The sequence below is a fragment of the Scyliorhinus torazame genome, chromosome 17 (assembly GCF_047496885.1).
Source record: "Scyliorhinus torazame isolate Kashiwa2021f chromosome 17, sScyTor2.1, whole genome shotgun sequence".
NCBI lineage: Eukaryota > Metazoa > Chordata > Chondrichthyes > Carcharhiniformes > Scyliorhinidae > Scyliorhinus > Scyliorhinus torazame.
The window spans coordinates 83,489,335-83,560,755 of record NC_092723.1 but is presented as its reverse complement, the minus strand read 5'-3'; the positions used below and the strand labels follow the sequence as shown (position 1 = coordinate 83,560,755).

The 71,421-nt window shown below is 50.6% G+C and overlaps 6 non-coding genes and 2 pseudogenes across 6 annotated transcripts; all 8 read left to right on the top strand.

Annotated features, from left to right (window-relative positions):
- Positions 1-25,308: 25,308 nt before the first annotated feature.
- On the top strand, positions 25,309-25,499 carry LOC140394603 (U2 spliceosomal RNA). Its single transcript, XR_011935920.1, has one exon. It is a non-coding gene; the product is annotated as a U2 spliceosomal RNA (small nuclear RNA).
- Positions 25,500-31,387: 5,888 nt separating this feature from the next.
- LOC140394701 (U2 spliceosomal RNA) lies at positions 31,388-31,583 on the top strand. The gene has a single exon (XR_011935984.1). It is a non-coding gene; the product is annotated as a U2 spliceosomal RNA (small nuclear RNA).
- Positions 31,584-37,846: 6,263 nt separating this feature from the next.
- On the top strand, positions 37,847-38,034 carry LOC140394589 (U2 spliceosomal RNA). The gene has a single exon (XR_011935910.1). It is a non-coding gene; the product is annotated as a U2 spliceosomal RNA (small nuclear RNA).
- Positions 38,035-43,923: 5,889 nt separating this feature from the next.
- LOC140394686 (U2 spliceosomal RNA) lies at positions 43,924-44,108 on the top strand. Its single transcript, XR_011935969.1, has one exon. It is a non-coding gene; the product is annotated as a U2 spliceosomal RNA (small nuclear RNA).
- A 5,889-nt stretch (positions 44,109-49,997) lies between these two features.
- Positions 49,998-50,197, top strand: LOC140394588 (U2 spliceosomal RNA). The gene has a single exon (XR_011935909.1). It is a non-coding gene; the product is annotated as a U2 spliceosomal RNA (small nuclear RNA).
- A 5,888-nt stretch (positions 50,198-56,085) lies between these two features.
- On the top strand, positions 56,086-56,264 carry LOC140394675 (U2 spliceosomal RNA; annotated as a pseudogene).
- Positions 56,265-62,152: 5,888 nt separating this feature from the next.
- On the top strand, positions 62,153-62,331 carry LOC140394674 (U2 spliceosomal RNA; annotated as a pseudogene).
- A 5,888-nt stretch (positions 62,332-68,219) lies between these two features.
- LOC140394582 (U2 spliceosomal RNA) lies at positions 68,220-68,411 on the top strand. Its single transcript, XR_011935904.1, has one exon. It is a non-coding gene; the product is annotated as a U2 spliceosomal RNA (small nuclear RNA).
- Positions 68,412-71,421: the final 3,010 nt, after the last annotated feature.

Sequence of the window (71,421 nt, the reverse complement as noted above, 5' to 3'; positions counted from 1 at the left end):
ACGAGGCTGTGGGTCACGTATCAAGATCGCCACCATTATTTGGATGAGGCGTGGAATTTCATCAAGCAAGAAAGGTTGGACTCGAACTAAAGGACAGCCACACTGGGATGTTGCTCTGGTGGGGATGGTAATTGCCGAGTAGCCGGAGGCAGCGACATTATGTTGTTTTCTCTTATTTTTGTTTGTTCCCTGTTTCTTTGGCCATGTGTTCGGCTTTTGTAGAAATCGGCCGCGGGGGGAGGAGGGGGGCCCTACACGTAGGGCTGCTCTCCTGGCAACTGGAGCCATTTCTTTGGTGGGGCCGGGTTTGCGCCCGGGGTTTGCTGTTTGTTGCGCTGTGGGGAGGGAGCGGAAAATGTTCTTTGGGAGCCGTTGAAGCAGATAAGTTGGGCTTTCCATAGGGAGGGAAGGGCAAAATGAGGCATCTCAGTAATTGGAGACAGAGGCGGGAGCGGCCGGGGTCAGCATGGGTCAGCTGACTCACGGAAGCGTAATGAGGGGAGAGCCAGTGTCAAGTGGTTGCTTGACTTGGGGGTTTGGGATCACGGGGTTGCTGGGGGGGTGGGGGGGGGGGGGGTGGGATGCTGCTTGGCTGACAGAAAAGGTGCCAACTTGGGGGAACAGAGGGAGAGTCGTGAAGAGGCTCCCACCGGTCCGCGATATTTCGGATTTTTACGGGGGTTTCCCCGTGGTTCTCTCTTCCCGGGTTTCTTCGGCCATTAGGGCCTGAGGGACGGGCGTTGGGTTAGTCCGGTTTGGAGCCGGCGAGGAGCCCAGCGGGAGTGTCCAGCGGCCGGAGCGGGAGGCATTGACCCAGAGGTCGGATGCGTGGGCGGAGCTTGACACGAGCGAGGCAATCGAGGTGGCAGGCCTGAGTTCAGAATGCGATGTAGAGGGGGACTAGAGCACACTGGGTGGCTCCCACTGAAAATGGAACTTTGAGGAGTTTGAAGTCCGGTCCCCGGGGGAAGAGATTTCTTGAATTTGGAATTTGGGGAGAAAAATTTGTGAAAATAATTGTTTAGTTATTTTCGGATTGAAGAAAGAGAGAAGAAATAGTAAGTTGTTAGAGGATGCGAACAGCAGCTAGGAAGAAGGAAGGAAACCCGGGTTCGCCGTTAAATGAGAAGACCAGCAAAAGCGCTGACAAGATGGCGGATGTCGGACCGCATGGTGGGGCCGCACTACTTACCGTGGAAAAGATGACCGAGGTGATGGCGGTGGAGCTGGAAAAGCAGTTTGCGAGGCACATGGAGGCTTTGAGGAAGGAGACGGCGGGCACATTGAAATCATTGGTGGAGGAGACAATCGCCCCGGTGAGGGTAGCTGTGGCAAAGACATCGGCCGAGGTGAGAGAGCAGGGCGAGAAGATGAAGGAAGTGGAGGAAGCCGTGTCGCAGCACAGCGACCAGCTCACCTCAATGGGGGACGAGCTGCGGAGAGTGGTGGAGGTCAACAGAGGACTCCGAGCAAAGCTCGAGGACTTGGAGAACCGCTCGAGACGGCACAATCTGAGAATTGTGGGCTTGCCCGAAGGGACAGAGGGCCCAAGGCCAACAGAGTACTTTGCAAAGAAGTTGGCGGAGCTGATGGGGGAGGGTGAGAACTCCTCCCAGTACGAGCTGGACCGAGCTCATCGGTCATTAAGGCCGAAGCCCAAGGTGAATGAGCCGCCAAGAGCAGTAATTATCTGCTTCCATAAGTACTGCATGAAGGAGAAGATGTTAAGCTGGGCAATGCAGAAGCGGGAGGTGCAGTGGGACGGTGCTGGAGTTCGGATCTATCAGGACTTGACGGTTGAGTTGGCAAAGAGACGAGCGGCGTTCGGGCGGGTGAAGGCGGCACTGTACAAAAAGGGGGTGCGATTTGGTATGGTGTACCCGGCGAAGCTGACGGTAATGTATAACGCCAAAGACTTTTATTTTGAGACAGCAGAAGCGGCTGAGGCGTTCGTGAGGGCAGAAAGCTTGGGACAGACGTGACGAGCGGAACTGGAACTGGAAGGACTGTGTTTGGGCAGCTGGAAAATGTATAAATGCTACAACTTTCATTTTACTGATGTGTATTGTAATCTACTTCTCTTTGCATTGTAGCAGAGTTCAAGTTAATGGTTGGGTTGATTGCCGTTCTGTGTTGCGACGGTTAAATCTTATGTTAGTGAATTGTATGGGTTGGATTGTTGGTTTTGTTTTTTCTTTCTGTGGGACTGGGTGGAAGCGGATGATATACCTTGGCGGGGGGAGACACCCGCGCTAGCTAACTAAAGTCAGCTAGTGAACGGAGGTGAGGTGAGAAGAGGGCTGCGGACATTGGAGCCTGGATGGCACGCTTCAATGGGACTATGAGGCGAGCGAGAGCGGGGGAAGGGATTGATGCTGGGAGATGTGTTTTCAAGGGGAAATGTACTTGGGAGGGGGGGAAGGGGTTCGATGTTAATAATGGATAGGGGCAGGTCAGGCTTATGGGGCAGGGCCCGGTGGTATGATGATGGTGGAGACGAAGGGTTGGGGGGTTGAGAGACCCCCAGTCAGGATAGTCACGTGGAACGTGAGAGGGCTAGGAGGTCCGGTCAGGAGGTCAAGGGTGCTTGCGCATCTTAAAAGTTTGAAAGCCGATGTGGCAATGCTGCAGGAGACTCACTTGAGGGTGAAGGACCAGGTGAGACTTAAAAAGGGCTGGGTTAGTCAAGTGTTTCACTCTGGATTAGATGGAAGGACTTGAGGGGTAGCGGTGCTGGTCAGCAAAAGGGTACGCTTCCAGACGGAGAAGGTGGTGGCAGATCAGGGGGGTCGATATGTGATTGTGACAGGGGTGCCGGAGGGGAGATTAGTGGCGCTGTTAAGTGTCTACGGTCCCCATTGGGACGATGTGGGATTCGCGAAGAAGGTGTTTGGGGCCATCCCCGACTTGGACAGGCACGAATTGATTGTGGGGGGGACTGGAACTTGGTGCAGGAGCCAAGGTTGGACAGATCACGGCCGCGCTCGCTGGTCCCATCAGGGGGGGCGAAGGCGCTGGCTGAGCTAATGGTGGAAATGGGAGGGGTGGACCCTTGGAGGTTCCTGCACACAAGGGAACAAGAGTACATATTTTTCTCAGCAGTCCATAAGATTTACTCGCAGATCGACTTCTTTGTGGTGGGAAAGGCTATGAAGATAGGTTGAGTAGATTTGGATTCGTTGGAAAGACGGAGGTTGAGGGGGGACCTCATTGAGGTCTACAAAATCATGAGAGGTATAGACAGGGTGGATAGCAAGAAGCTTTTTCCCAGAGTGGGGGACTCAATTACTAGGGGCCACGAGTTCAAGGTGGGAGGGGGAAGGTTTAAGGGAGATATGAGTGAAAAGTTCTTTTCGCAGAGGGGGGGGTGGGTGCCTGGAATGCATTGCCGGCGGAGAGGGTGGTGGGTGCCTGGAACGCAATGCCGGCGGAGGTGGTAGAGACGGGCACGATAGCGTCATTTAAGATGTACCTAGACAGATACATGAATGGGCAGGGAGAAGAGGGATACAGATCCTTAGAAAATAGGCAACAGTTTTAGAGAGAGGATCTGGATCGGTGCAGGCTTGGAGGGCCGAAGAGTCTGTTCCTGTGCTGTAATTTTTCTTTGTTCTTTGTCTCACTTTTTCCTGAACTAACCTTTTATCATTAATGTATTGATAGAATCCTTCCTGATTGTGGCGGACAACTTCTCCAGCTGGGTGGAGGCAAAACAACTTTATACAATTACCAGGGACAGTCATCAAAGCTCTGAAAGAGATTTTTGCGAGCCGCTGCACTCTGGACAAGATCATATCCAATAGCAGCCTGCAATTCTCCACTCAATACTTTGCAAGTTTTGCAGCCACAGCCGGTATCTGTTTCCACGTCAGTTCCCCAAAATACCCTCAGTCAAGCTGAAAAGTGGAATGAAGGGTCTGCCCTACTCACATACATGTCCACCAACTTAGGGTGCAGCCTGTCCCAAACCGAGTGGGAAACATCACACACTATTTACGCTCCTGCCAGAAAAACTCATGCAAGGCTTGGTAACAAAGGATTACCTGGATATCCAAACAAAAAAGCAACCCTGCAGACTGAAGCAAGCTTTTATTACAACAGACGTTACCACACCAGAAGCCTGCCACAACTGCAGCAGGGTGACAAAGTCTGTATCCTGGACCTCATCAGGCGAGGAACAGTCATCAAATGGAACAAGGACCAACCCTGGTCCCAGGGCAAAACCAACTGAGTCGATCCATTTTTCAACAGAATGGTGAATGAAAAATCAAACATGTGAACATACAAATTAGGAGCAGTGTAGGCCACTCTGCCCCTTCAGCCTGTCCTACCATTCAGTAAGGTCATGGCTGATCTGATGTGACCTCAACGCCACACTCCTGCCGACCTCCTGATAACTTTTCACCCCCTTGTTAATCAAGGCCCCTTACAGATCCTTGTGGTACACCACCTGTTTGGTCACCGTGTCAAAGAACACAATACGGTTTGTGAGGCACGGCCTACCCTTCATAAAACCGTGTTGACTATCTCTAATCAAATTATTCCTTTACAGATGATTACACATCCTATCTCTTATAAACCTTTCCAAGATTTTCCCCACAACAGAAGTAAGGCTCACTGGTCTATACTTACCGGGGTTGTCTCTACGCCACTTCTTGAACAAGGGGACATTTGCTATCCTCCAGTCTTCTGGCACTATTCCTGTAGACAAAGATGACTTAAAGATTAAAGCCAAAGGCTCAGCAATCTTCTCCCTAGCTTCCCAGAGAATCCTAGGATAAATCCCATCTGGCCCAGGGGACTTATCTATTTGCACACTTTCCAGAATTGCTAACACCTCCTCCTCATAAACCTCAAGCCCTTCTAGTCTAGTAGCCTGAATCTCAGTATTATCCTCGACAACATTGTCTTTTTCCTGTGTGAATACTGACGAAAAATATTCATTTAGCACCTCTCCTATCTCCTCGGACTCCAAGCACAACTTCCCACTACTGTCCTTGACTGGCCCTACTCTTACCCTAGTCATTCTTTTATTCCTGACATACCTATAGAAAGCTTTAGGGTTATCCTTGATCCTACCTGCCAAAGACTTCTCATGTCCCCTCCTGGCTCTTCTTAGCTCTCTCTTTAGGTCTTCCTAGCTAACTTGTAACTCTTGAGCACCCTAACTGAACTTTCATGTCTCATCTTTACATAAGCCTCCTTCTTCCTCTTGACAAGTGTTTCGACTGCTTTAGTAAACCATGGTTCCCTTGCTCGACCACTTCCGCCCTGCCTGACAGGTACATACTTATCAAGGACAGGCAGTAGCTGTTCCTTGAACAAACTCCACATTTCCATTGTGCCCATCCCCTGCAGTTTTACTCTCCACCTGATGCATCCTAAGTCTTGCCTCATCGCATCATAATTGCCTTATGACTTCCACTCGGGGATCCTTGAGTTCCCCAAGCCTCCCCACCCTTACATTCCCTGCCATCTCTCAGTGCCATCCTGCGAGCCGGTTGTGCTGGGTGCCCTGCACTGCACCCGCACCTCCGGCCACAGCACAGGACCCTGGGCACTGAAACCCACACCCCCGCTGGGAAAGGCACTTGGACTGGTCTCACGTAACCCCCCCCCCACCCACCCAATCCACACATCCACCATGAGGTCAGGGAGTATTCCCAGAGCTGTGCGTTTGATTGTGGGCTACTGCACATGTAGTTGTGCAACCTCCAGTGTTCAGGCAAAGTGCCCAGGCCGCAATGTCTGATTGGATGCCAGGCAGTCACAGCGGCCTGTGACCTAGCACATCTACCCAGGGGAATCCATTTGGGAGTTGTGAAGAGCTCAGAATTACTAACATTGCCAATTCCTCATTAATGAAAGCCTTCAACTGTGCGGCCAGAGGCCGGCATGGTCAGTGGGGGTTAAGGTGACCTTCAGCGTAGTACCACGGACGGGATTCTGTCCTCGGCTGTTTGGTGGAACGGAGAGGCAAAAGCAAAGGTTGCCCCTGGTAGGGGTATACGCTATCCAGGGGGTGGTATGTTGGACCTGCGGGCGCTGAGCCCCTCGTCCACCCAATCAAGGGGTGACCCCCGCCTCCCCCAGCACACTGACAACAGCCCCAATTCCTCGGAGGTGACCGCCAATTTTCCAAGATGACTACTCACCTCATACAATCCCCACAGCAGCCGTTGTGCCAGCTTCACATTTTTAAATAGGTGTTAAAGGGCGCCCACGTGACCACTCGCTGGGGAGCTGGGTAGATTACGGGAGGCAGTTATATCGGTGGTCCACCCCGTTAATGGGATAGAGATTGGCCTTAATTGGTGATTATTGGTTTCTCGTCACGCGGGATCCGGGTCTCGCCAACGGGAGCGGGCCGGTTAGATCGGAAACCTGTCGACGCCCGGCGCAGTTCCTGATTTTGGGCTTGCCGGGATCTAACCGGCTGACTCGGATTAGAGTCTGGCGCGGCCGTTAGATTGCGCCCTTGATCTCATGGCCTTCTTGCCATAGAAAACATGTAATTTTGGGCAGCACTGCAGTCTCACGCCACCCAGGACCTGGGTTCGATCCCGGACCCGGGTCACTGTCTGCGTGGAGTTTGCACATTCTCCCTGTGTCTGCACTGGTCTTACCCCCGCAACGCAAAAAGATGAGCAGGGTAGGTCAATTCGCCAACGTTAATTGGAAAAAAAGAAATGGGTACTCTAAAGTTAATAAATAAATAAAGAAAACTTGCAGTTTAGAGCTTTATTAAGTCAAATCATTATGTTTTTTTTAAAATTTAGAGTACCCAATTCATTTTTTCCAATTAAGGGGCAATTTGGCATGGCCAATCCACCTAGCTTGCACATTTTTGGGTTGTGGGCGCGAAACCCACGCAAACACAGGGCGAATGTGCAAACTCCACCCAGAGCCGGGATCAATCCTGGGACCTCGGCGCCGTGAGGCCGCAGTGCTAACCCACTGCACCACCGTGCTTCCCTGGTCAAATTATTTTTGATCATCTTAATGGACCATCTTTTTTCACAGTAACTTCATCGCAGTGTTAATGTCAGCCTGTTGTGACATGAATAAAGATGATTTCAGTCACTGAGCAACCTAGCTCCAAAGCCTTTACACAGACAATCTGGAAACAGGCTTTTTGCTGGGGTGTGGGGCGCTGTGGAGCTATTTGGGATGAAATGCTTTATCAGAACACAGATCAAATCGTGCTTTGCTCTCAGATCAAATCGTGCTTTGTCTGCACTTTCTGTTTTAATGGCAGACCTGATCCACAGGGTGTCTTTGTTTTCAATGTAATCTGTTTTCAATGTGTCATCTTCTCACTTCCTTGTGTAAAGCTCTCAATGTCTCCGGATCCCATTTTCTTTGCTTTGCTAATGTCTTCCATTTCTTCAATGCTTCTTTCCATTGTTTCCATCTCACTCAGCTAAACAGCCGTTTACATCACAGAAACTGGCGGAGATAGTTTCACTCTAGCTACAATCGTCAAATTGTACTGAAAGAATGCTCAGAATTGTATTGATGTGGAGATGCCGGCGTTGGACTGGGGTGAGCACAGTACGAAGTCTTACAACACCAGGTTAAAGTCCAACAGGTTTGTTTCGATGTCACTAGCTTCCGGAGCGCTGCTCCTTCCTCAGGTGAATGAAGAGGTATGTTCCAGAAACACATTTATAGACAAATTCAAATATGCCAAACAATGCTTGGAATGCGACCATTAGCAGGTGATTAAATCTTTACAGATCCAGAGATGGGGTAACCCCAGGTTAAAGAGGTGTGAATTGTATCAAGCCAGGACAGTTGGTAGGATTTCGCATGCCAGATGGTGGGGGATGAATGTAATGCGACATGAATCCCAGGTCCCGGTTGAGGCCGCACTCATGTGTGCGGAACTTGGCTATAAGTTTCTGCTCGGCGATTCTGTGTTGTCGCGCGTCCTGAAGGCCGCCTTGGAGAACGCTTACCCGGAGATCAGACGCTGAATGCCCTTGATTGCTGAAGTGTTCCCCGACTGGAAGGGAACATTCCTGCCTGGTGATTGTTGTGCGATGTCTGTTCATTCGTTGTCGCAGCGTCTGCATGGTCTCGCCAATGTACCACGCTTCGGGACATCCTTTCCTGCAGCGTGTGAGGTAGACAACGTTGGCCGAGTCGCACGAGTATGTACCGCGTACCTGGTGGGTGGTGTTCTCACGTGTAATAGTGGTATCCATGTCGATGATCTGGCACGTCTTGCAGAGATTGCCATGGCAGGGTTGTGTGGTGTCGTGGTCACTGTTCTGAAGACTGGGTAGTTTGCTGCAAACAATGGTTTGTTTGAGGTTGCGTGGTTGTTTGAAGGCAGGTAGTGGGGGTGTGGGGATGACTTGGCAAGATGTTCATCGTCATCAATGACGTGTTGAAGGCTGTGAAGAAGATGATGTAGTTTCTCCGCTCCGGGGAAGTACTGGACGACGAAGGGTATTCTGTCGGTTGTGTCCCATGTTTGTCTTCTGAGGAGGTCGGTGCGGTTTTTCCCTGTGGCGCGTTGGAACTGTCGATCGATGAGTCGAGTGCCATATCCCGTTCGTACGAGGGCATCTTTCAACGTCTGTAGATGTCTGTTACGCTCCTCCTCGTCTGAGCAGATCCTGTGTATACGGAGCGCTTGTCCATAGGGGGTGGGTTCTTTAATGTGTTTAGGGTGGAAGCTGGAGAAGTGGAGCATCATGAGGTTATCCGTGGGTTTGCGGTAAAGCGAAGTGCTGAGTTGACCGTCCTTGATGGAGACGAGTGTGTCCAAGAATGCAACTGATTTTGGAGAGTAGTCCATGGTGAGTCTGATGGTTGGATGGAACTTATTAATGTCATCGTGTAGTCGTTTCAGTGATTCTTCACCGTGGGTCCAAAGAAAAAAAATGTCATCAATGTATCTGGTGTATAACGTCGGTTGAAGGTCCTGTGCGGTGAGTAGGTCCTCTTCAAACTTATGCATGAAGATGTTGGCGTATTGGGGTGCGAATCTGGTCCCCATGGCTGTTCCGTGTGTCTGGATGAAGAACTTGTTGTCGAAGGTGAAGACGTTGTGATCCAGAATGAAGCGGATGAGTTGCAGAATTGCGTCTGGAGATTGGCAGTTGTCGGTGTTGAGTACTGAGGCTGTTGCAGCAATGCCGTCGTCATGGGGGATGCTGGTGTAGAGTGCCGAGACGTCCATCATGACGAGGAATGTTCCTGGTTCAACTGGTCCATGGGTGCTGAGTTTCTGTAGGAAGTCCGTCGTGCCGCGACAGAAGCTGGGCGTACCTTGTACGATGGGTTTCAAGATGCCCTCGATGTAGCCAGAGAGGTTCGCACACAAGGTCCCATTGCCTGAAACGATAGGGCGGCCTGGTGTGTTGGGCTTATGTATTTTCGGGAGGCAGTAGAGATCTCCAATGCGGGGAGTACGTGGGATGAGAGCACGTAGGGTGCTCTGAAGATCTGGATCCAAGGTCTTGATCAGTCTGTTAAGTTGGCGGATGTGTTTCTTGGTCGCAGTAGAGATCTCCAATGCGGGGAGTACGTGGGATGAGAGCACGTAGGGTGCTCTGAAGATCTGGATCCAAGGTCTTGATCAGTCTGTTAAGTTGGCGGATGTGTTTCTTGGTCGCAGTAGAGATCTCCAATGCGGGGAGTACGTGGGATGAGAGCACGTAGGGTGCTCTGAAGATCTGGATCCAAGGTCTTGATCAGTCTGTTAAGTTGGCGGATGTGTTTCTTGGTCGGATCTGCGGGTAACTGTCTGTAGTGTTCTTGGTTGTTCAGTTGTCGGTATACTTCTTTGCAATTGGACTTTAACCTGGTGTTGTAAGACTTCGTACAAAATTGTATTGGTTAGGTTATGCTTCTAGCCACCAATTAATTAGCAAAATCGTTAATGTAAAATTTGCATGAACTAACACAATGAGATAGAATAATAGAAACCAATTGTTTTTTTTCTCTATTCTTTGACGCATTTGAATAGTAGGTCACAGGTTGTGTTTCAGTAATGTATCTGAAACTTGTTTATCCTGAAAAAATGATAATTTCTAATTAGTTGTCCCTGAGTAAGATGATTTAAAATTTCAGAAAATGTAATTATTCTCTGCAATAATTTACTGCAGAAATTATTTCTGCAGAAGTAATTATTTCTGATGTGATAAGAACTTACAAACATGTCTATGTCCACCTTCAGCTTAACATAATATTACAGGGTATTACAGAACGGTACAACTTGCCCTCTTTAAAGCGAGGAGTACAAAAAGTCAAAAGTACAAATCTTTTTATATGTACGTGACCAAGCTTATCAGTCCTTCTCCAATGGTCCTCACAAAAGAGTTGCTGTTCTCACCTGCAAAGCACTATTTGCTTTTGAGCACTCGTCTGAAAATTCAGGTCAGGCCCTGACCATTTTTCTCCTGTGCATTGTGTCCAGACACTGACCCCTGTTGGATATATGTGGAAATGCAGCCCACCACACTGAGGCAGTTGTACACTTTAGAAAATGGGGTGACAGCACCTGTACCTCACTCACCCTGTTGGCTGCAGCCATCCAATCCTTTGTGCTGTGCTCTCCTTCCATCCACTTATTCTCCAGCACAAGCCACAGGAGAGGTGCCTGAAGATTTGAAGCAGAGCAAATGTTGTTTAAGAAGGGCTGTACGGATAAGCCCGGGATCTACCGATCGGTGAGTCTTACTTCTGTAGTGGGTAAATTGTCAGAAGGTATTCATTTTTAAAATAATTATAGAGTACCCAATTCATTTTATCCAATTAAGGGCAATTTAGCATGTTCAATCCACCTACCCTGCACATCTTTGGGTTGTGGGGGCGAAACCCACGCAAACACAGCGAATCCTGCTGCCCGGGTATCTAGATGGGCTTGGTCCAGGTCAAAGTTTGTATAGTCAGCTCCCCGGCAAACAGGGCATCTCTGACTTAATGGATGCAATTGTGGGCTGTTGGTTGTGATATACCACACAAGTCCCCATTCAAGCTCTGGAAATTCAGGGCTGCGGTGACCTTGATGGGAGTGGGTATCCTCCTCCACATGGTGCCAAGGCCGCCATGACATGGCACAGGTGCCGCACAGTCTCCTTGTTGACTCAGAGCTCCTGCAGCACACGCTGTCTCTTTGACAGACCAGCGATGCCTGTACACGTTGTCCGTCGCCGGCCTCCCCCTCTGCATCCCTCCCTTGCCCAATGGGCGACAGGGTCCTCAGGGTGTGGGGTGGGCCCCTGCACATTGGCTGCCTCCTCGGGCCTCTTTTGCTGCTGTCATTGCCTTCTCCGGCCTCTGGCTGCCTGGACTGTCATGCCACCATGAGGGCACATGCTGCGGGGTTCTGTCCTCGGCTGTTCGATGGAACGGAGAGGCAGAAGCAAAAGCTGCCCCTGGTAGGGGTATACGCTATCCAGGGGGTGGCATGTTGGACCTGCGGACGCTGAGCCCCTCGCCCACCCAATCAAGGGGCGACCTCCGCCTCCCCCAGCACACTGGCAACAGCCCCAATTCCTCGGAGCTGACCGCCAATTTTCCAAGATGACTACTCACCTCATACAATCCCCACAGCAGCCGTTGTGCCAGCTTCTCATTTTTAAATAGGTGCTAAAGGGCGCCCACGTGACCACTCGCTGGGGAGTTGGGTAGATTACGGGAGGCAGTTATATAGGTGGTCCACCCCGTTAATGGGATAGAGATTGGCCTTAATTGGTGATTATTGGTTTCTCGTCACGCGGGATCCGGGTCTCGCCAACGGGAGCGGGCCGGTTAGATCGGAAACCTGTCGACGCCCGGCGCAGTTCCTGATTTTGGACTTGCCGCGATCTAACCGGCTGACTCGGATTAGAGTCTGGCGCGGCCGTTAGATTGCGCCCTTGATCTCATGTCCTTCTTGCCATAGAAAACATGCAATTTTGGGCAGCACTGCCGTCTCACGCCGCCCAGGACCTGGGTTCGATCCCGGACCCGGATCACTGTCTGCGTGGAGTTTGCACGTTCTCCCCGTGTCTGCACTGGTCTTACCCCCAAAACGCAAAAAGATGAGCAGGGTAGGGCAATTGGCCAACGCTAATATTAAAAAAAGAAATGGGTACTCTAAAGTTAATAAATAAATAAAGAAAACTTGCAGTTTAGAGCTTTATTAAGTCAAATCATTTTTTTGTTTTTAAATTTAGAGTACCCAATTCATTTTTTCCAATTGAGGGGCAATTTGGCATGGCCAATCCACCAAGCTTGCACATTTTTGGGTTGTGGGTGCGAAACCCACGCAAACACAGGGCGAATGTGCAAACTCCACCCAGAGCCGGGATCAATCCTGGGACCTCGACGCCGTGAGGCCGCAGTGCTAACCCACTGCGCCACCGTGCTACCCTGGTCAAATTATTTTTGATCATCTTAATGAACCATCTTTTTTCACAGTAACTTCATCGCAGTGTTAATGTCAGCCTGTTGTGACATGAATAAAGATGATTTCAGTCACTGAGCAACCTAGCTCCAAAGCCTTTTCACAGACAATCTGGAAACAGGCTTTTTGCTGGGGTGTGGGGCGCTGTGCAGCTATTATGGATGAAATGCTTTATCAGAACACAGATCAAATCGTGCTTTGCTCTCAGGTCAAATCGTGCTTTGTCTGCACTTTCTGTTTTAATGGCAGACCTTATCCACAGGGTGTCTTTGTTTTCAATGTAATCTGTTTTCAATGTGTCATCTTCTCACTTCCTTGTGTAAAGCTCTCAATGTCTCCGGATCCCATTTTCTTTGCTTTGCTAATGTCTTCCATTTCTTCAATGCTTCTTTCCATTGTTTCCATCTCACTCAGCTAAACAACGGTTTACATCACAGAAACTGGCGGAGATAGTTTCACTCTAGCTACAATCGTCAAATTGTACTGAAAGAATGCTCAAAATTGTATTGGTTAGGTTATTCTTCTCGCCACCAATTAATTAGCAAAATCGTTAATGTAAAATTTACATGAACTAACACAATGAGATAGAATAATAGAAACCAATTGCTTTTTTTCTCTATTCTTTGATGCATTTGAATAGTAGGTAACAGGTTGTGTTTCAGTAATGTATCTGAAACTTGTTTATCCTGAAAAAGTGATAATTTCTAATTAGTTGTCCCTGAGTAAGATGATTTAAAATTGCAGAAAATATAATTATTCTCTGCAATAATTTACTGCAGAAATTATTTCTGATGTGATAAGAACTTACAAAACATGTCTATGTCCACGTTCAGCTTAACATAATATTACAGGGTATTACAGAAAGGTACAACTTGCCCTCTTTAAAGCGAGGAGTTGTGAAAGTCAAAAGTACAAATCTTTTTATAGGTACGTGACCAAGCTTATCAGTCCTTCTCCAATGGTCCTCACAAAAGAGTTGCTGTTCTCACCTGCAAAGCACTATTTGCTTTTGAACACTCGTCTGAAAATTCAGGTCAGGCCCTGACCATTTTTCCCCTGTGCATTGTGTCCAGACACTGACCCCTGTTGGATATATGTGGAAATGCAGCCCACCATCTGAGACAGCTGTACACTTTAGAAAATGGGGTGACAGCACCTGTACCCCACTCACCCTGTTGGCTGCAGCCATCCAATCCTTTGTGCTGTGCTCTCCTTCCATCCACTTATTCTCCAGCACAAGCCACAGGAGAGGTGCCTGAAGATTGAAGCAGAGCAAATGTTGTTGAAGAAGGGCTGTACGGATAAGCCCGGGATCTACCGATCGGTGAGTCTTACTTCTGTAGTGGGTAAATTGTCAGAAGGTATTCTTTTTTAAAATAATTTTAGAGTACCCAATTCATTTTTTCCAATTAAGGGCAATTTAGCATGTTCAATCCACCTACCCTGCACATCTTTGGGTTGTGGGGGCGAAACCCACGCAAACACGGGGAGAATGTGTAAACTCCACACAGACAGAAACCCAGATCTGTGATTGAACCTGGGACCTCAGCGCCGTGAGACTGCAGTGCTACCACTGCGCCACCGTGCTGCCCGTCAGAAGGTATTCTGAGGGACGGGATCTAGACATTTAGACAGGCAAGGGCTAATTAGGGAAAGTCAGCATGGCTTTGTAAGGGGAAAGTCATGGCTCACAAATTTGATTGAGTTTTTTGAAGGGGTAACCAATGAGGTAGATGAGGGCAGTGCGGTCGACATTGTCTGCACAGACTTTAGCACAGGTTTTTGCAAAAGGTTTAATCTCACGGAATCCAGGGCGAGGTAGCCAATTGGATACAAAATTGGCTTGGCGACCAAAGCCAAAGGGCGGTTGTGGAGGGTTGTTTTTCAAACTGGAGGCCTGTGACCAGCGGTGTGCCTCAGGGATCGGTGCTGGGTCCATTGTTATTTATGATGTATATATAAATGATTTGGATGAGAATGTAGGGGGCATGGTTAGTAAGTTTGCAGATGACGCCAAGATTAGTGGCTTGGTGGATGGTGAAGAAGGTTATATAAGATTGCAACAGGCTCTTGACCAATTGTGCCTGTGGGCCGATGAATGGCAGATGGAGTTTAATTTGGATAAATGTGAGGTGAAGCATTTTGGTAGATCAAATCAGGGCAGGACCTTTTCAGTTAATGGTAGGGAGCTGGGGAGAGTTACAGAACAAAGAGTTCTGGGAATACAGGTTCATAGCTCCTTGAAGGTGGAGCCGCAGGTAGACAGGGTGGTGAAGTAAGCACTCAGAATACTGAATACAGGAGTTGGAACGTCTTGTTGAGGTTGTACAAGACATTGGTAAAACCACACATGGAACACTGTGTTCAGTTCTGGTCACTCTATTATAGGAAGGATATTGTTAAACTAGAAAGAGTGCAGAAGAGATTTACAAGGATGCTACCAGGACTTGATGGTCTGAGTTATAAGGAGAGGCTGGATAAGCTGGGTTTAGGGTGATCTTGTAGAGGGCTATAAAATAATGAGGAGCATCGATAAGGTAGATAGTCAACATCTTTTCCCAAAGGTAGAGGAGTCTAGAACTAGAGGGCATAGGTTTAAGGTGAGAGGAGAGAGATACAAAAGAGACCAGAGGGGGAATTTCTTCACCCAGAGGGTGGTGAGCATTTGGAATGGGCTGCCAGAGGCAGTGGTAGAGGCGGGTACAAATTTGTCCTTTAAAAAGCAGTTAGACAGTTACATGGGCAGAGTGGGTATAGAGGGATATGGGCCAAATGCAGGCAAGTGGGACTAGCTTAGTGATAGAAAATGGGTGGCATGGACCAGCTGGGTCGATGGGCCTGTTTCCATGCTGTAAACACCTATGACTCGATCTATGACTCTATCTATGACTCTATGACAAGCCTTAGCGGACCCGAGACCACAGCTCATTCTTCTAAACTCCATACAATATTAGCTACTCCCTTCAATCTCGACTGAACCATTGGGCGCGATTCAATGGAAACATTTGAAAATGTCATTTTGGGCGCATTTGGCAGGGTGTTCCTTGACGGTTGCACTGGCGAGATCGCGGCCGTATTCAAACGCACATAGTGCCAACAATGACCCCACATGAGTTTCTCGCCATTACTGGTTGTCTCGTCGTCTGATTCGCCGGACTCGCACCTCAGCTTTTCGTCGCTAACAAGGGGAACTACTTTTAAACGCTCTCTCACCACTCTCTCGCAATCAACACGTAAGCATGGCAGTCCTCACACCTGCTCCTCACTTTGGGGTCTGCCAAACTTGCCAGGCTTCTCGACATTGGGCACCCTGTTACCCCGAGGGGGTCGGAGCACCAGCAGCAGTGTCAGCAATGCCTCATGACCAGGAGGTCCATCGTCCAATATTCGAAGAAGACCAATGAACTCCACCGAGCTGCGAGGCGAAGTTACCACCTCTCTCCTGGCATCAGTCCTGCCTGCCACCCCTCAAATTCCAAAATTATTGCCACAAATGACACCTCACACCCTCCCCACAACTGATTTTCGTGCTTGTCCGTCATAAACCCCTGGCACCCACCAGCACAACTCCTTCATGTCCAGGTGCGGTGCCCATACATGCCACCTGGTATAGATCCCCCTGACCCATCAAGCCTGCAGCTCACAATGCCCTCTCTTTGTCCCAGCAGGAGGAGATTGTCCTTAATAAGCAGGAGAGGGCCAAAATGGGGGGGTGGGGGGGAGGGGGGGGGGGTGGGGGGGAGGGGGGGGTTTGGGGGCGGGGGGGTGGGGGTGGGGGGGGGAGGTGAAGCAGGATGCCAGAGATCCGAGTCCTTACCTCTGATGAGGAACGGACCCTGGAGATCGCAGGTTTGACTGAGTAACGAACAGTCACCGACAGCGAGGTTTGCCTGCGCCAGAGAGATGAGGATCCACTGACCCTTCGCCCAGATGACCTGTTTCAAGTGACTTGTTCATGTCTGACAAAATGATCCTTCCCTCTGACTGATTACATGTCCATTGTCTTGCTGGATCTCCATGTTATGTGGCCGAGCCATCCGGAATCTTTACACCCCTCCCCCTTCCCTGCCACCCAAGAGACCACCTCAGAGGAGAGCTCTGAGGAGACCACCATTGGGGACATCACAACTCTCACCGCCGCCTTCCACCAGTCCAGAGACACACACACCTCGGTGGCTGACAGCAGTGGACTGGCTTCTGTGGCACAACCTGGTGAGCACCGCACCATTCGGGATGCACACCAGGAACAAACAACAGCAGTCGGAGATCTTCTTGATTCAAGGACTAAGCTGGGTCCCAGTTAAATGCCGAACCTCAGACAAGGTCCTCCCAGAGCTGATGCGGATGATAGGCCAGAGCCGAGACAATCAGGAGTCTGATTGGAGGAGTCCCAAAGCCTTCGGATGCAGGAATTGGTGCCAGCAATGCGTTGCATCGAGGCCAACAATGCTTGAGTGGCGACCACAGTGGGAAGACTGGAGGACAATGTTCGTGTCTTGAGTGGTGGTGCCCAAGATATGGCACAGTCTGTGACAACCTGGTCTGTGGCGGAACGGTAGCACAGTGGCTACGCTGTTGGTTCACAGCTTCAGTGTCCCAGGTTCGATTCCCGCTTGGGTCACTGTTTGTGCAGAATCTGCATGTTCTCCCCGTGTCTGTGTGGGCTTCCTCCATGTGCTCTGGTTTCCTCCCAGAAGTGTTGAAAGACGTGCTTGTTAGGTGAATTGGACATTCTGAAATCTCCGTCAGCGTACACAAACAGGCACCGCAGGAGCTTTTCACAGTAACTTCATTGCAGTGTTAATGTAAGCCTACTTGTGACACTAATAAAGATTATTAGATTATTATTATTGGGGACCTCAACATCGTGTCGCAGTCGCTGACGGACATGCCCCAGACATAGGTGGACGTTATCGAGGCATTGCAGAGCATGGTCCAGTCACTGAGGATCATCGTTGAGGGCGTCGACACCATAGTGTAGACAATGGGGAGCTGCCAGGACTGACAGAACCAGATGACTCAGAAGCTTCTGGAGCTCACTCCAGCTGCCCCACCATCCCATGGAGTCCATCAGTGCCCACGGGCACCGCCAGGGAGGTGGGTGCACTGGAGGCCAGCCCAGGACCTGCCACCAAGGAGACTATGGTGGTTTCCAGTTCTTCCAAATCCTCCCCTCCTGACACTGACGCATCTTAAGGGCAGCGGGTAGAACAGGGTGGCACAGCGATGCCTCTGACACCGGGAAGTCAGCCGGGGCCCTGCGGCTACAGGCACCCAGAGGACATTCGCCAGGGTATATATATATATATATGTTATTGTAAATAAATGTTATTACTTTGTATCCTTAAAACTCGTGCTACATTCTTCGTGGCCCTCACAAAACAGTGTTAATGTCAGCCTGTTGTGACATGAATAAAGATGATTTCAGTCACTGAGCAACCTAGCTCCAAAGCCTTTTCACAGACAATCTGGAAACAGGCTTTTTGCTGGGGTGTGGGGAGCTGTGGAGCTATTTGGGATGAAATGCTTTATCAGAACACAGATCAAATTGTGCTTTGCTCTCAGGTCAAATCGTGCTTTGTCTGCACTTTCTGTTTTAATGGCAGACCTTATCCACAGGGTGTCTTTGTTTTCAATGTAATCTGTTTTCAATGTGTCACCTTCTCCCTTCCTTGTGTAAATCTCTCAATGTCTCCGGATCCCATTTTCTTTGCTTTGCTAATTTCTTCTATTTCTTCAATGCTTCTTTCCATTGTTTCCATCTCACTCAGCTAAACAGCCGTTTACATCACAGAAACTGGCGGAGATAGTTTCACTCTAGCTAAAATCGTCAAACTGTACCGAAAGAATGCTCAAAATTGTGCTGGTTAGGTTATGCTTCCAACCACCAATTAATTAGCAAAATCGTTAATGTAAAATTTACATGAACTAACACAATGAGATAGAATAGTAGAAACCAATTGCTTTTTTTCTTTTTTAGAGAAAAATAATGTAATTATTTTCTGCAATAATTTACTGCAGAAATTATTTCTGTAGAAGTAATTATTTCTGATGTGATAAGAACTTATAAAACATGTCTTAACGGCTGCAGAAAGGCAGTTTGAAGGGGATTGGCCTACTGAGGTAATATGGGCCGAAGTTAGAAATAGGAAAGGAGCGGTCACATTGTTAGGAGTTTTCTATAGACCCCCAAATAGTAATAGAGATGTGGAGGAAGAAATTGCAAAACAGATTATGGGTAGGTGTGGAGGTCTCAGGGTAGTTGTCATGGGTGACTTTAACTTTCCAAATATTAATTGGAACCTCTGTAGGTCGAACAGTTTGGATGGGGCTGTTTTTGTACAGTGTGTGCAGGAGGGATTCCTGACACAATATGTGGATCGGCCATCAAGAGAGGGGGCCACATTGGATTTGGTACTGGGTAATGAACCGGGCCAAGTGTTAGATTTGTTTGTGAGAGAGCACTTTGGAGATAGTGACCACAATTCGGTGTCTTTCACTATTGCAATGGAGAGGGATAGTGCCATATGGCAGGGCAAGGTTTATAATTGGGGGAGGGGTAATTATGTTGCGATTAGGCAAGAATTAAGGAGCATAAGATGAGAACAGAAACTGTCAGGGAAAGGCACAAATGAAAAGTGGAGCTTGTCCAAGGAACAAATACAGCGTGTCCTTGATAGGCATGTCGCTGTCAGGCAGGGAGGAAATGGCCGTGTGAGGGAACCATGGTTCACAAAAGAGGTTGAATGTCTTGTCAAGAGGAAAAAGGAAGAGTATGGAAGGATGAGAAAACAAGCTTCAGTAGGGTCGCTTGAGGGTTACCAGGTAGCAAGGAATGACCTGAAAAAAGGGCTTAGGAGAGCTAGGAGGGGGCATGAGAAGTCCTTGGCGGATCAGATCAAGGAGAACCCCAAGGCTTTTACTCTTATGTGAGAAATAAAAGAATGACCAGAGTGAGGGTAGGGCCGGTCAAGGACAGTAGTGGGAACTTGTGCATGGAGTCAGAAGAAATAGGAGAGGCGTTGAATGAATACTTTTCTTCAGAGTTCACAAAGGAGAGGGGCCATGTTTTTGAGGATGAGAGTGTGATTCAGGCGGGTAGGCTGGAGGAAGTAGATGTTTTGAGGAAGGATGTATGAGCAATTTTGAAAAACCTGAGGGTCGACAAGCCCCCTGGGCCAGATGGGATAACAAAGAGCAAAGAAAATTATAGCACAGGAACCGGCCCTTCTGCCCTCCCAGCCTGCGCCGATCCAGATCCTTGATCTAAATCTGTCGCCTATTTTCCAAGGATCTACTTCCTGCTGCCCCCCGCCCATTCATATATCTGTCTAGATGCATCTTAAATGATGCTGTCGTGCCTGCCTCTACCACCTCCGTTGGCAAAGCGTTCCAGGCACCCACCACCCTCTGCGTAAAAAACCTTCCACGCACATCTCCCTTAAACTTTCCCCCTCTCACTTTGAAATCGTGACCCCTTGTAATTGACACCCTCACTCTTGGAAAAAGCTTGTTGCTATCCACCCTGTCCATACCTCTCATAATTGTGTAGACCTCAATCAGGTCCCCCCTCAACCTCTGTCCTTCCAACGAAAACAATCCTATTCTACTCAACCTTTCTTCATAGCTAACACCCTCCATACCAGGCAACATCCTGGTGAACCCCTCTGCACCCTCTCTAAAGCATCCACATCCTTCTGGTAATGTGGCGACCAGAACTGCATGCAGCATTCCAAATGTGGCCTAACCAAAGTCCTATACAACTGTAACATGACCTGTCGACTCTTGTACTCAATACCCCGATGCAGGCAAGCATGCTGTATGCCTTCTTGACCACTCTTTATCGACCTGCGTTGCCACCTTCAGGGTACAATGGACCTGAACTCCCAGATCTCTCTGTACATCAATTTTCCCCAGGACTCTTCCATTGACCGTATAGTCCGCTCTTGAATTAGATCTTCCAAAATGCATCACCTCGCATTTGCCTGGATTGAACTCCATCTGCCATTTCTCTGCCCAACTCTCCAATCTATCTATATTTTGCTGTATTCTCTGACAGTCCTCCTCGCTATCTGCAACTTCACCAATCTTAGTATCATCTGCAAACTTGCTAATCAGACCACCTATACCTTCGTCCAGATCATCTAAGTATATCACAAACAACAGTGGTCCGATCACGGATCCCTGTGGAACACCGCTAGTCACCTTTCTCCATTTTGAGACACTCCCTTCCACCACTACTATCTGTCTCCTGTTGTCCAGCCAATACTTTTTCCATCTAGCTAGTACACCCTGAACCCCATTCGACTTCACTTTTTCCATCAACCTGCCATGGGTAACATTATCAAACGCCTTACTGAAGTCCATTTATATGACATCTACAGCCTTTCCCTCAACAATTAGCTTTGTCACTTCCTCAAAGAATTCTATTAGGTTTGTAAGACATGACCTTCCCTGCACAAAACCATGCTGTCTATCACTGATAAGTCTATTTTCTTCCAAATGTGAATAGATCCTATCCCTCAGTATCCAACAGTTTGCCAACCACTGCCGTCAAGCTCACAAGTCTATAATTGGGACAACATTAGCAATTCTCCAGTCCTCCGGGACCTCACCCATGCCCAAGGATGCTGCAAAGATATCTGTTAAGGCCCCAGCTATTTCGTCCCTCGCTTCCCTCAGTAACCTGGGATAGATCGCATCCGGACCTGGGGACTTGTCCACCTTAATGCCTTTTAGAATACCCAAACCTTCCACCTTCCTTATGCCGACTTGACCTAGAGTATTTAAATATCCACAAGCCTCAACATCCGTCATGTCTCTCTCCTTGGTGAATACCGATGCAAAGTACTCATTGAGAATCTCACCCATTTCCTCTGACTCCACACATAAATTCCCTCTTTTGTCTTTGAGTGGGCCAATCCTTTCTCTAGTTACCCTCTTGCTCCTCATATACGAATAAAAGGATTTGGGATTTTCCTTAACCCTGTTAGCCAAAGATATACCCAAGAATTCTTTGGGAGGCAAGGGATGAGATTGCAGAGCCTTTGGCTTTGATCTTTGGGTCCTCGCTGTCCACAGGGATAGTGCCAGAGGCATGGAGAGTGGCGAATGCTGTTCCTCTGTTCAAGAAAGGGAATAGGAATGACCCTGGTAATTATAGGCCAGTTAGTCTTACTTCGGTGGTGGGGAAGATAATGGAAAAAGTGCTGAAGGATAGGATTCATGACCATTTGGAAAGATGCAGCTTAATCCGGGATAGTCAACACGGATTCGTGAAGGGTAGGTCTTGCCTCACAAATTTGATTGAATTCTTTGAGGAGGTAACTAAGTGTGTAGATGAAGGTAGAGCAGTTGATGTCGTATACATGGATTTTAGTAAGGCGTTTGATAAGGTTCCCCATTGTCGGCTCATGAAAAAAGTAAGGAGGTGTGGGATAGAGGGAAATTTGGCCAATTAGATAAGTAACTGGCTATCACATAGAAGACAGAGGGTGGTGGTGGATGGAAATTTTTCAGACTGGAGACCAGTTACCAGCGGTGTACCACAGGGATCAGTGCTGGGTCCTCTGCTATTTGTGATTTTTATCAATGACTTGGAGGAGGGTGCTGAAGGGTGGGTCAGTAAATTTGCTGATGACACCAAGATTGGTGGAGTAGTGGATGAGGTGGAGGGCTGTTGTCGGCTGCAAAGAGACATTGATAGGATGCAGAGCTGGGCCGAAAAATGGCAGATGGAGTTTAACCCTGATAAGTGCGAGGTGATTCATTTGGGTAGAAAAAATTTGAATGCGGATTACAGGGTCAATGGCAGGGTTCTGAGGAATGTGGAGGAACAGAGAGATCTTGGGGTTCATGTCCACAGATCTCTGAAGGTTGCCACTCAAGTGGATAGAGTCGTGAAGAAGGCTTATAGTGTGTCAGCGTTTATTAACAGGGGCTTGAGTTTAAGAGCCGCAGGGTTATGCTGCAACTATACATGACCCGGGTGAGACCACATTTGGAGTATTGTGTGGAGTTCTGGTCACCATTATAGGAAGGATGTGGAAGCATTGGAAAGGGTGCAAAGGAAATTTACCAGGATGCTGCCTGGTTTGCAGGATAAGTCTCTTGAGGAAAGGTTGAAGGTGCTAGGGCTTTTCTCTTTGGAGCGGAGGAGGATGAGAGGCGACTCAATAAAGGTTTATAAGATAATGAGGGGGATAGATAGAGTGGGCGTTCAGAGACTATTTCCTCGGTGGATGTAGCTGTTACAAGGGGGCATAAGATTCAGTGTGGGAGATATAAGAGGGATGTCCGAGGTAGGTTCTTTACTCAGAGAGTGGTTAGGGTGTGGAATGGACTGCCTGCTGTGATAGTGGAGTCGGACACTTTAGGAACTTTCAAGCGGTTATTGGATAGGCACATGGAGCACACCAGAATGACAGGGAGTGGGATAGCTTGATCTTGGTTTCGGACAATGCTCGGCACAACATCGAGGGCCGAAGGGCCCGTTCTGTGCTGTACTGTTCTATGTTCTATGAAACCATTTTGCACTGAGAACAGTGACTGTAACCGTGCAATTTGCTGCCTGCATTTGGCGTGGTCTAGCAAACTCTGCCTTTGTTCCGTTGTGGTACTGTGGAGTGCTCGTAAAGCTGCCTTTAAGTCTGTGCATTGCTTCTTTAACTGTTCTACTTGTTGTTCCGTCTCTTCTCTTACCAAGACTGCACGTTATGTATCTTGGTAGGCCTTATCATATTGTGTCTGAAAGCTGCTTAGGTGAACTAGACAAGATTGGTGTGCCTGTTTGACATCAGCCATCTCCTTGTCTTTTGCTGCTAGCTGCTCTCGGAGTTGCTCATTAACCTTTTCATACTTGCTAACGTTTCCCTCACTCTTCTCCTCTTTCTCTACAAGCTGTCTGTGGAGCGTCCTCACGACCTCCTCTGTGCCTCGCAATTGTGCCAGACAGGACACGATTTGCCTTTGATTTGAACCAATAAAGGGGCGGGTGCCTTGATGGCTGGGCGTGTCCTGAGCGGTCATTGACCTTGGCCGTTTGGGCTTCCTGGGTGAAGGGAGTGGCACCGATGTGTCTGGAATTGTAACTGATACCTGAGTACCAGTCCTTTGTCCTGGGGAAATGGGTCATGAGAATGCAAATCGGCTAGGGGTTTTGAAACTGTCTGGTTCTCTGTCAGCAAATATACATTCCGGCTCTGAGTTTGCCTGAATCCTGTATTGGCCATATTTCCCTTGAGTCTTTGCGAGTATCCATGTTTACTTTGTAAGTGGCCATCCCAGATGGCTACACTGGTAACCCCGCAGCCATGTCTCCGTAGGCGGCCTTCAGGACGCGCGACAACGCAAAATCGCCGAGCAGAAACTTATAGCCAAGGCCCGCACACATGAGTACGGCCTCAACCGGGACCTTGGATTCATGTCGCATTACATTCATCCCCCACCATCTGACCTGGACTTGCAAAATTCTGCCAATTGTCCTGGCTTGAGACAATTCACACCTCTTTATCTTGGGGTTACCCCTATCTCTGGATCTGTAAAGACTTAATTACCTGCAAATGCTCGCATTCAAAGCATTGTCTTGCATCTTTGACTTTGTCTATATATATGTTTCTGGAACATACCTCTTCATTCACCTGAGGAAGGAGCAGTGCTCCGAAAGCTAGTGATTTGAAACAAACCTGTTGGACATTAACCTGGTGTTGTAAGACTTCTTGATTTGATGGGAGTCAATGGATGGGAGGCTGGTTTGCGTGATGGACTGGGCTACACTCACAACCTTTTGTAGTTTCCTGCGGTCTTGGGCAGAGCAGGCTCCATACCAATAAGAATGCTTTCTATGGTGCATCTGTAGAAGTTGGTGAGGGTCGTAGCTGAGAAAGTAGAGTCGTTGGTGGGCTTTGTTAACTATAGTGTCGGCATGGGGGGACCAGACGGGCTGTTGGTGATCTGTACACCTAAAAACTTGAAGCTCTCGACCCTTTCTACTTTGTTCCCATTGATGTAGACAGGGGCATGTACTCCACTACGCTTCCTGAAGTGCATGACAATCTCCTTCGTTTTGTCGACATTGAGGGAGAGATTATTATCGTCGCACCAGTTCACCAGATTCTCTATCTCATTCCTGTACTCTGTCTCGTCATTGTTTGAAATCCGACCCACTACGGTGGTGTCATCAGCAAATTTGAAAATCGAGTTGGAGGGGAATTTGGCCACACTGTGCTGTGCTTCTTACTGTGCTCACCCCAGTCCAACGCCGGCATCTCCACACAAACGTTTCAACAAGAGGGCCTCGTTTAACAAGCCAAAACCAGTATCACATGAGTGAGACTTGGGCTAGCAGAATGCCTTTCATGATACAGCCTTTGGACGTGAGGAGAAATCTTTTTGCGCAGCCCGAGTGGTTAGAATCTGCAATGCACTGCCTGAGAGCAGTTTCAAGCCTGCCTTTCAAAAGACAAGGGAATTATTATCTGAAGGGAAAATATTTGCAGGGCTACGGGGAAAAGGCAGGGCGAGTGGCACCAGGCGAGTTGGTTGCTGCTGCTGCATTCTCACCGGCAAGACTTGCAAGTGTTTTCAAAAGCTTGCTCCGCAGCAGCCGCCTGTGACAGTGACGTGGGTGAGGATAGGCACACCCCTCTCCCATCTGATTGGGAGAGTCACCATCTGGTGGCGTACTGGTCATCTACATAACTGTCATGCAGTCTGAGTGCAAAAGGGGAAAAGAGGCAAGTTCTGTCAATGAATCTTCTGTTCCAATGAGAAAGGCCAGGAGCAATATGCCAAGAGTGAAAGTGTCAGTGCTTAACTTACATCGAAAAGTCTTTGAATGCGCTCAGCCTGCTGTAAAAGAGGGAAGGCATATGGGACTTGGGCAATACAAGAGCGGCGCCGGCATCGCTTCTCGGCCTTTTGGCTAAGATCAAGTGTAGTATCTGTTCTTATCAGTTTAATATCTGATACGTCCCTTATCTGGGGACCATATATTAAATTGATTTTTGGAGCAGGGAGATGGAATAGGGGCTTGCTCCGTCCACTCCACGCATCGACCTGGTATTGCAGTATCTCCAGGAACGGTGCACACCACCCCTTTATGGGGAATTTCAAAGTCAAAAAACAGCTCAAACACATACAAATATACACTTTATTCACATTTCTTTCATCACACAACAAAACGCTTCGTCAAGTGGCTGCTGCTACTCAGCTTCTACGGGGTGTGATGAAGGATGACGAAAGGCCTCATCTTACAAGCACAAGGGGGAAAGCAAACAAATTCAAAATTGACCACCCATTTCACTGCAAAATCCTACCAACTGTCCTGGCTTGACACAATTCACACCTCTCAAACCTGGGGTTACCCCATCTCTGGATCTGTAAAGATTTAATCACCTGCTAATGCTTGCATTCCAAGCATTGTCTGGCATCTTTGAATCTGTCCATATATATGTTTCTGGAGCATACCTCTTCATTCACCTGAGGAAGGAGCAGCGCTCCGAAAGCTAGTGACATCGAAACAAACCTGTTGGACTTTAACCTGGTGTTGTAAGACTTCGTACTGTGCTCACCCCAGTCCAACGCCGGCATCTCCACATCATTTCACTGTTGAATGTGGATTACTCCGCTTCTCGGCCTTTTGGCTAAGATCAAGTGTAGTCTCATTTGATCGAGAGAAGCTGAGGATTTCCATGTCGATCGTGGATTGGAGAACTCGGAGGGATTGAAGTCGTCAAAGAAGAAACGTTTGGAGCTTGGCTGCTATTGGTGGATCTACATGCTGGCCTAAACCTCGGGTTTAGGCCTAACGCCGATACAGTTTCACACCCAACGTACGAGCTATGGATGCAGCTGCATCCCGACCACCAGGCTGGGGCGTGCGAAACACTGTCCGAGTCACAGTGAAGAAAACGGATGGAGAGTCACCTTTGGACCGGAAACACTTCGTGAAGAAGGTGCTGCTCGAGTGCTGTGGGTTTAAAGCAACAGAGATCTTCTGCTTGCAAAACTTCCCCAAGAATGGTTTCTTTGATGTCACCTTCAAGAGCGTCGCAGCGTGCATCAAATTCTTGAACGTCTTCAAGGAAAAAGGTAACCAGAGTCCCTTGTCGATCCTGACTGCGGAACCTCTGTTTACGCTACCGGCACAGCGAAATCGGGTTGTTACACTGCACACGTACAACCCCCACGTCCCTGTATCTGATGTGCTCACGTTCCTCGCCAGGTACGCTGAGCTGAAAAGTGACAGCGTGCAAGTGAAAGACACCTTCGGCATCTGGACAAGTGAGCACCAGGTCAAGGTGACCCTAAGAACGGACAGCAACGGAGCCATCCTGCATCCCCCCTCCAATTTCGCTATTGGAGTAAATCGTGGCTACCTCTACTACGTGGGACAGCCACGAGTATGCCACACCTGTGGCAAAACGGGGCATGTTGCCGCAAACTGCAGTGTGACCTTCTGCAAGAACTGCAGGCAGGAGGGACACATGACTAAGGACTGCAAAGAAGACAAGTGCTGCAACCTGTGTGGGGAGGCCGGCCATCTTTACAGGGCCTGCCCGAAACGCGGGGCGACATACGCTGAAATCATCAGCAGCGGAGTCAAAAAGGCGACCAGAGAGGAGGTGCATACACCCTCCACCGAAAAAGACACCATGGTTCAGAATGAGGAAAAGCAACAGAAGGGCCCCCAACAAAAAGAGGAGGCCCCAGCACCTCCTGACAACCCAACCCCAGCCCCATCTGATGAGGAACACTCAATGGAAGAGGAAGAGGATGGGACAAAGAATAAAGAGCCCTGGGAAACCGTGAACAGGGACAAACGTAAGAGGAAACAAAAAAACAAACTGAAGAACCCCCTGAGGGGTAGTGGCAAAAAGCGACACCTCTCAGCCGGCGCACTTAGTGCCGACACCTCATCCGATGAGGGAAAACAGGACAAGAATCGGCCTCAAATAAAGAGGCAAAGCACCGACGTGGAACAGAAGGCACAGACCCCCCAGACCACCGACCGGGAAGAAAACAAGGTCACAGACCAACCCCCGATAGCAACGAGCAGCAATAACCCAGGTGAAGACCGGCCTGCAACCCCAACACCTACTGACTGCCACGACGAACCCCAGGGCTACACCACCCCCCCAATGCATCTGCATCAAAATCACGGGGCCAGTACGGACCAGAACAGTTTTCTCAGCCCTGCAACTGTGCTAAAGTTTGCGAGCACCACCGGCATGCTGGGGAACATTCAACAGCTGGAACAGCCAACTGTATAGACTCTGGACTCTTGAGATTGGTAAATCTATCTTTTCATAATGGGTTTAAAAATTGCATCCATAAATGTGCGAAGCATCAAAGATACTTCGCGGTGTGTAGCCACACTCAACTATTTGGCAAATGTAAAAGCTGACCTACTGTTCCTGCAGGAGTGCGGAATTCCGCACCTCAGCAACTACAGGCGCTGGTCGAGCTGGTGGTCCCACGGGCCATCCATCTGGTCAGGAGGAAACGACTGCCGCTCCTCCGGCCTGGGTATTCTGCTGCGGGGAGGCAACTTCACCATCTCCGACGTTAAGGAGGTGGTGGGCGGGCGCCTCCTCGTAGCAGACGTGAAATACAAAAACACCCCTCTCAGACTTATTAATGTGTACGCCCCGGCCGTAAAAAGTGAGCGGCTGGCAGTTCTTCAGCAACTCCCACTGCTGTTGGCCACCTCCAAGCCGGTCATCCTGGGTGGTGACTTCAACTGCATCATCGATGCGGCTGGACGATCCAGCAAAGCCGACAGCAAACTAGACGCTACGTCCAGACTCCTGATGGAAACGGTAAAAGACGCCAAGCTGCTCGACGTCTGCAGCAACCCTGCAGACGGCGCGCAGCGTAGATATACATGGTCACGGCCGGACGGGTCCGTCCGCTCCAGGATAGACTTCTTTTTTGTGTCCCGAGCTTTCACGGTCAGGTCCACCGACGTAACGCCGGTGTTCTTCTCTGACCACTGCCTCCTACTGGCCGACTGCCACCTGCAGGAAGACCAGGGGGTAGGCAGGGGGACGTGGAAGCTAAATGTAAAACTGCTGACCCCTGAGAACATCGAGGAACTCAGGAGGGATTACAAAGGTTGGAGAACCGTGAAACCCCTCTTTGAGGCCCCACATCTCTGGTGGGAAGCAATCAAGGGGAATATCAAGAGGTTTTTCATCCTCAAGGGCGTTCAAAAGGTGAGAGAGAGACGAGGGGTCATGTCCAGGCTCCAGAAAAGTATGCAAAATTTGCTCCAGCTGCAGTCGATGGGGGTGGATGTCAAGGAGGATCTCCAAGAGGTGAAGAGCCAGCAAGCCTCGCTCTACACCTCGGAGGCCTCCAAGGTTATCTTCCGTTCCAGAGTCCGCTCCGTGGAGCAGGACGAAAAGTGCTCACGCTTCTTCTTCCAAAAGGTGCACAGAGACACCTCTGTGATCAGCAGCCTGAAGGAAGAAGATGGCTCTGAAAAGTCATCGCAGTCTGACATCCTGAGGATCAGCCAATCCTTTTATGCCGGACTGTATGACCTGAAGCCAACAGATAGCACTGTTTCCCAGACCTTCCTGTCGACTATCACGGAGGTCATAGGCGACAGCGAGCTGGAAAACCTGGACAAACCACTAACTCTGGACGAGCTGACAAAGGCCGCCAAGTCCTTCGAGACGAGTAAAACTCCCGGAAGCGACGGCTTACCGGTTGAGTTGTATTCGGCTCTGTGGGACTGGATGGGCCCAGACCTGCTGGAAGTGTACGAGAGTATGCTTCTGGAAGGCAGCATGTCAGAGTCCATGAGGAAAGGCATCATCACCCTCATCTACAAACAGAAGGGGGAAAGGGAAGAAATTCGAAATTGGCGACCCATTTCACTGTTGAATGTGGACTACAAAATTCTAGCAAAGGTCATCGCCAATCGGGTCAGGTCTGCTCTGGAGTCGGTGATCCACCCTGACCAGACCTGTGCTGTACCCGGCAGGAAGATCTCTGATAGCCTCGCGCTACTCAGGGATACGATCGCCTACGTGCAGGACAGGGGGGTGGACACTTGCCTCATCAGCCTTGACCAGGAGAAGGCTTTTGACAGAATATCGCACACCTACATGATGGATGTGCTCTCCAAAATGGGGTTTGGGGAGGGAATTCGCAATTGGATCAAACTGCTCTACACAAACATCTATAGCGCAGTCTCAATCAATGGGTGGGAATCAGAAAAGTTCCAGATCAGATCTGGAGTCAGGCAGGGCTGCCCTCTCTCCTCTGCCCTTTTTGTGTGCTGCATAGAACCTTTTGCCGAGTCCATCAGGAGGGATCCGGGTATAAGAGGAGTGACGATCCCAGGCAGTGGAGGCATGCAAGTCAAGGCCTCCCTGTACATGGACGACGTTGCCGTCTTCTGCTCGGATCCCGCGTCTGTGCGCAGGCTCTTGACCACCTGCGACCAGTTTGAACTGGCCTCTGGAGCCAAGGTAAACCGGGGCAAGAGCGAGGCCATGTTCTTTGGGAACTGGGCCGACCGGTCCTTTGTCCCCTTCACTGTCAGGTCAGATTACCTGAAGGTGCTGGGGATATGGTTCGGAGCTGCTGGGGCGTGCACCAAAAACTGGGAGGAGCGCATAGGAAAGGTAAGACAGAAACTGGGCTGGTGGGAGCAACGCTCCCTCTCCATTGCGGGCAAAACCCTGGTCATCAGGTGTGAGGTACTCTCGGTGCTACTGTACGTGGCGCAGGTCTGGCCCATAACCCGACCCTACGCCACAGCAGTCACCCGGGCCATCTTCAAATTTATCTGGCGATCCAAGATGGACCGTGTCCGAAGGGACACCATGTACAAACCTCTGGAGAAGGGAGGGCGGAACGTACCCAACGCCTCCCTCATCCTGTTGGCCACCTTTGTGTCCAGCTGCATCAAGCTGTGCGTGGATCCCCAGTATGCAAACACCAAGTGTCACTACATACTGAGGTTCTACCTGTCCCCGGTGTTGCGAAGGATGGGCCTGGCCTCATTGCCGCGGAACGCTCCAAGTAGTTGGACCGTACCGTACCACCTGTCCTTTGTGGAAAAGTTTTTGAAGGAAAACACCTTTGACCACAAGGCAATGAAGCAGTGGTCAGCACGTAATGTCCTCGAGGCCCTCAGGGAAAAGGAGACCGTGGAGGACGTTGGATGGTTCCCTGAGCAGACTGCCAGAGTCATCTGGCAGAACGCCTCATCACCAGAACTTTCAAACAAGCACCAAGACCTAGCTTGGCTGGTGGTGAGAAGGGCCCTCCCTGTCAGATTCTTCATGCACACCCGAAGGCTCTGCACCAATGCACGCTGCCCTCGGAGTGGCTGTGGGGGAAATGAGACGGTCACACACCTCCTTGTGGAATGTGCCTTTGCAAAGAAGGTCTGGAGAGAGATGCAGTGGTATTTGTCAAGGTTTATCCCAAACAGATCTGTGACACAGGACTCTGTGCTCTACGGACTGTTTCCAGGGACACACACCGAGACAAATATCAACTGCTGCTGGAAGGTCATCAACTCGGTAAAAGACGCTCTTTGGTCTGCCCGAAACTTGCTGATCTTCCAGTGCAAAGAATTGTCCTCGACCGAGTGTTGCAGACTGGCACATTCCAAGGTCCAGGACTACGTGCTGAGGGACGCACTCAAGCTTGGGGCAGCTGCCGCCAAGGCGCAATGGGGAAAGACCACTGTGTAAAGTCTTTCCAGCAAAGGTACACCGAGGGGAGCGTAACAGTGTAAAGCCCCTCGGTCTGGGCAACCAACACTCCAATGTATAAAACAAACATGACAATGTAAATATTTAAGAAGGAATTGTAATGTAAAGAGTGATATGTGTATGACAATATCAAAATTGAATGAAAGAAAGTCAAGGCAACATGTAACCCTGCCGGAAATGTACAGTCAAGACAATTTGAAATGTTTCTGTAATGCTCATGATAAATTTTTATGAATAAAGTATATTTTTTTGAAAAAAAAAAATAAAAAAAAAAAATAAAAAAATCTGTTCTTATCAGTTTAATATCTGATACGTCCCTTATCTGGGGACCATATATTAAATTGATTTTTGGAGCAGGGAGATGGAATAGGGGCTTGCTCCGTCCACTCCACGCATCGACCTGGTATTGCAGTATCTCCAGGAACGGTGCACACCACCCCTTTATGGGGAATTTCAAAGTCAAAAAACAGCTCAAACACAGACAAATATACACTTTATTCACATTTCTTTCATCACACAACAAAACGCTTCGTCAAGTGGCTGCTGCTACTCAGCTTCTACGGGGTGTGATGAAGGATGACGAAAGGCCTCATCTTACAAGCACAAGGGGGAAAGCAAACAAATTCAAAATTGACCACCCATTTCACTGCAAAATCCTACCAACTGTCCTGGCTTGACACAATTCACACCTCTCAAACCTGGGGTTACCCCATCTCTGGATCTGTAAAGATTTAATCACCTGCTAATGCTCGCATTCCAAGCATTGTCTGGCATCTTTGAATCTGTCCATATATATGTTTCTGGAGCATACCTCTTCATTCACCTGAGGAAGGAGCAGCGCTCCGAAAGCTAGTGACATCGAAACAAACCTGTTGGACTTTAACCTGGTGTTGTAAGACTTCGTACTGTGCTCACCCCAGTCCAACGCCGGCATCTCCACATCATTTCACTGTTGAATGTGGATTACTCCGCTTCTCGGCCTTTTGGCTAAGATCAAGTGTAGTCTCATTTGATCGAGAGAAGCTGAGGATTTCCATGTCGATCGTGGATTGGAGAACTCGGAGGGATTGAAGTCGTCAAAGAAGAAACGTTTGGAGCTTGGCTGCTATTGGTGGATCTACATGCTGGCCTAAACCTCGGGTTTAGGCCTAACGCCGATACAGTTTCACACCCAACGTACGAGCTATGGATGCAGCTGCATCCCGACCACCAGGCTGGGGCGTGCGAAACACTGTCCGAGTCACAGTGAAGAAAACGGATGGAGAGTCACCTTTGGACCGGAAACACTTCGTGAAGAAGGTGCTGCTCGAGTGCTGTGGGTTTAAAGCAACAGAGATCTTCTGCTTGCAAAACTTCCCCAAGAATGGTTTCTTTGATGTCACCTTCAAGAGCGTCGCAGCGTGCATCAAATTCTTGAACGTCTTCAAGGAAAAAGGTAACCAGAGTCCCTTGTCGATCCTGACTGCGGAACCTCTGTTTACGCTACCGGCACAGCGAAATCGGGTTGTTACACTGCACACGTACAACCCCCACGTCCCTGTATCTGATGTGCTCACGTTCCTCGCCAGGTACGCTGAGCTGAAAAGTGACAGCGTGCAAGTGAAAGACACCTTCGGCATCTGGACAAGTGAGCACCAGGTCAAGGTGACCCTAAGAACGGACAGCAACGGAGCCATCCTGCATCCCCCCTCCAATTTCGCTATTGGAGTAAATCGTGGCTACCTCTACTACGTGGGACAGCCACGTGTATGCCACACCTGTGGCAAAACGGGGCATGTTGCCGCAAACTGCAGTGTGACCTTCTGCAAGAACTGCAGGCAGGAGGGACACATGACTAAGGACTGCAAAGAAGACAAGTGCTGCAACCTGTGTGGGGAGGCCGGCCATCTTTACAGGGCCTGCCCGAAACGCGGGGCGACATACGCTGAAATCATCAGCAGCGGAGTTAAAAAGGCGACCAGAGAGGAGGTGCATACACCCTCCACCGAAAAAGACACCACGGCTCAGAATGAGGAAAAGCAACAAAAGGGCCCCCAACAAAAAGAAGAGGCCCCAGCACCTCCTGACAACCCAACCCCAGCCCCATCTGATGAGGAACACTCAATGGAAGAGGAAGAGGATGGGACAAAGAATAAAGAGCCCTGGGAAACAGTGAACAGGGACAAACGAAAGCGGAAACAAAAAAACAAACTGAAGAACCCCCCGAGGGGTAGTGGCAAAAAGCGACACCTCTCAGCCGGCGCACTTAGCGCCGACACCTCATCCGATGAGGGAAAACAGGACAAGAATCGGCCTCAAATAAAGAGGCAAAGCACCAACGTGGAACGGAAGGCACAGACCCCCCAGACCACCGACCCGGAAGGAAACAAGGTCACAGACCAACCCCCGATAGTAACGAGCAGCAACAACCCAGGTGAAGACCGGCCTGCAACCCCAACACCTACTGACTGCCATGACGAACGCCAGGGCTACATCACCCCCCCAATGCATCTGCATCAAAATCACGGGGCCAGTACGGACCAGAACAGCTTTCTCAGCCCTGCAACTGTGCTAAAGTTTGCGAGCACCACCGGCATGCTGGGGAACATCGAACAGCTGGAACAGCCAACTGTATAGACTCTGGACTCTTGAGACTGGTAAATCTACCTTTTTATAATGGGTTTAAAAATTGCATCCATAAATGTGCGAAGCATCAAAGATACTTCGCGGTGTGTAGCCACACTCAACTATTTGGCAAATGTAAAAGCTGACCTACTGTTCCTGCAGGAGTGCGGAATTCCGCACCTCAGCAACTACAGGCGCTGGTCGAGCTGGTGGTCCCACGGGCCATCCATCTGGTCAGGAGGAAACGACTGTCGTTCCTCCGGCCTGGGTATTCTGCTGCGGGGAGGCAACTTCACCATCTCCGACGTTAAGGAGGTGGTGGGCGGACGCCTCCTCGTAGCAGACGTGAAATACAAAAACACCCCTCTCAGACTGATTAATGTGTACGCCCCGGCCGTAAAAAGTGAGCGGCTGGCAGTCCTTCAGCAACTCCCACTGCTGTTGGCCACCTCCAAGCCGGTCATCCTGGGTGGTGACTTCAACTGCATCATCGATGCGGCTGGACGACCCAGCAAAGCCGACAGCAAACTAGACGCTACGTCCAGACTCCTGGTGGAAACGGTAAAAGACGCCAAGCTGCTCGACGTCTGCAGCAACCCTGCAGACGGCGCGCAGCGTAGATACACATGGTCACGGCCAGACGGGTCCGTCCGCTCCAGGATAGACTTCTTTTTTGTGTCCCGAGCTTTCACGGTCAGGTCCACCGACGTAACGCCGGTGTTCTTCTCTGACCACTGCCTCCTACTGGCCGACTGCCACCTGCAGGAAGACCAGGGGGTAGGCAGGGGGACGTGGAAGCTAAATGTAAAACTGCTGACTCCTGAGAACATCGAGGAACTCAGGAGGGATTACAAAGGTTGGAGAACCGTGAAACCCCTCTTTGAGGCCCCACATCTCTGGTGGGAAGCAATCAAGGGGAATATCAAGAGGTTTTTCATCCTCAAGGGCGTTCAAAAGGTGAGAGAGAGACGAGGGGTCATGTCCAGGCTCCAGAAAAGTATGCAAAATTTGCTCCAGCTGCAGTCGATGGGGGTGGATGTTAAGGAGGATCTCCAAGAGGTGAAGAGCCAGCAAGCCTCGCTCTACACCTCGGAGGCCTCCAAGGTTATCTTCCGTTCCAGAGTCCGCTCCGTGGAGCAGGACGAAAAGTGCTCACGCTTCTTCTTCCAAAAGGTGCACAGAGACACCTCTGTGATCAGCAGCCTGAAGGAAGAAGATGGCTCTGAAAAGTCATCGCAGTCTGACATCCTGAGGATCAGCCAATCCTTTTATGCCGGACTGTATGACCTGAAGCCAACAGATAGCACTGTTTCCCAGACCTTCCTGTCGACTATCACGGAGGTCATAGGCGACAGCGAGCTGGAAAACCTGGACAAACCACTAACTCTGGACGAGCTGACAAAGGCCGCCAAGTCCTTCGAGACGAGTAAAACTCCCGGAAGCGACGGCTTACCGGTTGAGTTGTATTCGGCTCTGTGGGACTGGATGGGCCCAGACCTGCTGGAAGTGTACGAGAGTATGCTTCTGGAAGGCAGCATGTCAGAGTCCATGAGGAAAGGCATCATCACCCTCATCTACAAGCAGAAGGGGGAAAGGGAAGAAATTCGAAATTGGCGACCCATTTCACTGTTGAATGTGGACTACAAAATTCTAGCAAAGGTCATCGCCAATCGGGTCAGGTCTGCTCTGGAGTCGGTGATCCACCCTGACCAGACCTGTGCTGTACCCGGCAGGAAGATCTCTGATAGCCTCGCGCTACTCAGGGATACGATCGCCTACGTGCAGGACAGGGGGGTGGACACTTGCCTCATCAGCCTTGACCAGGAGAAGGCTTTTGACAGAATATCGCACACCTACATGATGGATGTGCTCTCCAAAATGGGGTTTGGGGAGGGAATTCGCAATTGGATCAAACTGCTCTACTCAAACATCTATAGCGCAGTCTCAATCAATGGGTGGGAATCAGAAAAGTTCCAGATCAGATCTGGAGTCAGGCAGGGCTGCCCTCTCTCCTCTGCCCTTTTTGTGTGCTGCATAGAACCTTTTGCCGAGTCCATCAGGAGGGATCCGGGGATAAGAGGAGTGACGATCCCAGGCAGTGGAGGCATGCAAGTCAAGGCCTCCCTGTACATGGACGACGTTGCCGTCTTCTGCTCGGATCCTGCGTCTGTACGTAGGCTCTTGACCACCTGCGACCAGTTTGAACTGGCCTCTGGAGCCAAGGTAAACCGGGGCAAGAGCGAGGCCATGTTCTTTGGGAACTGGGCCGACCGGTCCTTTGTCCCCTTCACTGTCAGGTCCGATTACCTGAAGGTGCTGGGGATATGGTTCGGAGCTGCTGGGGCGTGCACCAAAAACTGGGAGGAGCGCATAGGAAAGGTAAGACAGAAACTGGGCTGGTGGGAGCAACGCTCCCTCTCCATTGCGGGCAAAACCCTGGTCATCAGGTGTGAGGTACTCTCGGTGCTACTGTACGTGGCGCAGGTCTGGCCCATAACCCGACCCTACGCCACAGCAGTCACCCGGGCCATCTTCAAATTTATCTGGCGATCCAAGATGGACCGTGTCCGAAGGGACACCATGTACAAACCTCTGGAGAAGGGAGGGCGGAACGTACCCAACGCCTCCCTCATCCTGCTGGCCACCTTTGTGTCCAGCTGCATCAAGCTGTGCGTGGACCCCCAGTATGCAAACACCAAGTGTCACTACATACTGAGGTTCTACCTGTCCCCGGTGTTGCGAAGGATGGGCCTGGCCTCATTGCCGCGGAACGCTCCAAGTAGTTGGACCGTACCGTACCACCTGTCCTTTGTGGAAAAGTTTTTGAAGGAAAACACCTTTGACCACAAGGCAATGAAGCAGTGGTCAGCACGTAATGTCCTCGAGGCCCTCAGGGAAAAGGAGACCGTGGAGGACGTTGGATGGTTCCCTGAGCAGACTGCCAGAGTCATCTGGCAGAACGCCTCATCACCAGAACTTTCAAACAAGCACCAAGACCTAGCTTGGCTGGTGGTGAGAAGGGCCCTCCCTGTCAGATTCTTCATGCACACCCGAAGGCTCTGCACCAATGCACGCTGCCCTCGGAGTGGCTGTGGGGGAAATGAGACGGTCACACACCTCCTTGTGGAATGTGCCTTTGCAAAGAAGGTCTGGAGAGAGATGCAGTGGTATTTGTCAAGGTTTATCCCAAACAGATCTGTGACACAGGACTCTGTGCTCTACGGACTGTTTCCAGGGACACACACCGAGACAAATATCAACTGCTGCTGGAAGGTCATCAACTCGGTAAAAGACGCTCTTTGGTCTGCCCGAAACTTGCTGATCTTCCAGTGCAAAGAATTGTCCTCGACCGAGTGTTGCAGACTGGCACATTCCAAGGTCCAGGACTACGTGCTGAGGGACGCACTCAAGCTTGGGGCAGCTGCCGCCAAGGCGCAATGGGGAAAGACCACAGTGTAAAGTCTTTCCAGCAAATGTACACCGAGGGGCGCGTAACAGTGTAAAGCCCCTCGGTCTGGGCAATCAACACTCCAATGTATAAAACAAACATGCCACTGTAAATATTTAAGAAGGAATTGTAATGTAAAGAGTGATATGTGTACGACAATATCAAAATTGAATGAAAGAAAGTCAAGGCAACATGTAACCCTGCCGGAAATGTACAGTCAAGACAATTTGAAATGTTTCTGAAATGCTCATGATAAATTTTTATGAATAAAGTATATTTTTTTGAAAAAAAAAAAAAAAAAAAAAAAAAAATCTGTTCTTATCAGTTTCTTGGGGCAGCTGCCGCCAAGGCGCAATGGGGAAAGACCACTGTGTAAAGTCTTTCCAGCAAATGTACACCGAGGGGCGGGTAACAGTGTAAAGCCCCTCGGTCGGGGCAACCAACACTCCAATGTATAAAACAAACATGCCACTGTAAATATGTCAGAAGGAATTGTAATGTAAAGAGTGATATGTGTACGACAATATCAAAATTGAATGAAATTGAATGAAAGAAAGTCAAGGCAACATGTAACCCTGCCGGAAATGTACAGTCAAGACAATTTGAAATGTTTCTGTAATGCTCATGATAAATTTTTATGAATAAAGTATATTTTTTTGAAAAAAAAAAAAAAAAAAAAAAAATCTGTTCTTATCAGTTTAATATCTGATACGTCCCTTATCTGGGGACCATATATTAAATTGATTTTTGGAGCAGGGAGATGGAATAGGGGCTTGCTCCGTCCACTCCACGCATCGACCTGGTATTGCAGTATCTCCAGGAATGGTGCACACCACCCCTTTATGGGGAATTTCAAAGTCAAAAAACAGCTCAAACACATACAAATATACACTTTATTCACATTTCTTTCATCACACAACAAAACGCTTCGTCAAGTGGCTGCTGCTACTCAGCTTCTACGGGGTGTGATGAAGGATGATGAAAGGCCTCATCTTACAAGCACAAGGGGGAAAGCAAACAAATTCAAAATTGACCACCCATTTCACTGCAAAATCCTACCAACTGTCCTGGCTTGACACAATTCACACCTCTCAAACCTGGGGTTACCCCATCTCTGGATCTGTAAAGATTTAATCACCTGCTAATGCTCGCATTCCAAGCATTGTCTGGCATCTTTGAATCTGTCTATATATATGTTTCTGGAGCATACCTCTTCATTCACCTGAGGAAGGAGCAGCGCTCCGAAAGCTAGTGACATTGAAACAAACCTGTTGGACTTTAACCTGGTGTTGTAAGACTTCGTACTGTGCTCACCCCAGTCCAACGCCGGCATCTCCACATCATTTCACTGTTGAATGTGGATTACTCCGCTTCTCGGCCTTTTGGCTAAGATCAAGTGTAGTCTCATTTGATCGAGGGAAGCTGAGGATTTCGATGACGATCGTGGATTGGAGAACTCGGAGGGATTGAAGTCGTCAAAGAAGAAACGTTTGGAGCTTGGCTGCTATTGGTGGATCTACATGCTGGCCTAAACCTCGGGTTTAGGCCTAATGCCGATACAGTTTCACACCCAACGTACGAGCTATGGATGCAGCTGCATCCCGACCACCAGGCTGGGGCGTGCGAAACACTGTCCGAGTCACAGTGAAGAAAACGGATGGAGAGTCACCTTTGGACCGGAAACACTTCGTGAAGAAGGTGCTGCTCGAGTGCTGTGGGTTTAAAGCAACAGAGATCTTCTGCTTGCAAAACTTCCCCAAGAATGGTTTCTTTGATGTCACCTTCAAGAGCGTCGCAGCGTGCATCAAATTCTTGAACGTCTTCAAGGAAAAAGGTAACCAGAGTCCCTTGTCGATCCTGACTGCGGAACCTCTGTTTACGCTACCGGCACAGCGAAATCGGGTTGTTACACTGCACACGTACAACCCCCACGTCCCTGTATCTGATGTGCTCACGTTCCTCGCCAGGTACGCTGAGCTGAAAAGTGACAGCGTGCAAGTGAAAGACACCTTCGGCATCTGGACAAGTGAGCACCAGGTCAAGGTGACCCTAAGAACGGACAGCAACGGAGCCATCCTGCATCCCCCCTCCAATTTCGCTATTGGAGTAAATCGTGGCTACCTCTACTACGTGGGACAGCCACGTGTATGCCACACCTGTGGCAAAACGGGGCATGTTGCCGCAAACTGCAGTGTGACCTTCTGCAAGAACTGCAGGCAGGAGGGACACATGACTAAGGACTGCAAAGAAGACAAGTGCTGCAACCTGTGTGGGGAGGCCGGCCATCTTTACAGGGCCTGCCCGAAACGCGGGGCAACATACGCAGAAATCATCAGCAGCGGAGTTAAAAAGGCGACCAGAGAGGAGGTGCATACACCCTCCACCGAAAAAGACACCACGGCTCAGAATGAGGAAAAGCAACAAAAGGGCCCCCAACAAAAAGAAGAGGCCCCAGCACCTCCTGACAACCCAACCCCAGCCCCATCTGATGAGGAACACTCAATGGAAGAGGAAGAGGATGGGACAAAGAATAAAGAGCCCTGGGAAACAGTGAACAGGGACAAACGAAAGCGGAAACAAAAAAACAAACTGAAGAACCCCCCGAGGGGTAGTGGCAAAAAGCGACACCTCTCAGCCGGCGCACTTAGCGCCGACACCTCATCCGATGAGGGAAAACAGGACAAGAATCGGCCTCAAATAAAGAGGCAAAGCACCAACGTGGAACGGAAGGCACAGACCCCCCAGACCACCGACCGGGAAGCAAACAAGGTCACAGACCAACCCCCGATAGCAACGAGCAGCAACAACCCAGGTGAAGACCGGCCTGCAACCCCAACACCTACTGACTGCCATGACGAACGCCAGGGCTACATCACCCCCCCAATGCATCTGCATCAAAATCACGGGGCCAGTACGGACCAGAACAGCTTTCTCAGCCCTGCAACTGTGCTAAAGTTTGCGAGCACCACCGGCATGCTGGGGAACATCGAACAGCTGGAACAGCCAACTGTATAGACTCTGGACTCTTGAGACTGGTAAATCTATCTTTTTTATAATGGGTTTAAAAATTGCATCCATAAATGTGCGAAGCATCAAAGATACTTCGCGGTGTGTAGCCACACTCGACTATTTGGCAAATGTAAAAGCTGACCTACTGTTCCTGCAGGAGTGCGGAATTCCGCACCTCAGCAACTACAGGCGCTGGTCGAGCTGGTGGTCCCACGGGCCATCCATCTGGTCAGGAGGAAACGACTGCCGCTCCTCCGGCCTGGGTATTCTGCTGCGGGGAGGCAACTTCACCATCTCCGACGTTAAGGAGGTGGTAGGCGGGCGCCTCCTCGTAGCAGACGTGAAATACAAAAACACCCCTCTCAGACTTATTAATGTGTACGCCCCGGCCGTAAAAAGTGAGCGGCTGGCAGTTCTTCAGCAACTCCCACTGCTGTTGGCCACCTCCAAGCCGGTCATCCTGGGTGGTGACTTCAACTGCATCATCGATGCGGCTGGACGATCCAGCAAAGCCGACAGCAAACTAGACGCTACGTCCAGACTCCTGATGGAAACGGTAAAAGACGCCAAGCTGCTCGACGTCTACAGCAACCCTGCAGACGGCGCGCAGCGTAGATACACATGGTCACGGCCAGACGGGTCCGTCCGCTCCAGGATAGACTTCTTTTTTGTGTCCCGAGCTTTCACGGTCAGGTCCACCGACGTAACGCCGGTGTTCTTCTCTGACCACTGCCTCCTACTGGCCGACTGCCACCTGCAGGAAGACCAGGGGGTAGGCAGGGGGACGTGGAAGCTAAATGTAAAACTGCTGACCCCTGAGAACATCGAGGAACTCAGAAGGGATTACAAAGGTTGGAGAACCGTGAAACCCCTCTTTGAGGCCCCACATCTCTGGTGGGAAGCAATCAAGGGGAATATCAAGAGGTTTTTCATCCTCAAGGGCGTTCAAAAGGTGAGAGAGAGACGAGGGGTCATGTCCAGGCTCCAGAAAAGTATGCAAAATTTGCTCCAGCTGCAGTCGATGGGGGTGGATGTCAAGGAGGATCTCCAAGAGGTGAAGAGCCAGCAAGCCTCGCTCTACACCTCGGAGGCCTCCAAGGTTATCTTCCGTTCCAGAGTCCGCTCCGTGGAGCAGGACGAAAAGTGCTCACGCTTCTTCTTCCAAAAGGTGCACAGAGACACCTCTGTGATCAGCAGCCTGAAGGAAGAAGATGGCTCTGAAAAGTCATCGCAGTCTGACATCCTGAGGATCAGCCAATCCTTTTATGCCGGACTGTATGACCTGAAGCCAACAGATAGCACTGTTTCCCAGACCTTCCTGTCGACTATCACGGAGGTCATAGGCGACAGCGAGCTGGAAAACCTGGACAAACCACTAACTCTGGACGAGCTGACAAAGGCCGCCAAGTCCTTCGAGACGAGTAAAACTCCCGGAAGCGACGGCTTACCGGTTGAGTTGTATTCGGCTCTGTGGGACTGGATGGGCCCAGACCTGCTGGAAGTGTACGAGAGTATGCTTCTGGAAGGCAGCATGTCAGAGTCCATGAGGAAAGGCATCATCACCCTCATCTACAAGCAGAAGGGGGAAAGGGAAGAAATTCGAAATTGGCGACCCATTTCACTGTTGAATGTGGACTACAAAATTCTAGCAAAGGTCATCGCCAATCGGGTCAGGTCTGCTCTGGAGTCGGTGATCCACCCTGACCAGACCTGTGCTGTACCCGGCAGGAAGATCTCTGATAGCCTCGCGCTACTCAGGGATACGATCGCCTACGTGCAGGACAGGGGGGTGGACACTTGCCTCATCAGCCTTGACCAGGAGAAGGCTTTTGACAGAATATCGCACACCTACATGATGGATGTGCTCTCCAAAATGGGGTTTGGGGAGGGAATTCGCAATTGGATCAAACTGCTCTACACAAACATCTATAGCGCAGTCTCAATCAATGGGTGGGAATCAGAAAAGTTCCAGATCAGATCTGGAGTCAGGCAGGGCTGCCCTCTCTCCTCTGCCCTTTTTGTGTGCTGCATAGAACCTTTTGCCGAGTCCATCAGGAGGGATCCGGGGATAAGAGGAGTGACGATCCCAGGCAGTGGAGGCATGCAAGTCAAGGCCTCCCTGTACATGGACGACGTTGCCGTCTTCTGCTCGGATCCTGCGTCTGTACGTAGGCTCTTGACCACCTGCGACCAGTTTGAACTGGCCTCTGGAGCCAAGGTAAACCGGGGCAAGAGCGAGGCCATGTTCTTTGGGAACTGGGCCGACCGGTCCTTTGTCCCCTTCACTGTCAGGTCCGATTACCTGAAGGTGCTGGGGATATGGTTCGGAGCTGCTGGGGCGTGCACCAAAAACTGGGAGGAGCGCATAGGAAAGGTAAGACAGAAACTGGGCTGGTGGGAGCAACGCTCCCTCTCCATTGCGGGCAAAACCCTGGTCATCAGGTGTGAGGTACTCTCGGTGCTACTGTACGTGGCGCAGGTCTGGCCCATAACCCGACCCTACGCCACAGCAGTCACCCGGGCCATCTTCAAATTTATCTGGCGATCCAAGATGGACCGTGTCCGAAGGGACACCATGTACAAACCTCTGGAGAAGGGAGGGCGGAACGTACCCAACGCCTCCCTCATCCTGCTGGCCACCTTTGTGTCCAGCTGCATCAAGCTGTGCGTGGACCCCCAGTATGCAAACACCAAGTGTCACTACATACTGAGGTTCTACCTGTCCCCGGTGTTGCGAAGGATGGGCCTGGCCTCATTGCCGCGGAACGCTCCAAGTAGTTGGACCGTACCGTACCACCTGTCCTTTGTGGAAAAGTTTTTGAAGGAAAACACCTTTGACCACAAGGCAATGAAGCAGTGGTCAGCACGTAATGTCCTCGAGGCCCTCAGGGAAAAGGAGACCGTGGAGGACGTTGGATGGTTCCCTGAGCAGACTGCCAGAGTCATCTGGCAGAACGCCTCATCACCAGAACTTTCAAACAAGCACCAAGACCTAGCTTGGCTGGTGGTGAGAAGGGCCCTCCCTGTCAGATTCTTCATGCACACCCGAAGGCTCTGCACCAATGCACGCTGCCCTCGGAGTGGCTGTGGGGGAAATGAGACGGTCACACACCTCCTTGTGGAATGTGCCTTTGCAAAGAAGGTCTGGAGAGAGATGCAGTGGTATTTGTCAAGGTTTATCCCAAACAGATCTGTGACACAGGACTCTGTGCTCTACGGACTGTTTCCAGGGACACACACCGAGACAAATATCAACTGCTGCTGGAAGGTCATCAACTCGGTAAAAGACGCTCTTTGGTCTGCCCGAAACTTGCTGATCTTCCAGTGCAAAGAATTGTCCTCGACCGAGTGTTGCAGACTGGCACATTCCAGGGTCCAGGACTACGTGCTGAGGGACGCACTCAAGCTTGGGGCAGCTGCCGCCAAGGCGCAATGGGGAAAGACCACTGTGTAAAGTCTTTCCAGCAAATGTACACCGAGGGGCGCGTAACAGTGTAAAGCCCCTCGGTCTGGGCAACCAACACTCCAATGTATAAAACAAACATGACAATGTAAATATTTAAGAAGGAATTGTAATGTAAAGAGTGATATGTGTATGACAATATCAAAATTGAATGAAAGAAAGTCAAGGCAACATGTAACCCTGCCGGAAATGTACAGTCAAGACAATTTGAAATGTTTCTGTAATGCTCATGATAAATTTTTATGAATAAAGTATATTTTTTTGAATAAAAAAAAAAAAAAAAAATCTGTTCTTATCAGTTTAATATCTGATACGTCCCTTATCTGGGGACCATATATTAAATTGATTTTTGGAGCAGGGAGATGGAATAGGGGCTTGCTCCGTCCACTCCACGCATCGACCTGGTATTGCAGTATCTCCAGGAACGGTGCACACCACCCCTTTATGGGGAATTTCAAAGTCAAAAAACAGCTCAAACACATACAAATATACACTTTATTCACATTTCTTTCATCACACAACAAAACGCTTCGTCAAGTGGCTGCTGCTACTCAGCTTCTACGGGGTGTGATGAAGGATGACGAAAGGCCTCATCTTACAAGCACAAGGGGGAAAGCAAACAAATTCAAAATTGACCACCCATTTCACTGCAAAATCCTACCAACTGTCCTGGCTTGACACAATTCACACCTATGAAACCTGGCGTTACCCCATCTCTGGATCTGTAAAGATTTAATCACCTGCTAATGGTCGCATTCCAAGTATTGTCTGGCATCTTTGAATCTGTCTATATATATGTTTCTGGAGCATACCTCTTCATTCACCTGAGGAAGGAGCAGCGCTCCGAAAGCTAGTGACATCGAAACAAACCTGTTGGACTTTAACCTGGTGTTGTAAGACTTCGTACTGTGCTCACCCCAGTCCAACGCCGGCATCTCCACATCATTTCACTGTTGAATGTGGATTACTCCGCTTCTCGGCCTTTTGGCTAAGATCAAGTGTAGTCTCACTTGATCGAGGGAAGCTGAGGATTTCGATGACGATCGTGGATTGGAGAACTCGGAGGGATTGAAGTCGACAAAGAAGAAACGTTTGGAGCTTGGCTGCTATTGGTGGATCTACATGCTGGCCTAAACCTCGGGTTTAGGCCTAACGCCGATACAGTTTCACACCCAACGTACGAGCTATGGATGCAGCTGCATCCCGACCACCAGGCTGGGGCGTGCGAAACACTGTCCGAGTCACAGTGAAGAAAACGGATGGAGAGTCACCTTTGGACCGGAAACACTTCGTGAAGAAGGTGCTGCTCGAGTGCTGTGGGTTTAAAGCAACAGAGATCTTCTGCTTGCAAAACTTCCCCAAGAATGGTTTCTTTGATGTCACCTTCAAGAGCGTCGCAGCGTGCATCAAATTCTTGAACGTCTTCAAGGAAAAAGGTAACCAGAGTCCCTTGTCGATCCTGACTGCGGAACCTCTGTTTACGCTACCGGCACAGCGAAATCGGGTTGTTACACTGCACACGTACAACCCCCACGTCCCTGTATCTGATGTGCTCACGTTCCTCGCCAGGTACGCTGAGCTGAAAAGTGACAGCGTGCAAGTGAAAGACACCTTCGGCATCTGGACAAGTGAGCACCAGGTCAAGGTGACCCTAAGAACGGACAGCAACGGAGCCATCCTGCATCCCCCCTCCAATTTCGCTATTGGAGTAAATCGTGGCTACCTCTACTACGTGGGACAGCCACGTGTATGCCACACCTGTGGCAAAACGGGGCATGTTGCCGCAAACTGCAGTGTGACCTTCTGCAAGAACTGCAGGCAGGAGGGACACATGACTAAGGACTGCAAAGAAGACAAGTGCTGCAACCTGTGTGGGGAGGCCGGCCATCTTTACAGGGCCTGCCCGAAACGCGGGGCGACATACGCTGAAATCATCAGCAGCGGAGTTAAAAAGGCGACCAGAGAGGAGGTGCATACACCCTCCACCGAAAAAGACACCACGGCTCAGAATGAGGAAAAGCAACAAAAGGGCCCCCAACAAAAAGAAGAGGCCCCAGCACCTCCTGACAACCCAACCCCAGCCCCATCTGATGAGGAACACTCAATGGAAGAGGAAGAGGATGGGACAAAGAATAAAGAGCCCTGGGAAACAGTGAACAGGGACAAACGAAAGCGGAAACAAAAAAACAAACTGAAGAACCCCCCGAGGGGTAGTGGCAAAAAGCGACACCTCTCAGCCGGCGCACTTAGCGCCGACACCTCATCCGATGAGGGAAAACAGGACAAGAATCGGCCTCAAATAAAGAGGCAAAGCACCAACGTGGAACGGAAGGCACAGACCCCCCAGACCACCGACCGGGAAGGAAACAAGGTCACAGACCAACCCCCGATAGTAACGAGCAGCAACAACCCAGGTGAAGACCGGCCTGCAACCCCAACACCTACTGACTGCCACAACGAACCCCAGGGCTACACCACCCCCCCAATGCATCTGCATCAAAATCACGGGGCCAGTACGGACCAGAACAGCTTTCTCAGCCCTGCAACTGTGCTAAAGTTTGCGAGCACCACCGGCATGCTGGGGAACATCGAACAGCTGGAACAGCCAACTGTATAGACTCTGGACTCTTGAGACTGGTAAATCTATCTTTTTTATAATGGGTTTAAAAATTGCATCCATAAATGTGCGAAGCATCAAAGATACTTCGCGGTGTGTAGCCACACTCAACTATTTGGCAAATGTAAAAGCTGACCTACTGTTCCTGCAGGAATGCGGAATTCCGCACCTCAGCAACTACAGGCGCTGGTCGAGCTGGTGGTCCCACGGGCCATCCATCTGGTCAGGAGGAAACGACTGCCGCTCCTCCGGCCTGGGTATTCTGCTGCGGGGAGGCAACTTCACCATCTCCGACGTTAAGGAGGTGGTGGGCGGGCGCCTCCTCGTAGCAGACGTGAAATACAAAAACACCCCTCTCAGACTTATTAATGTGTACGCCCCGGCCGTTAAAAGTGAGCGGCTGGCAGTTCTTCAGCAACTCCCACTGCTGTTGGCCACCTCCAAGCCGGTCATCCTGGGTGGTGACTTCAACTGCATCATCGATGCGGCTGGACGATCCAGCAAAGCCGACAGCAAACTAGACGCTACGTCCAGACTCCTGATGGAAACGGTAAAAGACGCCAAGCTGCTCGACGTCTGCAGCAACCCTGCAGACGGCGCGCAGCGTAGATACACATGGTCACGGCCAGACGGGTCCGTCCGCTCCAGGATAGACTTCTTTTTTGTGTCCCGAGCTTTCACGGTCAGGTCCACCGACGTAACGCCGGTGTTCTTCTCTGACCACTGCCTCCTACTGGCCGACTGCCACCTGCAGGAAGACCAGGGGGTAGGCAGGGGGACGTGGAAGCTAAATGTAAAACTGCTGACCCCTGAGAACATCGAGGAACTCAGGAGGGATTACAAAGGTTGGAGAACCGTGAAACCCCTCTTTGAGGCCCCACATCTCTGGTGGGAAGCAATCAAGGGGAATATCAAGAGGTTTTTCATCCTCAAGGGCGTTCAAATGGTGAGAGAGAGACGAGGGGTCATGTCCAGGCTCCAGAAAAGTATGCAAAATTTGCTCCAGCTGCAGTCGATGGGGGTGGATGTCAAGGAGGATCTCCAAGAGGTGAAGAGCCAGCAAGCCTCGCTCTACACCTCGGAGGCCTCCAAGGTTATCTTCCGTTCCAGAGTCCGCTCCGTGGAGCAGGACGAAAAGTGCTCACGCTTCTTCTTCCAAAAGGTGCACAGAGACACCTCTGTGATCAGCAGCCTGAAGGAAGAAGATGGCTCTGAAAAGTCATCGCAGTCTGACATCCTGAGAATCAGCCAATCCTTTTATGCCGGACTGTATGACCTGAAGCCAACAGATAGCACTGTTTCCCAGACCTTCCTGTCGACTATCACGGAGGTCATAGGCGACAGCGAGCTGGAAAACCTGGACAAACCACTAACTCTGGACGAGCTGACAAAGGCCGCCAAGTCCTTCGAGACGAGTAAAACTCCCGGAAGCGACGGCTTACCGGTTGAGTTGTATTCGGCTCTGTGGGACTGGATGGGCCCAGACCTGCTGGAAGTGTACGAGAGTATGCTTCTGGAAGGCAGCATGTCAGAGTCCATGAGGAAAGGCATCATCACCCTCATCTACAAGCAGAAGGGGGAAAGGGAAGAAATTCGAAATTGGCGACCCATTTCACTGTTGAATGTGGACTACAAAATTCTAGCAAAGGTCATCGCCAATCGGGTCAGGTCTGCTCTGGAGTCGGTGATCCACCCTGACCAGACCTGTGCTGTACCCGGCAGGAAGATCTCTGATAGCCTCGCGCTACTCAGGGATACGATCGCCTACGTGCAGGACAGGGGGGTGGACACTTGCCTCATCAGCCTTGACCAGGAGAAGGCTTTTGACAGAATATCGCACACCTACATGATGGATGTGCTCTCCAAAATGGGGTTTGGGGAGGGAATTCGCAATTGGATCAAACTGCTCTACACAAACATCTATAGCGCAGTCTCAATCAATGGGTGGGAATCAGAAAAGTTCCAGATCAGATCTGGAGTCAGGCAGGGCTGCCCTCTCTCCTCTGCCCTTTTTGTGTGCTGCATAGAACCTTTTGCCGAGTCCATCAGGAGGGATCCGGGCATAAGAGGAGTGACGATCCCAGGCAGTGGAGGCATGCAAGTCAAGGCCTCCCTGTACATGGACGACGTTGCCGTCTTCTGCTCGGATCCTGCGTCTGTACGCAGGCTCTTGACCACCTGCGACCAGTTTGAACTGGCCTCTGGAGCCAAGGTAAACCGGGGCAAGAGCGAGGCCATGTTCTTTGGGAACTGGGCCGACCGGTCCTTTGTCCCCTTCACAGTCAGGTCCGATTACCTGAAGGTGCTGGGGATATGGTTCGGAGCTGCTGGGGCGTGCACCAAAAACTGGGAGGAGCGCATAGGAAAGGTAAGACAGAAACTGGGCTGGTGGGAGCAACGCTCCCTCTCCATTGCGGGCAAAACCCTGGTCATCAGGTGTGAGGTACTCTCGGTGCTACTGTACGTGGCGCAGGTCTGGCCCATAACCCGACCCTACGCCACAGCAGTCACCCGGGCCATCTTCAAATTTATCTGGCGATCCAAGATGGACCGTGTCCGAAGGGACACCATGTACAAACCTCTGGAGAAGGGAGGGCGGAACGTACCCAACGCCTCCCTCATCCTGCTGGCCACCTTTGTGTCCAGCTGCATCAAGCTGTGCGTGGACCCCCAGTATGCAAATACCAAGTGTCACTACATACTGAGGTTCTACCTGTCCCCGGTGTTGCGAAGGATGGGCCTGGCCTCATTGCCGCGGAACGCTCCAAGTAGTTGGACCGTACCGTACCACCTGTCCTTCGTGGAAAAGTTTTTGAAGAAAAACACCTTTGACCACAAGGCAATGAAGCAGTGGTCAGCACGTAATGTCCTCGAGGCCCTCAGGGAAAAGGAGACCGTGGAGGACGTTGGATGGTTCCCTGAGCAGACTGCCAGAGTCATCTGGCAGAACGCCTCATCACCAGAACTTTCAAACAAGCACCAAGACCTAGCTTGGCTGGTGGTGAGAAGGGCCCTCCCTGTCAGATTCTTCATGCACACCCGAAGGCTCTGCACCAATGCACGCTGCCCTCGGAGTGGCTGTGGGGGAAATGAGACGGTCACACACCTCCTTGTGGAATGTGCCTTTGCAAAGAAGGTCTGGAGAGAGATGCAGTGGTATTTGTCAAGGTTTATCCCAAACAGATCTGTGACACAGGACTCTGTGCTCTACGGACTGTATCCAGGGACACACACCGAGACAAATATCAACTGCTGCTGGAAGGTCATCAACTCGGTAAAAGACGCTCTTTGGTCTGCCCGAAACTTGCTGATCTTCCAGTGCAAAGAATTGTCCTCTACCGAGTGTTGCAGACTGGCACATTCCAAGGTCCAGGACTACGTGCTGAGGGACGCACTCAAGCTTGGGGCAGCTGCCGCCAAGGCGCAATGGGGAAAGACCACAGTGTAAAGTCTTTCCAGCAAATGTACACCGAGGGGCGCGTAACAGTGTAAAGCCCCTCGGTCTGGGCAATCAACACTCCAATGTATAAAACAAACATGCCACTGTAAATATTTAAGAAGGAATTGTAATGTAAAGAGTGATATGTGTACGACAATATCAAAATTGAATGAAAGAAAGTCAAGGCAACATGTAACCCTGCCGAAAATGTACAGTCAAGACAATTTGAAATGTTTCTGAAATGCTCATGATAAATTTTTATGAATAAAGTATATTTTTTTGAATAAAAAAAAATAAAAAAAAAAAAAAAAAAAAAAATCTGTTCTTATCAGTTTAATATCTGATACGTCCCTTATCTGGGGACCATATATTAAATTGATTTTTGGAGCAGGGAGATGGAATAGGGGCTTGCTCCGTCCACTCCACGCATCGACCTGGTATTGCAGTATCTCCAGGAACGGTGCACACCACCCCTTTATGGGGAATTTCAAAGTCAAAAAACAGCTCAAACACATACAAATATACACTTTATTCACATTTCTTTCATCACACAACAAAACGCTTCGTCAAGTGGCTGCTGCTACTCAGCTTCTACGGGGTGTGATGAAGGATGACGAAAGGCCTCATCTTACAAGCACAAGGGGGAAAGCAAACAAATTCAAAATTGACCACCCATTTCACTGCAAAATCCTACCAACTGTCCTGGCTTGACACAATTCACACCTCTCAAACCTGGCGTTACCCCATCTCTGGATCTGTAAAGATTTAATCACCTGCTAATGCTCGCATTCCAAGCATTGTCTGGCATCTTTGAATCTGTCTATATATATGTTTCTGGAGCATACCTCTTCATTCACCTGAGGAAGGAGCAGCGCTCCGAAAGCTAGTGACATCGAAACAAACCTGTTGGACTTTAACCTGGTGTTGTAAGACTTCGTACTGTGCTCACCCCAGTCCAACGCCGGCATCTCCACATCATTTCACTGTTGAATGTGGATTACTCCGCTTCTCGGCCTTTTGGCTAAGATCAAGTGTAGTCTCATTTGATCGAGGGAAGCTGAGGATTTCGATGACGATCGTGGCTTGGAGAACTCGGAGGGATTGAAGTCGCCAAAGAAGTAACGTTTGGAGCTTGGCTGCTATTGGTGGATCTACATGCTGGCCTAAACCTCGGGTTTAGGCCTAACGCCGATACAGTTTCACACCCAACGTACGAGCTATGGATGCAGCTGCATCCCGACCACCAGGCTGGGGCGTGCGAAACACTGTCCGAGTCACAGTGAAGAAAACGGATGGAGAGTCACCTTTGGACCGGAAACACTTCGTGAAGAAGGTGCTGCTCGAGTGCTGTGGGTTTAAAGCAACAGAGATCTTCTGCTTGCAAAACTTCCCCAAGAATGGTTTCTTTGATGTCACCTTCAAGAGCGTCGCAGCGTGCATCAAATTCTTGAACGTCTTCAAGGAAAAAGGTAACCAGAGTCCCTTGTCGATCCTGACTGCGGAACCTCTGTTTACGCTACCGGCACAGCGAAATCGGGTTGTTACACTGCACACGTACAACCCCCACGTCCCTGTATCTGATGTGCTCACGTTCCTCGCCAGGTACGCTGAGCTGAAAAGTGACAGCGTGCAAGTGAAAGACACCTTCGGCATCTGGACAAGTGAGCACCAGGTCAAGGTGACCCTAAGAACGGACAGCAACGGAGCCATCCTGCATCCCCCCTCCAATTTCGCTATTGGAGTAAATCGTGGCTACCTCTACTACGTGGGACAGCCACGTGTATGCCACACCTGTGGCAAAACGGGGCATGTTGCCGCAAACTGCAGTGTGACCTTCTGCAAGAACTGCAGGCAGGAGGGACACATGACTAAGGACTGCAAAGAAGACAAGTGCTGCAACCTGTGTGGGGAGGCCGGCCATCTTTACAGGGCCTGCCCGAAACGCGGGGCAACATACGCTGAAATCATCAGCAGCGGAGTTAAAAAGGCGACCAGAGAGGAGGTGCATACACCCTCCACCGAAAAAGACACCACGGCTCAGAATGAGGAAAAGCAACAAAAGGGCCCCCAACAAAAAGAGGAGGCCCCAGCACCTCCTGACAACCCAACCCCAGCCCCATCTGATGAGGAACACTCAATGGAAGAGGAAGAGGATGGGACAAAGAATAAAGAGCCCTGGGAAACAGTGAACAGGGACAAACGAAAGCGGAAACAAAAAAACAAACTGAAGAACCCCCCGAGGGGTAGTGGCAAAAAGCGACACCTCTCAGCCGGCGCACTTAGCGCCGACACCTCATCCGATGAGGGAAAACAGGACAAGAATCGGCCTCAAATAAAGAGGCAAAGCACCAACGTGGAACGGAAGGCACAGACCCCCCAGACCACCGACCGGGAAGGAAACAAGGTCACAGACCAACCCCCGCTAGCAACGAGCAGCAACAACCCAGGTGAAGACCGGCCTGCAACCCCAACACCTACTGACTGCCATGACGAACCCCAGGGCTACATCACCCCCCCAATGCATCTGCATCAAAATCACGGGGCCAGTACGGACCAGAACAGTTTTCTCAGCCCTGCAACTGTGCTAAAGTTTGCGAGCACCACCGGCATGCTGGGGAACATTCAACAGCTGGAACAGCCAACTGTATAGACTCTGGACTCTTGAGACTGGTAAATCTATCTTTTTATAATGGGTTTAAAAATTGCATCCATAAATGTGCGAAGCATCAAAGATACTTCGCGGTGTGTAGCCACACTCAACTATTTGGCAAATGTAAAAGCTGACCTACTGTTCCTGCAGGAGTGCGGAATTCCGCACCTCAGCAACTACAGGCGCAGGTCGAGCTGGTGGTCCCACGGGCCATCCATCTGGTCAGGAGGAAACGACTGCCGCTCCTCCGGCCTGGGTATTCTGCTGCGGGGAGGCAACTTCACCATCTCCGACGTTAAGGAGGTGGTGGGCGGGCGCCTCCTCGTAGCAGACGTGAAATACAAAAACACCCCTCTCAGACTTATTAATGTGTACGCCCCGGCCGTAAAAAGTGAGCGGCTGGCAGTTCTTCAGCAACTCCCACTGCTGTTGGCCACCTCCAAGCCGGTCATCCTGGGTGGTGACTTCAACTGCATCATCGATGCGGCTGGACGATCCAGCAAAGCCGACAGCAAACTAGACGCTACGTCCAGACTCCTGATGGAAACGGTAAAAGACGCCAAGCTGCTCGACGTCTGCAGCAACCCTGCAGACGGCGCGCAGCGTAGATACACATGGTCACGGCCAGACGGGTCCGTCCGCTCCAGGATAGACTTCTTTTTTGTGTCCCGAGCTTTCACGGTCAGGTCCACCGACGTAACGCCGGTGTTCTTCTCTGACCACTGCCTCCTACTGGCCGACTGCCACCTGCAGGAAGACCAGGGGGTAGGCAGGGGGACGTGGAAGCTAAATGTAAAACTGCTGACCCCTGAGAACATCGAGGAACTCAGGAGGGATTACAAAGGTTGGAGAACCGTGAAACCCCTCTTTGAGGCCCCACATCTCTGGTGGGAAGCAATCAAGGGGAATATCAAGAGGTTTTTCATCCTCAAGGGCGTTCAAAAGGTGAGAGAGAGACGAGGGGTCATGTCCAGGCTCCAGAAAAGTATGCAAAATTTGCTCCAGCTGCAGTCGATGGGGGTGGATGTCAAGGAGGATCTCCAAGAGGTGAAGAGCCAGCAAGCCTCGCTCTACACCTCGGAGGCCTCCAAGGTTATCTTCCGTTCCAGAGTCCGCTCCGTGGAGCAGGACGAAAAGTGCTCACGCTTCTTCTTCCAAAAGGTGCACAGAGAGACCTCTGTGATCAGCAGCCTGAAGGAAGAAGATGGCTCTGAAAAGTCATCGCAGTCTGACATCCTGAGGATCAGCCAATCCTTTTATGCCGGACTGTATGACCTGAAGCCAACAGATAGCACTGTTTCCCAGACCTTCCTGTCGACTATCACGGAGGTCATAGGCGACAGCGAGCTGGAAAACCTGGACAAACCACTAACTCTGGACGAGCTGACAAAGGCCGCCAAGTCCTTCGAGACGAGTAAAACTCCCGGAAGCGACGGCTTACCGGTTGAGTTGTATTCGGCTCTGTGGGACTGGATGGGCCCAGACCTGCTGGAAGTGTACGAGAGTATGCTTCTGGAAGGCAGCATGTCAGAGTCCATGAGGAAAGGCATCATCACCCTCATCTACAAACAGAAGGGGGAAAGGGAAGAAATTCGAAATTGGCGACCCATTTCACTGTTGAATGTGGACTACAAAATTCTAGCAAAGGTCATCGCCAATCGGGTCAGGTCTGCTCTGGAGTCGGTGATCCACCCTGACCAGACCTGTGCTGTACCCGGCAGGAAGATCTCTGATAGCCTCGCGCTACTCAGGGATACGATCGCCTACGTGCAGGACAGGGGGGTGGACACTTGCCTCATCAGCCTTGACCAGGAGAAGGCTTTTGACAGAATATCGCACACCTACATGATGGATGTGCTCTCCAAAATGGGGTTTGGGGAGGGAATTCGCAATTGGATCAAACTGCTCTACACAAACATCTATAGCGCAGTCTCAATCAATGGGTGGGAATCAGAAAAGTTCCAGATCAGATCTGGAGTCAGGCAGGGCTGCCCTCTCTCCTCTGCCCTTTTTGTGTGCTGCATAGAACCTTTTGCCGAGTCCATCAGGAGGGATCCGGGTATAAGAGGAGTGACGATCCCAGGCAGTGGAGGCATGCAAGTCAAGGCCTCCCTGTACATGGACGACGTTGCCGTCTTCTGCTCGGATCCTGCGTCTGTACGCAGGCTCTTAACCACCTGCGACCAGTTTGAACTGGCCTCTGGAGCCAAGGTAAACCGGGGCAAGAGCGAGGCCATGTTCTTTGGGAACTGGGCCGACCGGTCCTTTGTCCCCTTCACCGTCAGGTCAGATTACCTGAAGGTGCTGGGGATATGGTTCGGAGCTGCTGGGGCGTGCACCAAAAACTGGGAGGAGCGCATAGGAAAGGTAAGACAGAAACTGGGCTGGTGGGAGCAACGCTCCCTCTCCATTGCGGGCAAAACCCTGGTCATCAGGTGTGAGGTACTCTCGGTGCTACTGTACGTGGCGCAGGTCTGGCCCATAACCCGACCCTACGCCACAGCAGTCACCCGGGCCATCTTCAAATTTATCTGGCGATCCAAGATGGACCGTGTCCGAAGGGACACCATGTACAAACCTCTGGAGAAGGGAGGGCGGAACGTACCCAACGCCTCCCTCATCCTGTTGGCCACCTTTGTGTCCAGCTGCATCAAGCTGTGCGTGGACCCCCAGTATGCAAACACCAAGTGTCACTACATACTGAGGTTCTACCTGTCCCCGGTGTTGCGAAGGATGGGCCTGGCCTCATTGCCGCGGAACGCTCCAAGTAGTTGGACCGTACCGTACCACCTGTCCTTTGTGGAAAAGTTTTTGAAGGAAAACACCTTTGACCACAAGGCAATGAAGCAGTGGTCAGCACGTAATGTCCTCGAGGCCCTCAGGGAAAAGGAGACCGTGGAGGACGTTGGATGGTTCCCTGAGCAGACTGCCAGAGTCATCTGGCAGAACGCCTCATCACCAGAACTTTCAAACAAGCACCAAGACCTAGCTTGGCTGGTGGTGAGAAAGGCCCTCCCTGTCAGATTCTTCATGCACACCCGAAGGCTCTGCACCAATGCACGCTGCCCTCGGAGTGGCTGTGGGGGAAATGAGACGGTCACACACCTCCTTGTGGAATGTGCCTTTGCAAAGAAGGTCTGGAGAGAGATGCAGTGGTATTTGTCAAGGTTTATCCCAAACAGATCTGTGACACAGGACTCTGTGCTCTACGGACTGTTTCCAGGGACACACACCGAGACAAATATCAACTGCTGCTGGAAGGTCATCAACTCGGTAAAAGACGCTCTTTGGTCTGCCCGAAACTTGCTGATCTTCCAGTGCAAAGAATTGTCCTCGACCGAGTGTTGCAGACTGGCACATTCCAAGGTCCAGGACTACGTGCTGAGGGACGCACTCAAGCTTGGGGCAGCTGCCGCCAAGGCGCAATGGGGAAAGACCACAGTGTAAAGTCTTTCCAGCAAATGTACACCGAGGGGCGCGTAACAGTGTAAAGCCCCTCGGTCTGGGCAATCAACACTCCAATGTATAAAACAAACATGCCACTGTAAATATTTAAGAAGGAATTGTAATGTAAAGAGTGATATGTGTACGACAATATCAAAATTGAATGAAAGAAAGTCAAGGCAACATGTAACCCTGCCGGAAATGTACAGTCAAGACAATTTGAAATGTTTCTGAAATGCTCATGATAAATTTTTATGAATAAAGTATATTTTTTTGAAAAAAAAAAAAAAATCTGTTCTTATCAGTTTAATATCTGATACGTCCCTTATCTGGGGACCATATATTAAATTGATTTTTGGAGCAGGGAGATGGAATAGGGGCTTGCTCCGTCCACTCCACGCATCGACCTGGTATTGCAGTATCTCCAGGAACGGTGCACACCACCCCTTTATGGGGAATTTCAAAGTCAAAAAACAGCTCAAACACATACAAATATACACTTTATTCACATTTCTTTCATCACACAACAAAACGCTTTGTCAAGTGGCTGCTGCTACTCAGCTTCTACGGGGTGTGATGAAGGATGACGAAAGGCCTCATCTTACAAGCACAAGGGGGAAAGCAAACAAATTCAAAATTGACCACCCATTTCACTGCAAAATCCTACCAACTGTCCTGGCTTGACACAATTCACACCTCTCAAACCTGGGGTTACCCCATCTCTGGATCTGTAAAGATTTAATCACCTGCTAATGGTCGCATTCCAAGCATTGTCTGGCATCTTTGAATCTGTCTATATATATGTTTCTGGAGCATACCTCTTCATTCACCTGAGGAAGGAGCAGCGCTCCGAAAGCTAGTGACATTGAAACAAACCTGTTGGACTTTAACCTGGTGTTGTAAGACTTCGTACTGTGCTCACCCCAGTCCAACGCCGGCATCTCCACATCATTTCACTGTTGAATGTGGATTACTCCGCTTCTCGGCCTTTTGGCTAAGATCAAGTGTAGTCTCATTTGATCGAGGGAAGCTGAGGATTTCGATGACGATCGTGGCTTGGAGAACTCGGAGGGATTGAAGTCGCCAAAGAAGTAACGTTTGGAGCTTGGCTGCTATTGGTGGATCTACATGCTGGCCTAAACCTCGGGTTTAGGCCTAACGCCGATACAGTTTCACACCCAACGTACGAGCTATGGATGCAGCTGCATCCCGACCACCAGGCTGGGGCGTGCGAAACACTGTCCGAGTCACAGTGAAGAAAACGGATGGAGAGTCACCTTTGGACCGGAAACACTTCGTGAAGAAGGTGCTGCTCGAGTGCTGTGGGTTTAAAGCAACAGAGATCTTCTGCTTGCAAAACTTCCCCAAGAATGGTTTCTTTGATGTCACCTTCAAGAGCGTCGCAGCGTGCATCAAATTCTTGAACGTCTTCAAGGAAAAAGGTAACCAGAGTCCCTTGTCGATCCTGACTGCGGAACCTCTGTTTACGCTACCGGCACAGCGAAATCGGGTTGTTACACTGCACACGTACAACCCCCACGTCCCTGTATCTGATGTGCTCACGTTCCTCGCCAGGTACGCTGAGCTGAAAAGTGACAGCGTGCAAGTGAAAGACACCTTCGGCATCTGGACAAGTGAGCACCAGGTCAAGGTGACCCTAAGAACGGACAGCAACGGAGCCATCCTGCATCCCCCCTCCAATTTCGCTATTGGAGTAAATCGTGGCTACCTCTACTACGTGGGACAGCCACGTGTATGCCACACCTGTGGCAAAACGGGGCATGTTGCCGCAAACTGCAGTGTGACCTTCTGCAAGAACTGCAGGCAGGAGGGACACATGACTAAGGACTGCAAAGAAGACAAGTGCTGCAACCTGTGTGGGGAGGCCGGCCATCTTTACAGGGCCTGCCCGAAACGCGGGGCAACATACGCTGAAATCATCAGCAGCGGAGTTAAAAAGGCGACCAGAGAGGAGGTGCATACACCCTCCACCGAAAAAGACACCACGGCTCAGAATGAGGAAAAGCAACAAAAGGGCCCCCAACAAAAAGAGGAGGCCCCAGCACCTCCTGACAACCCAGCCCCAGCCCCATCTGATGAGGAACACTCAATGGAAGAGGAAGAGGATGGGACAAAGAATAAAGAGCCCTGGGAAACCGTGAACAGGGACAAACGTAAGAGGAAACAAAAAAACAAACTGAAGAACCCCCTGAGGGGTAGTGGCAAAAAGCGACACCTCTCAGCCGGCGCACTTAGTGCCGACACCTCATCCGATGAGGGAAAACAGGACAAGAATCGGCCTCAGATAAAGAGGCAAAGCACCAACGTGGAACGGAAGGCACAGACCCCCCAGACCACCGACCAGGAAGAAAACAAGGTCACAGACCAACCCCCGCTAGCAACGAGCAGCAACAACCCAGGTGAAGACCGGCCTGCAACCCCAACACCTACTGACTGCCACGACGAACCCCAGGGCTACACCACCCCCCCAATGCATCTGCATCAAAATCACGGGGCCAGCACGGACCAGAACAGTTTTCTCAGCCCTGCAACTGTGCTAAAGCTTGCGAGCACCACCAGCATGCTGGGGAACATTCAACAGCTGGAACAGCCAACTGTATAGACTCTGGACTCTTGAGACTGGTAAATCTATCTTTTTATAATGGGTTTAAAAATTGCATCCATAAATGTGCGAAGCATCAAAGATACTTCGCGGTGTGTAGCCACACTCAACCATTTGGCAAATGTAAAAGCTGACCTACTGTTCCTGCAGGAGTGCGGAATTCCGCACCTCAGCAACTACAGACGCTGGTCGAGCTGGTGGTCCCACGGGCCATCCATCTGGTCAGGAGGAAACGACTGCCGCTCCTCCGGCCTGGGTATTCTGCTGCGGGGAGGCAACTTCACCATCTCCGACGTTAAGGAGGTGGTGGGCGGGCGCCTCCTCGTAGCAGACGTGAAATACAAAAACACCCCTCTCAGACTTATTAATGTGTACGCCCCAGCCGTAAAAAGTGAGCGGCTGGCAGTTCTTCAGCAACTCCCACTGCTGTTGGCCACCTCCAAGCCGGTCATCCTGGGTGGTGACTTCAACTGCATCATCGATGCGGCTGGACGATCCAGCAAAGCCGACAGCAAACTAGACGCTACGTCCAGACTCCTGATGGAAACGGTAAAAGACGCCAAGCTGCTCGACGTCTGCAGCAACCCTGCAGACGGCGCGCAGCGTAGATACACATGGTCACGGCCAGACGGGTCCGTCCGCTCCAGGATAGACTTCTTTTTTGTGTCCCGAGCTTTCACGGTCAGGTCCACCGACGTAACGCCGGTGTTCTTCTCTGACCACTGCCTCCTACTGGCCGACTGCCACCTGCAGGAAGACCAGGGGGTAGGCAGGGGGACGTGGAAGCTAAATGTAAAACTGCTGACCCCTGAGAACATCGAGGAACTCAGGAGGGATTACAAAGGTTGGAGAACCGTGAAACCCCTCTTTGAGGCCCCACATCTCTGGTGGGAAGCAATCAAGGGGAATATCAAGAGGTTTTTCATCCTCAAGGGCGTTCAAAAGGTGAGAGAGAGACGAGGGGTCATGTCCAGGCTCCAGAAAAGTATGCAAAATTTGCTCCAGCTGCAGTCGATGGGGGTGGATGTCAAGGAGGATCTCCAAGAGGTGAAGAGCCAGCAAGCCTCGCTCTACACCTCGGAGGCCTCCAAGGTTATCTTCCGTTCCAGAGTCCGCTCCGTGGAGCAGGACGAAAAGTGCTCACGCTTCTTCTTCCAAAAGGTGCACAGAGACACCTCTGTGATCAGCAGCCTGAAGGAAGAAGATGGCTCTGAAAAGTCATCGCAGTCTGACATCCTGAGGATCAGCCAATCCTTTTATGCCGGACTGTATGACCTGAAGCCAACAGATAGCACTGTTTCCCAGACCTTCCTGTCGACTATCACGGAGGTCATAGGCGACAGCGAGCTGGAAAACCTGGACAAACCACTAACTCTGGACGAGCTGACAAAGGCCGCCAAGTCCTTCGAGACGAGTAAAACTCCCGGAAGCGACGGCTTACCGGTTGAGTTGTATTCGGCTCTGTGGGACTGGATGGGCCCAGACCTGCTGGAAGTGTACGAGAGTATGCTTCTGGAAGGCAGCATGTCAGAGTCCATGAGGAAAGGCATCATCACCCTCATCTACAAACAGAAGGGGGAAAGGGAAGAAATTCGAAATTGGCGACCCATTTCACTGTTGAATGTGGACTACAAAATTCTAGCAAAGGTCATCGCCAATCGGGTCAGGTCTGCTCTGGAGTCGGTGATCCACCCTGACCAGACCTGTGCTGTACCCGGCAGGAAGATCTCTGATAGCCTCGCGCTACTCAGGGATACGATCGCCTACGTGCAGGACAGGGGGGTGGACACTTGCCTCATCAGCCTTGACCAGGAGAAGGCTTTTGACAGAATATCGCACACCTACATGATGGATGTGCTCTCCAAAATGGGGTTTGGGGAGGGAATTCGCAATTGGATCAAACTGCTCTACACAAACATCTATAGCGCAGTCTCAATCAATGGGTGGGAATCAGAAAAGTTCCAGATCAGATCTGGAGTCAGGCAGGGCTGCCCTCTCTCCTCTGCCCTTTTTGTGTGCTGCATAGAACCTTTTGCCGAGTCCATCAGGAGGGATCCGGGTATAAGAGGAGTGACGATCCCAGGCAGTGGAGGCATGCAAGTCAAGGCCTCCCTGTACATGGACGACGTTGCCGTCTTCTGCTCGGATCCTGCGTCTGTACGCAGGCTCTTAACCACCTGCGACCAGTTTGAACTGGCCTCTGGAGCCAAGGTAAACCGGGGCAAGAGCGAGGCCATGTTCTTTGGGAACTGGGCCGACCGGTCCTTTGTCCCCTTCACCGTCAGGTCAGATTACCTGAAGGTGCTGGGGATATGGTTCGGAGCTGCTGGGGCGTGCACCAAAAACTGGGAGGAGCGCATAGGAAAGGTAAGACAGAAACTGGGCTGGTGGGAGCAACGCTCCCTCTCCATTGCGGGCAAAACCCTGGTCATCAGGTGTGAGGTACTCTCGGTGCTACTGTACGTGGCGCAGGTCTGGCCCATAACCCGACCCTACGCCACAGCAGTCACCCGGGCCATCTTCAAATTTATCTGGCGATCCAAGATGGACCGTGTCCGAAGGGACACCATGTACAAACCTCTGGAGAAGGGAGGGCGGAACGTACCCAACGCCTCCCTCATCCTGTTGGCCACCTTTGTGTCCAGCTGCATCAAGCTGTGCGTGGACCCCCAGTATGCAAACACCAAGTGTCACTACATACTGAGGTTCTACCTGTCCCCGGTGTTGCGAAGGATGGGCCTGGCCTCATTGCCGCGGAACGCTCCAAGTAGTTGGACCGTACCGTACCACCTGTCCTTTGTGGAAAAGTTTTTGAAGGAAAACACCTTTGACCACAAGGCAATGAAGCAGTGGTCAGCACGTAATGTCCTCGAGGCCCTCAGGGAAAAGGAGACCGTGGAGGACGTTGGATGGTTCCCTGAGCAGACTGCCAGAGTCATCTGGCAGAACGCCTCATCACCAGAACTTTCAAACAAGCACCAAGACCTAGCTTGGCTGGTGGTGAGAAAGGCCCTCCCTGTCAGATTCTTCATGCACACCCGAAGGCTCTGCACCAATGCACGCTGCCCTCGGAGTGGCTGTGGGGGAAATGAGACGGTCACACACCTCCTTGTGGAATGTGCCTTTGCAAAGAAGGTCTGGAGAGAGATGCAGTGGTATTTGTCAAGGTTTATCCCAAACAGATCTGTGACACAGGACTCTGTGCTCTACGGACTGTTTCCAGGGACACACACCGAGACAAATATCAACTGCTGCTGGAAGGTCATCAACTCGGTAAAAGACGCTCTTTGGTCTGCCCGAAACTTGCTGATCTTCCAGTGCAAAGAATTGTCCTCGACCGAGTGTTGCAGACTGGCACATTCCAAGGTCCAGGACTACGTGCTGAGGGACGCACTCAAGCTTGGGGCAGCTGCCGCCAAGGCGCAATGGGGAAAGACCACAGTGTAAAGTCTTTCCAGCAAATGTACACCGAGGGGCGCGTAACAGTGTAAAGCCCCTCGGTCTGGGCAATCAACACTCCAATGTATAAAACAAACATGCCACTGTAAATATTTAAGAAGGAATTGTAATGTAAAGAGTGATATGTGTACGACAATATCAAAATTGAATGAAAGAAAGTCAAGGCAACATGTAACCCTGCCGGAAATGTACAGTCAAGACAATTTGAAATGTTTCTGAAATGCTCATGATAAATTTTTATGAATAAAGTATATTTTTTTGAAAAAAAAAAAAAAATCTGTTCTTATCAGTTTAATATCTGATACGTCCCTTATCTGGGGACCATATATTAAATTGATTTTTGGAGCAGGGAGATGGAATAGGGGCTTGCTCCGTCCACTCCACGCATCGACCTGGTATTGCAGTATCTCCAGGAACGGTGCACACCACCCCTTTATGGGGAATTTCAAAGTCAAAAAACAGCTCAAACACATACAAATATACACTTTATTCACATTTCTTTCATCACACAACAAAACGCTTTGTCAAGTGGCTGCTGCTACTCAGCTTCTACGGGGTGTGATGAAGGATGACGAAAGGCCTCATCTTACAAGCACAAGGGGGAAAGCAAACAAATTCAAAATTGACCACCCATTTCACTGCAAAATCCTACCAACTGTCCTGGCTTGACACAATTCACACCTCTCAAACCTGGGGTTACCCCATCTCTGGATCTGTAAAGATTTAATCACCTGCTAATGGTCGCATTCCAAGCATTGTCTGGCATCTTTGAATCTGTCTATATATATGTTTCTGGAGCATACCTCTTCATTCACCTGAGGAAGGAGCAGCGCTCCGAAAGCTAGTGACATTGAAACAAACCTGTTGGACTTTAACCTGGTGTTGTAAGACTTCGTACTGTGCTCACCCCAGTCCAACGCCGGCATCTCCACATCATTTCACTGTTGAATGTGGATTACTCCGCTTCTCGGCCTTTTGGCTAAGATCAAGTGTAGTCTCATTTGATCGAGGGAAGCTGAGGATTTCGATGACGATCGTGGCTTGGAGAACTCGGAGGGATTGAAGTCGCCAAAGAAGTAACGTTTGGAGCTTGGCTGCTATTGGTGGATCTACATGCTGGCCTAAACCTCGGGTTTAGGCCTAACGCCGATACAGTTTCACACCCAACGTACGAGCTATGGATGCAGCTGCATCCCGACCACCAGGCTGGGGCGTGCGAAACACTGTCCGAGTCACAGTGAAGAAAACGGATGGAGAGTCACCTTTGGACCGGAAACACTTCGTGAAGAAGGTGCTGCTCGAGTGCTGTGGGTTTAAAGCAACAGAGATCTTCTGCTTGCAAAACTTCCCCAAGAATGGTTTCTTTGATGTCACCTTCAAGAGCGTCGCAGCGTGCATCAAATTCTTGAACGTCTTCAAGGAAAAAGGTAACCAGAGTCCCTTGTCGATCCTGACTGCGGAACCTCTGTTTACGCTACCGGCACAGCGAAATCGGGTTGTTACACTGCACACGTACAACCCCCACGTCCCTGTATCTGATGTGCTCACGTTCCTCGCCAGGTACGCTGAGCTGAAAAGTGACAGCGTGCAAGTGAAAGACACCTTCGGCATCTGGACAAGTGAGCACCAGGTCAAGGTGACCCTAAGAACGGACAGCAACGGAGCCATCCTGCATCCCCCCTCCAATTTCGCTATTGGAGTAAATCGTGGCTACCTCTACTACGTGGGACAGCCACGTGTATGCCACACCTGTGGCAAAACGGGGCATGTTGCCGCAAACTGCAGTGTGACCTTCTGCAAGAACTGCAGGCAGGAGGGACACATGACTAAGGACTGCAAAGAAGACAAGTGCTGCAACCTGTGTGGGGAGGCCGGCCATCTTTACAGGGCCTGCCCGAAACGCGGGGCAACATACGCTGAAATCATCAGCAGCGGAGTTAAAAAGGCGACCAGAGAGGAGGTGCATACACCCTCCACCGAAAAAGACACCACGGCTCAGAATGAGGAAAAGCAACAAAAGGGCCCCCAACAAAAAGAGGAGGCCCCAGCACCTCCTGACAACCCAGCCCCAGCCCCATCTGATGAGGAACACTCAATGGAAGAGGAAGAGGATGGGACAAAGAATAAAGAGCCCTGGGAAACCGTGAACAGGGACAAACGTAAGAGGAAACAAAAAAACAAACTGAAGAACCCCCTGAGGGGTAGTGGCAAAAAGCGACACCTCTCAGCCGGCGCACTTAGTGCCGACACCTCATCCGATGAGGGAAAACAGGACAAGAATCGGCCTCAGATAAAGAGGCAAAGCACCAACGTGGAACGGAAGGCACAGACCCCCCAGACCACCGACCAGGAAGAAAACAAGGTCACAGACCAACCCCCGCTAGCAACGAGCAGCAACAACCCAGGTGAAGACCGGCCTGCAACCCCAACACCTACTGACTGCCACGACGAACCCCAGGGCTACACCACCCCCCCAATGCATCTGCATCAAAATCACGGGGCCAGCACGGACCAGAACAGTTTTCTCAGCCCTGCAACTGTGCTAAAGCTTGCGAGCACCACCAGCATGCTGGGGAACATTCAACAGCTGGAACAGCCAACTGTATAGACTCTGGACTCTTGAGACTGGTAAATCTATCTTTTTATAATGGGTTTAAAAATTGCATCCATAAATGTGCGAAGCATCAAAGATACTTCGCGGTGTGTAGCCACACTCAACCATTTGGCAAATGTAAAAGCTGACCTACTGTTCCTGCAGGAGTGCGGAATTCCGCACCTCAGCAACTACAGACGCTGGTCGAGCTGGTGGTCCCACGGGCCATCCATCTGGTCAGGAGGAAACGACTGCCGCTCCTCCGGCCTGGGTATTCTGCTGCGGGGAGGCAACTTCACCATCTCCGACGTTAAGGAGGTGGTGGGCGGGCGCCTCCTCGTAGCAGACGTGAAATACAAAAACACCCCTCTCAGACTTATTAATGTGTACGCCCCAGCCGTAAAAAGTGAGCGGCTGGCAGTTCTTCAGCAACTCCCACTGCTGTTGGCCACCTCCAAGCCGGTCATCCTGGGTGGTGACTTCAACTGCATCATCGATGCGGCTGGACGATCCAGCAAAGCCGACAGCAAACTAGACGCTACGTCCAGACTCCTGATGGAAACGGTAAAAGACGCCAAGCTGCTCGACGTCTGCAGCAACCCTGCAGACGGCGCGCAGCGTAGATACACATGGTCACGGCCAGACGGGTCCGTCCGCTCCAGGATAGACTTCTTTTTTGTGTCCCGAGCTTTCACGGTCAGGTCCACCGACGTAACGCCGGTGTTCTTCTCTGACCACTGCCTCCTACTGGCCGACTGCCACCTGCAGGAAGACCAGGGGGTAGGCAGGGGGACGTGGAAGCTAAATGTAAAACTGCTGACCCCTGAGAACATCGAGGAACTCAGGAGGGATTACAAAGGTTGGAGAACCGTGAAACCCCTCTTTGAGGCCCCACATCTCTGGTGGGAAGCAATCAAGGGGAATATCAAGAGGTTTTTCATCCTCAAGGGCGTTCAAAAGGTGAGAGAGAGACGAGGGGTCATGTCCAGGCTCCAGAAAAGTATGCAAAATTTGCTCCAGCTGCAGTCGATGGGGGTGGATGTCAAGGAGGATCTCCAAGAGGTGAAGAGCCAGCAAGCCTCGCTCTACACCTCGGAGGCCTCCAAGGTTATCTTCCGTTCCAGAGTCCGCTCCGTGGAGCAGGACGAAAAGTGCTCACGCTTCTTCTTCCAAAAGGTGCACAGAGACACCTCTGTGATCAGCAGCCTGAAGGAAGAAGATGGCTCTGAAAAGTCATCGCAGTCTGACATCCTGAGGATCAGCCAATCCTTTTATGCCGGACTGTATGACCTGAAGCCAACAGATAGCACTGTTTCCCAGACCTTCCTGTCGACTATCACGGAGGTCATAGGCGACAGCGAGCTGGAAAACCTGGACAAACCACTAACTCTGGACGAGCTGACAAAGGCCGCCAAGTCCTTCGAGACGAGTAAAACTCCCGGAAGCGACGGCTTACCGGTTGAGTTGTATTCGGCTCTGTGGGACTGGATGGGCCCAGACCTGCTGGAAGTGTACGAGAGTATGCTTCTGGAAGGCAGCATGTCAGAGTCCATGAGGAAAGGCATCATCACCCTCATCTACAAGCAGAAGGGGGAAAGGGAAGAAATTCGAAATTGGCGACCCATTTCACTGTTGAATGTGGACTACAAAATTCTAGCAAAGGTCATCGCCAATCGGGTCAGGTCTGCTCTGGAGTCGGTGATCCACCCTGACCAGACCTGTGCTGTACCCGGCAGGAAGATCTCTGATAGCCTCGCGCTACTCAGGGATACGATCGCCTACGTGCAGGACAGGGGGGTGGACACTTGCCTCATCAGCCTTGACCAGGAGAAGGCTTTTGACAGAATATCGCACACCTACATGATGGATGTGCTCTCCAAAATGGGGTTTGGGGAGGGAATTCGCAATTGGATCAAACTGCTCTACACAAACATCTATAGCGCAGTCTCAATCAATGGGTGGGAATCAGAAAAGTTCCAGATCAGATCTGGAGTCAGGCAGGGCTGCCCTCTCTCCTCTGCCCTTTTTGTGTGCTGCATAGAACCTTTTGCCGAGTCCATCAGGAGGGATCCGGGCATAAGAGGAGTGACGATCCCAGGCAGTGGAGGCATGCAAGTCAAGGCCTCCCTGTACATGGACGACGTTGCCGTCTTCTGCTCGGATCCTGCGTCTGTACGCAGGCTCTTGACCACCTGCGACCAGTTTGAACTGGCCTCTGGAGCCAAGGTAAACCGGGGCAAGAGCGAGGCCATGTTCTTTGGGAACTGGGCCGACCGGTCCTTTGTCCCCTTCACTGTCAGGTCAGATTACCTGAAGGTGCTGGGGATATGGTTCGGAGCTGCTGGGGCGTGCACCAAAAACTGGGAGGAGCGCATAGGAAAGGTAAGACAGAAACTGGGCTGGTGGGAGCAACGCTCCCTCTCCATTGCGGGCAAAACCCTGGTCATCAGGTGTGAGGTACTCTCGGTGCTACTGTACGTGGCGCAGGTCTGGCCCATAACCCGACCCTACGCCACAGCAGTCACCCGGGCCATCTTCAAATTTATCTGGCGATCCAAGATGGACCGTGTCCGAAGGGACACCATGTACAAACCTCTGGAGAAGGGAGGGCGGAACGTACCCAACGCCTCCCTCATCCTGCTGGCCACCTTTGTGTCCAGCTGCATCAAGCTGTGCGTGAACCCCCAGTATGCAAACACCAAGTGTCACTACATACTGAGGTTCTACCTGTCCCCGGTGTTGCGAAGGATGGGCCTGGCCTCATTGCCGCGGAACGCTCCAAGTAGTTGGACCGTACCGTACCACCTGTCCTTCGTGGAAAAGTTTTTGAAGGAAAACACCTTTGACCACAAGGCAATGAAGCAGTGGTCAGCACGTAATGTCCTCGAGGCCCTCAGGGAAAAGGAGACCGTGGAGGACGTTGGATGGTTCCCTGAGCAGACTGCCAGAGTCATCTGGCAGAACGCCTCATCACCAGAACTTTCAAACAAGCACCAAGACCTAGCTTGGCTGGTGGTGAGAAAGGCCCTCCCTGTCAGATTCTTCATGCACACCCGAAGGCTCTGCACCAATGCACGCTGCCCTCGGAGTGGCTGTGGGGGAAATGAGACGGTCACACACCTCCTTGTGGAATGTGCCTTTGCAAAGAAGGTCTGGAGAGAGATGCAGTGGTATTTGTCAAGGTTTATCCCAAACAGATCTGTGACACAGGACTCTGTGCTCTACGGACTGTTTCCAGGGACACACACCGAGACAAATATCAACTGCTGCTGGAAGGTCATCAACTCGGTAAAAGACTCTCTTTGGTCTGCCCGAAACTTGCTGATCTTCCAGTGCAAAGAATTGTCCTCGACCGAGTGTTGCAGACTGGCACATTCCAAGGTCCAGGACTACGTGCTGAGGGACGCACTCAAGCTTGGGGCAGCTGCCGCCAAGGCGCAATGGGGAAAGACCACAGTGTAAAGTCTTTCCAGCAAATGTACACCGAGGGGCGCGTAACAGTGTAAAGCCCCTCGGTCTGGGCAATCAACACTCCAATGTATAAAACAAACATGCCACTGTAAATATTTAAGAAGGAATTGTAATGTAAAGAGTGATATGTGTACGACAATATCAAAATTGAATGAAAGAAAGTCAAGGCAACATGTAACCCTGCCGAAAATGTACAGTCAAGACAATTTGAAATGTTTCTGAAATGCTCATGATAAATTTTTATGAATAAAGTATATTTTTTTGAAAAAAAAAAAAAAAAAAAAAAAAAAAATCTGTTCTTATCAGTTTAATATCTGATACGTCCCTTATCTGGGGACCATATATTAAATTGATTTTTGGAGCAGGGAGATGGAATAGGGGCTTGCTCCGTCCACTCCACGCATCGACCTGGTATTGCAGTATCTCCAGGAACGGTGCACACCACCCCTTTATGGGGAATTTCAAAGTCAAAAAACAGCTCAAACACATACAAATATACACTTTATTCACATTTCTTTCATCACACAACAAAACGCTTCGTCAAGTGGCTGCTGCTACTCAGCTTCTACGGGGTGTGATGAAGGATGACGAAAGGCCTCATCTTACAAGCACAAGGGGGAAAGCAAACAAATTCAAAATTGACCACCCATTTCACTGCAAAATCCTACCAACTGTCCTGGCTTGACACAATTCACACCTCTCAAACCTGGCGTTACCCCATCTCTGGATCTGTAAAGATTTAATCACCTGCTAATGCTCGCATTCCAAGCATTGTCTGGCATCTTTGAATCTGTCTATATATATGTTTCTGGAGCATACCTCTTCATTCACCTGAGGAAGGAGCAGCGGTCCGAAAGCTAGTGACATTGAAACAAACCTGTTGGACTTTAACCTGGTGTTGTAAGACTTCGTACTGTGCTCACCCCAGTCCAACGCCGGCATCTCCACATCATTTCACTGTTGAATGTGGATTACTCCGCTTCTCGGCCTTTTGGCTAAGATCAAGTGTAGTCTCATTTGATCGAGGGAAGCTGAGGATTTCGATGACGATCGTGGATTGGAGAACTCGGAGGGATTGAAGTCGCCAAAGAAGAAACGTTTGGAGCTTGGCTGCTATTGGTGGATCTACATGCTGGCCTAAACCTCGGGTTTAGGCCTAACGCCGATACAGTTTCACACCCAACGTACGAGCTATGGATGCAGCTGCATCCCGACCACCAGGCTGGGGCGTGCGAAACACTGTCCGAGTCACAGTGAAGAAAACGGATGGAGAGTCACCTTTGGACCGGAAACACTTCGTGAAGAAGGTGCTGCTCGAGTGCTGTGGGTTTAAAGCAACAGAGATCTTCTGCTTGCAAAACTTCCCCAAGAATGGTTTCTTTGATGTCACCTTCAAGAGCGTCGCAGCGTGCATCAAATTCTTGAACGTCTTCAAGGAAAAAGGTAACCAGAGTCCCTTGTCGATCCTGACTGCGGAACCTCTGTTTACGCTACCGGCACAGCGAAATCGGGTTGTTACACTGCACACGTACAACCCCCACGTCCCTGTATCTGATGTGCTCACGTTCCTCGCCAGGTACGCTGAGCTGAAAAGTGACAGCGTGCAAGTGAAAGACACCTTCGGCATCTGGACAAGTGAGCACCAGGTCAAGGTGACCCTAAGAACGGACAGCAACGGAGCCATCCTGCATCCCCCCTCCAATTTCGCTATTGGAGTAAATCGTGGCTACCTCTACTACGTGGGACAGCCACGTGTATGCCACACCTGTGGCAAAACGGGGCATGTTGCCGCAAACTGCAGTGTGACCTTCTGCAAGAACTGCAGGCAGGAGGGACACATGACTAAGGACTGCAAAGAAGACAAGTGCTGCAACCTGTGTGGGGAGGCCGGCCATCTTTACAGGGCCTGCCCGAAACGCGGGGCGACATACGCTGAAATCATCAGCAGCGGAGTTAAAAAGGCGACCAGAGAGGAGGTGCATACACCCTCCACCGAAAAAGACACCACGGCTCAGAATGAGGAAAAGCAACAAAAGGGCCCCCAACAAAAAGAAGAGGCCCCAGCACCTCCTGACAACCCAACCCCAGCCCCACCTGATGAGGAACACTCAATGGAAGAGGAAGAGGATGGGACAAAGAATAAAGAGCCCTGGGAAACAGTGAACAGCGACAAACGAAAGCGGAAACAAAAAAACAAACTGAAGAACCCCCCGAGGGGTAGTGGCAAAAAGCGACACCTCTCAGCCGGCGCACTTAGCGCCGACACCTCATCCGATGAGGGAAAACAGGACAAGAATCGGCCTCAAATAAAGAGGCAAAGCACCAACGTGGAACGGAAGGCACAGACCCCCCAGACCACCGACCGGGAAGGAAACAAGGTCACAGACCAACCCCCGATAGCAACGAGCAGCAACAACCCAGGTGAAGACCGGCCTGCAACCCCAACACCTACTGACTGCCACAACGAACCCCAGGGCTACACCACCCCCCCAATGCATCTGCATCAAAATCACGGGGCCAGTACGGACCAGAACAGCTTTCTCAGCCCTGCAACTGTGCTAAAGTTTGCGAGCACCACCGGCATGCTGGGGAACATCGAACAGCTGGAACAGCCAACTGTATAGACTCTGGACTCGGGCCGACCGGTCCTTTGTCCCCTTCACTGTCAGGTCAGATTACCTGAAGGTGCTGGGGATATGGTTCGGAGCTGCTGGGGCGTGCACCAAAAACTGGGAGGAGCGCATAGGAAAGGTAAGACAGAAACTGGGCTGGTGGGAGCAACGCTCCCTCTCCATTGCGGGCAAAACCCTGGTCATCAGGTGTGAGGTACTCTCGGTGCTACTGTACGTGGCGCAGGTCTGGCCCATAACCCGACCCTACGCCACAGCAGTCACCCGGGCCATCTTCAAATTTATCTGGCGATCCAAGATGGACCGTGTCCGAAGGGACACCATGTACAAACCTCTGGAGAAAGGAGGGTGGAACGTACCCAACGCCTCCCTCATCCTGTTGGCCACCTTTGTGTCCAGCTGCATCAAGCTGTGCGTGGACCCCCAGTATGCAAACACCAAGTGTCACTACATACTGAGGTTCTACCTGTCCCCGGTGTTACGAAGGATGGGCCTGGCCTCATTGCCGCGGAACGCTCCAAGTAGTTGGACCGTACCGTACCACCTGTCCTTTGTGGAAAAGTTTTTGAAGGAAAACACCTTTGACCACAAGGCAATGAAGCAGTGGTCAGCACGTAATGTCCTCGAGGCCCTCAGGGAAAAGGAGACCGTGGAGGACGTTGGATGGTTCCCTGAGCAGACTGCCAGAGTCATCTGGCAGAACGCCTCATCACCAGAACTTTCAAACAAGCACCAAGACCTAGCTTGGCTGGTGGTGAGAAGGGCCCTCCCTGTCAGATTCTTCATGCACACCCGAAGGCTCTGCACCAATGCACGCTGCCCTCG